Here is a 72,089-nt window from a genome sequence, read left to right as displayed (position 1 = left end):
GTCATCTGATGAGTTTTTTTCTTGGTTAGGGGCTATAAATATCTTAGTTTAGCCGAATTGGTGATAGCTACTGGTGTTGGTGGACAAATAAAAGATGGTGGATTATGCTAATGTGTTTTTAGGTAATAGATTTACATCTTTACATATTGTGTCTTCCCTGTAAAACATTTTAAAAATCGGACATGTTGGCTGGATTCACAAGATCTGTGTCTTTCATTAGCTGTATTGGACTTTAATGTGTGAAAGTTAAATATTTAAAAAAAAAAAAATTTGGAATTTCGCGGCTCTGCCTTTTCAGTGGGGGTGGGGGGGGGAGTGCCGCTAGCGGCACCCTTATCCTAGACAGGTTAAGCTAGAAAATGTTAGTTGAGGCTGCAGTGCATGCACTCATCCTACATTTACAAATAACGCCATTCAGAATATTACGCATGAGCCTACCTGTTGGCTCTTGGTAGTTGTAGCCTATCCTTCTCCTTTAACTTTCATTCCATAATAATTCCATCTATTAGATGTCCCAACGTGCCACACAGCGAGGCTCTATGACTGTAGCTTATTGCTGCGTTGATGAAAAGTCAGTTAAAAGTACACATATCTGAGACAATCAGATCTGACCCAGACCCGTGACATTTAGAATTCTGGTTCCAGACCCCGCTAGGGTCCCGGATCTGGGCTCGGGTACAGGTGGATCCGTGAAGACCTCTAGCATAGGCAACTTTGTAGTTAGGCTAACATATAATTGAGAAGATTTTGGGTATAGACTTCCCATTTACCAGAAGATGGTTGTTGTTACATTAGCGTCATCGCTAATGGCTACACAAAGAGGTAGACAATCACGCACACAGACAGGAGCATTCCTTTGTTGTTGCCTATTCAGAAAGTTAAAGAAAATACAAATCACTGATGCTTTTTGTTCAAGTTCTTGGGCAAATTAAAGAATTTAAGTTCAACACATTTAGTGAATTACCTACTAATAAGTTCAATACGTTTTTTAATATTGTTGAATTACGTTTTAATGTCTGGATTCCATGATTCCGTCCACAACGCAGATTTTATAGGGCCCTAGCATTGACACAGCAGCCACAGAGTGAAAGAGTTTTCTGAATAGTCTCCATATTTCAACATGGTTCTTCAAGAGTTTGCAGATACTTCACATGGAAGAATGCAAATATGCCCTTTCAGTGGGTGGCTAATAAAATCTGAATCAATAAAACCATCCATCTCCTAAAGTAGGGAGGATTCCCACCAATCTAGCTATGTTGCATCCAATCCAACAACAAAGCAGTCCAACTGACTACTTGGTTTACAGTAAAGTAAACAAGAACCTTGAACCTCAGCCCTTGAACCTGCTTCAGGACACATTCCTTGGCATGCAGCCTCAAGACATTTCATACAGGTATCCAGAGACCTCCATGTATTGTCAAGGCAGCCTGAAAGAAGGCGGTGTCTCTGGAGCTTTGTGTGATGATGGCTCTAGACTAGAGGAAGTGGCTGGCAAATCCTTAAAATGTGCACATCGCAGCCAGCCACCCGCCAGACCCCTACACGGACTTATTTGTCACAAGACTGATGCAATCTATGCAAGGTTAAATTATTCTGCTCCTACCTTGTCAGACCATTGAACCGATTCACACATTTTAAGTGAGGCACAGTGTCACACACTAGTGCATTTCTAAGACAAAAGTAGTATCAAATTAGAGGCACTAAAAAAAATAGCTTCATATTCAACATATGTGAAAGTTGTTTCCAATGACATCGGTGTGCATCGTGCAATAACCAATGTCATTGCAAACACTTAAATTCCTGTCTTTTTTACTACAAAACATAGAAACGTGCTATGTTCACATGTTGATGCGGAGACAGATATGAAGTTGAAAAATATCCCTAGTTAGACCTGATGGATTTACTGAAGACTGGTGTAATAGCCTAGCACCTTTCTCAATCCCTCATGGCAGGGAAGTCCATCCACAGAAGGGTGATGTTACAGTTTACATGATATGGGGTGTTACTGTGACCGTACTACTGCAACACCGGCGGTCACAAGTCATGATGGCAGTCAAATTCCACGTGACGTTTAGTCACGGTAATTAGGCTTCTCCAAGCTCTGATGCTGCGGATGGTCATTAGTAGCCAACAAACTTGCTAACTGACTGGAACTCCGCACTGTCCCGCCAATCGCTCTGACATCAATGTGAATGTAATCCAAAATCTAATCAAACACTACATGAGAGCCCATGAGCTCATGTTGAGCAACATTTCTATAGGCTATGCAATTGCGTGAAAAAAAACTGATGGGGTCCTCCTATTTTTAATAGAGCCCATCAGCTTCTATAGGCGTAATATATTTATTTCTCAACTTCCCTAATATTAAAACACATTTACCCCCTTTACAACAGAAGTGTAGCCTACCTGGCTGGCATAAAAATGTACTGGGGGGGGGGGGGGGGGGGGGGGGGGGATCGTCCTCCATTCGCTAAGTGCATAGATAACATGTATTTTCTTCCCCTGCCCCGACAGGTGCATGATAATGGTTCATTCTGAATCAAAACAAATTTCACTCATTATTTAGTATATGTAAAGACAAGATTAATCAAGAATAATCTGATGGGTGACAATAGCCTATCCCTTGTGAATGATAGATTATCACTTGTGAATGATGCCCAGCATGTGTGCAGCAGTAAGGCAAGAAGCGCATGCCTTTTGGTGACTTTTTCCACACACACCTCAACGCAGCCTAGCCCATAAACCTATATATCCCATCCCACAACTGTGTTTGGAATATTTCTCTTGCACAGAATAGGTCAACTTTTGTACCATGGGGGAATAGTAGATTGACATAGGCTAGTGCTCTTGCTTTTCAAAATAATTCCCCCGGTTGGAACATTTTTGAAGATTTATGTTAAAAACATCCTAAAGATTGGTTCTATACTTCGTTTGACATGTTTCTACGGAGTGTAACGAAACTTTGACTTCCGTCTGCTCCTAGTGATCACGCGTCATGAATTTGGAATACTGGGCTAAACGCGAACAAAAAGGAGTTATTTGGACATTAATGAACTTTATCGAACAAATCAAACATTTATTGTGGAACTGGAATTCCTGGGAGTGCATTCTGATGAAGATCAAAGGTAAGTGAATATTTCTAATGCTATTTCTGACTTCTGTTGACTCCAACATGGCGGATATCTGTGTGGCTTGATTTGTTGTCTGAGCGCCGCACTCAGATTATTGCATGGTTTACTTTTTCCGTAAAGTATTTTTTTTTAAATCCGACACAGCGGTTGCATTAAGGAGAAGTATATATTTAATTATGTGAATAACACTTGTATCTTTTAACAATGTTTATTATGAGTATTTCTGTAAATTGATGTGGCTCTGTGCAAATTCACGGGATGTTTTGGAGGCAAAGCCTCCATAATTTAGCAGCATGTCAATTTCCTACTACATGCTGCATCAGAACACAACCAGCTTTGCCACATGTAGCCTAAGCTATACTACAGGGGCTATTGATAAAAGGCACTTCAACTTTTGAATTACTAAATAAGGAAAAACATTACTCCGTACAGACATTTTTAATTAAACATTAAGGAATAAATTCCAGCCTTGTGATGATCCAAAACATATCTCTTGCAATCAAAGGCACAGTTGATTGGTAATTTGATGCTGTGAGGTAGCATATTGTTAAATGCTTTGAGTGAATGCATCAGACCTAACAGGATAATAAAATAAAAAAATCGAAGACAATACTTATCCATCCCTGTCCTTGTTTGTCACAAGATCAATAGACAGTTGTTTCTACACACTCACTTGCCCCTGAGGCCTTCAAGGATATGAGCAAGCGATCAAATGAATGCACTGACATCATTTCAACTGAAAATGAAAACGTGGCTCAAACGATGGCAATCCCTAAATGTTTTGTCTCATCACTTTAGCTTGTTCTCCTACTGGTAGTGCTGAGCGATTGGTGCTTTTTGAGGTCGTTTCGGTTTGATTAGTTAAATAAATCATGGCAATCTTCAATTTTATTTTTTTAATAATGTTGTTTGAATGCTGTAACACAGAAAACAACTCAAGTCCATATGGATGATAGCGACTGCTCATCACATTACGTAAATAAAACATTTCAGTTGTGTATATTACATTTGTTTTAGGCTTATTTGACAACTATTATTTCATTCCAAGTCATCAACTCATCGCTATAGAGCTGCTACCTATGCTGTCTGACAAAAGCACTATTTTAGTAGTTCTTCAAAGTAAGGTATACTTTTATGACTGCTGAACACCAACTATCAATCTTCGATTATATATATTTTCAGGTAGAGATACCTCAAAGAAACTGCTCCCTCCCGATCACATTCTACTGTCTCTCGTCTCAGTCTGGACAAGTAGGTGCGCAATGGATGCTGGTCATTGTAGTTAGTTTAGCTCAGAAAACATAATTATGTAGAATATTGGCCTGTTGGAAACTACAACTCCCTACTACATGGCACAGTTTGGGCACGATCTGATTTACACCACATATCCAAAAGTAGGTAGACACCTGCTCGTGGAACATCTCATTCTAAAATCATGGGCATTAATATGGAGTTGGTCCCCCCCTTTGCTGCTATAATAGCCTCCACTCTTCTGGGAAGGCTTTCCACTAGACGTGGAAAGGCCTGGCTCGCTGTCTGCATTCTAATTTATCCCGAAGGTGTTTGATGGGGTTGAGGTCAGGGCTCTGTACAGGCCAGTCAAGTTCTTCCACACCGATAGACAAACCATTTCGGTATGGACCTCGCCTTGTGCATGGGGGCATTGTCATGCTGAAACAGTTCTCCAAACTGTTGCCACAAAGTCGGATGCACAGAATCGTCTAGAACAGGGGTTCTTAAACTTTTTCAGCCTGGGACCCAAATGAGATCGAAACGCCGAGCTGACAAGGTAAAAATCTGCCGTACTGCCCCTGAGCAAGGCAGTTAACCCACTGTTCCCCGGGCGACGTGCATGCCTATTAACGCAGCCCCCGCACCTCTCTGGGTTAAATGCGGAAACCACATTTCAGTTGAAGGCATTCAGTTGTACAACTGACTAGGTATCCCCCCCTTTCCCTTCGTAATTGACTGCTAGCCTAAGCTAGTAGCACTATGCACAAAGCTGGTGTAGCCAGCAGATCCAACCCACTTGCTAACAGCTGCAATAAAGTCAGACAGCATTCCTGTGTATATTAAGACACCGTGGATATGGCTCAGAAAACATACCTCAATTCATGTGTGTAGCCCAAACTGTTACACCAAGAACATTGAAAGACTGCTAGTTTAAGTAAACTGCAGTTTGGCCTCATGCTAGCTAGCAGTAACAGCCCACGGTGCGTTGAACAACAAAAGAGCTGATTGGGTGACACTGCCAATCCAAAATGGCTGCTGTGGCTTATGCTCTTCGTAAGGGACAGCGAAGGTAAAAAGTTGGGATCATTCGGAGTACATCCCTGGATTAAGGTACAGTTTCAGGGCCATATCTCTTGCCAGCTCCTTGGGTGTCAAAGGAATGTTGTTTGACCCTAGTGCAGCTGTAAACAAGCTGATCGAATTGTGGTATGTCGCAAACCAACGCAAATAATTGAGAATGAATGACCTATCAACGCACACATTTTTCAAACACATTATTTTGGAGGTGTGGTTGCTGGTAAAGACACAGTTTAACAAAATACTGGGCAACTTGATTAGCTAGTTATTGTTGTCTAACTAGTTTATTGCATCCACCATGGAGCCCAGTTTCATAATATTACCGTATATCCCAGCTGCTTGCCGTAGCTTTGAAGTAATCACGAAAAATGCCCTTAAGTTATATTTTTTCACCTATTCCCAGTTTATTGTTCAACCTCACAATGCCTGCTTTGTTATTGTTGGAAATTACACCAGCCCACTTTGCTGGAAGTTAAAATGTTAACAAAAAACTACTCCTGTAACTGAGGTAATCCCATTGTTTACTATAGGGAAATATAGGTATGTCTGTCTACCTATTTTGCCAAATATCTCGCAAGTTGTATATCTTTGAATCAATTTCAATCTCCTCTTTCTAATTATGTAAGGCTGGGCAGCATACTCTGTCGTCATCAATTGCTAGCCCCAAAATACCTTTTGCCCTTGGAACGCTGAGCTCCCCCCATTGTTTTCCTATGGAAAGACATGCTGGTATATTTCGCCAAATATCTCGCAATGTGTATATTTAGATTTTTCAAGTCGGATATCATTTAAATCAGGATAATATCCTCTTTCTAATTACATAAGGTTGGGCAGCGTACTCAGCTGTCGTCGATCGCTAGACCAGAAATAGCAAAAGTTGAAATTTTTCTCCTGCTTCCTCTTTATGCAGACAGAAGCACACTTGGCACCATTGAGTTGCGAATGTTTACTTTCTACACGAGTTGTTATTTTTCCGTTTCGTCCTAAGAACAGATTGTAGTGGTAGAATACAAAAATAAAAAAAAGTGCCATTTCAGCGAAATGGAATTCTAAACCTCACTCCAGCCAAAACAGGCTCTGCGGACGTTTCGTTAATTTGCTATGGGATCGGGCTAGTGTTCCAGCTCAGCAAACCTTCTTGACATTTTATAGCCTTGGGTGAATTTAGACTCTTATTGTCCAGCCTACTAACGTTACATACGCCAATGACAATTCATGGAATCTCGTCCAACTCCATCCCTTTGGTTAACTGTCCGACTAACTTTAGCTTTATCTGGCTAGCTAGGAAATGTATTAGATAGCAAGGCAGTTAGTATTTTTTCTGAACTAGGTAGTTATGAGAACGAGTTTCGATAAAAGCTAACTAACATTCACTACGCAGATACACATGACACAAGTGCGTATACGCTAAGTTAGCTAGCTATGCAGCAGGTAAACTGGGTTAGGTTGCTATGTAGCTAATTAGCTGGGCTAGCTCGTTCGCTGTCACGCTAACCGTTTCTGTGCTGGTTTCAGGCATTAAAGAGATGCGGTTTGAATTGACAAATAACAATGTAAAGATAGTAATTGAATGGTGTGATAATTACCGCTGAAAACCATAGCTGCAGAGGCACCCATCACTGCGAAGAACGGAGCGTATTCGGGGCTTTCGGACGACATTCTAAGTTACAAAAAACAACCACGAAATACAAAACGGATATTGCGGTTCCCCTTAATGGCTTACCGACTAAACCTATCGAAGGCCACACGCTCTTTAAATGTAAACTGGGAAACGTATGTAGCTAACTAGCAATGTAAATGGACTAGTCACGAATCTTCTGATAATTACACGGCGTAGCAGCAGCACAAAATGGTGAAGCGGAAAATATCACCTGACTGGCCAAACCCCATCATCAAACCCCATATGTAGGGGAGGCGCTCGCAAGTACCTCTAATAATGATTTACAGCAGCACATCAAATTTGATTTAAACTACAAATAAACAATTTGATGCATTTCTGATTTAACCCATCCAAAGTAAATTGTTTATTTTTGGATTATGTCCATTCTTTTTTTTAAGGTAATCCCCTATTTTAGTCTATTTTGGTGTGCTCCGCTGCAGGGTTTCCCTTTGATATCTAGCTAGGCAATGAGTGACTAAATTCCCATTGAGTGACAAAACTGTACCATGCCGTCATGAAATCATTCAAATTGATTTCTGCATTTGGCACTGGGATACCATGCATGAGAGGGTCATTTACAGTAAGATGTGATATGCAGCAGTGGAGCGTGAGTGACTGTGTGATCAAGGAGCAGAGAATCCCCACTGTATGGCTCTTAGCAAGGGACAGCATGGGAGTAGTGAGTCCTCTTACCCCTCCTTTCTCCACCCCCCCCCCCCCCCCCCCCCCCTCTACATCTTTTTATAGGCAGGCGGTGAGAGCGACCCCCCCCCCCCAACCACACCACTGCAAAGCCCATTCACCCATGATGTAATCACAGGTCATTTTCTAGTCTACCTTTTCCTCAGCTAGCGTTCCATAGGCCCTTCTATCTGCCAAATTTGACACTCACAATGATCATTAAATACATGATTTTGTAATATGGATATAAAAGTCACAGTTGAATGGAGATCATTTGTGCTCTGGTTCTTTCTCTATGGTGGCTGAATGGCTATTGATCCAGTAATCTTATTACTGGGATGTTTGAGGAGGCAGCTTGAGATAAACCTGCCACAATGGAGAGGAGGCTATCGTGATCACAATATCCTAATGGAGAGGAGGCTATCGTGATCACAATATCCTACCTGCGATGCATACTCAGCAGGCTCCCCGCCTGAACATTTTGTCACATGAAGTCATATATACGTGTGTGTCTTGGTTAATGTCAGGATAGGTGGATCCATGTTCACCGATACAGCCATGGTCTCTTGACAGCAGAGGTTAATCAGGGAAAAGCCATGGACTTCCACTGTGCATCTGTTTTATGGATAGTGGAAACTCACAAAATAGGGAACCATGTGAAACATTGTCACAAGGGCATGATTCAAAGTGCCCCGCAGGAATATGTAGATCTGAAAGGATTGGATAGGATCAAGCAATATGGCAAGCCTATCAGAGGGCAAGGAGGAGCTACAGCCATACTTGTTTATTTATCTTATCTCTTCAGCTCTATACAATTGTGTGGTTAGGGGCTAGCGATTGTTTCTGGGCCGTGCGGATCTGTCATGATGCACTCATAGGGCTTGTCGCGAATGACTTTTGATTGGGTAGATTAACTTGCACAGAGGATGTGCGTATTTAGGTATTTGATACTTAAAGCAAGAGGCAATTTCATGACTGTAACCCTCTAGAGCTCTAAGATTTGCCTAAAGGAGAAGTTTACCCAAAATCCATAAACTCCCAAGTGGTTCCATACAATAAAACAAGTTCAGTGGAGTTTGCCCTTTCTTCCTCTCTCTCCCTGTAGTGGTGTGTTGAAACACCTACAAAAATGGGTCATGTGAAGTTGCTAGATGCAGGCCTCGTGCTGCTCCTTTGATGATTGATGATTCAGAAATCCGCAAAGTGTGGACAAATTCGTCGTTCTATTGAAAGTGTACGGCCGAATGGGCTTTTGTCAAAAGTACTAATCGGCTCTGAATCAGGAAATGTGTACTTTTTCACCTGAAACATTTGTGATTATTTTATATCATTGTTTTATGTAGCCAACTGCGACAGCAGCTGGAGGCGAACAGTGTTTGGGTGGGAGCGAGCGGGGAATGGTGTACCTTGACAGGGCAAGAATGAGATGTATGCTAGAAGAAGTGCAGTATTATCATAAGCAGACATATACTTGGATTACGAAGGAGGAATGGAGGGAAAAAGAGAGGCAGAGGGGGTCGAAGAGAGAGAGGTTGGAAGAGGGTGAGCTTGAATTGGTTCAAAATGGAGGAAAAAAGGGAGATGGTTTGTTGAAGAATGGTAGAAAGTGTAAGCAGAGTGCACTCTACACCAGATCAAAGACAGGAGAAGAAATGAATGTGAATGAGGGCGACTTATCGGAGGTGGTAGGTGTGAAGTCCTCAGAGCCAAAGCTTGCACAGAGGGTTAGGATAAAGATGAGTCTGTGACAGTAGAAGACCCTTGGACCCTTGCCTTTCCGCTGATCCATTTGTGATTTCAGGGTGGGTGAAAACGGAGTTAAGTGCTGTGGAATCGGTGAAGGTAACCCGAAGTGGTCTTGTGATAATTGTTTGTGTTTCTGTTGATCAGAAGGAGCAGGCGCTCCGCGTCAAACGACTGGGAACGAGATGTGAATTGTTTTGCTCTCAAGAAAAGGGCGCAATTGAAAGGAATGATTACTGGGGTAGTGGTACATGTGAAAGTGGACCAAATGAAGGGGAAGATTCCTGGTGTTTGTGATGCTTGTCGTTTGGTGCAACACAGACAGGGTGATGTGAGTGGAGAAACAGCTTTTGAAATCTTTTGAGATTTGTTGTTGAGTTTATGCCCGACAAAGTAATGTTAAGATATATCCGTTTTTCAGTACAAGTTTTTGTACCAAATACATTACGTTGTTACAGATGTCAAGCTTATGGGCATGTATCAGCAGTGTGTAGGAGGGAGATTCCTAGGTGAGAAGTATACAGGAGGGCATGAGACAAAGTTATGTTTAGTATTGGGGAAAGAAGCGGTATGTGTTAATTGTAAAGGTGCCCATGGGGCTGGGGATCAGAAATGTCCGGTGAGAGAGAGGCATGTTGAGGTTACAAGGGTTAGAGTGGTGCAGAAGTTGTCTTATGCTGAGGCAGTGAAGAAAGTAGATGGGTCAAGGGGGAGGGATCTTGAGAGGAGTGGTGTGAGTAGTAGAACAGTACCAAATCAAATTTTATTGGTCACATACACATATATAGCAGATGTAATTAAGAGTGTAGCGAAATGCTTGTGTTCCTAGCTCCAACAGTGCAGTAGTATGTAACAATTCACAACAATACACACAAATCTAAAATAATGGAATTAAGAAATATATAAATGTTAGGATGAGCAATGTCGGAGTGGCATTGACTAAAATACATTGGAATACAGTATATACAGTTGAAGTCGGAAGTTTACATACAGTTAGGTTGGAGTCATTAAAACTCGTTTTTCAACCACTCCAAAAATTCTTTGTTAACAAACTATAGTTTTGGCAAGTCAGTTAGGACATCTACTTTGTGCACGACACAAGTAATTTTTCCAACTATTGTTTACAGACAGATTATTTCACTGTATCACAATTCCAGTGGGTCAGAAGTTTACATGCACTAAGTTGACTGTCCCTTTAAACAGCTTGGAAAATTCCAGAAAATTATGTCATGGCTTTAGAAGCTTCGGATAGGCTAATTGACATCATTTGAGTCAATTGGAGGTGTACCTGTGGATGTATTTCAAGTCCTACCTTCAAACTCAGTGCCTCTTTGCTTGACATCATGGGGAAATCAGCCAAGACCTCAGAAAAAAATGTGTAGACCTCCACAAGTCTGGTTCATCCTTGGGAGCAATTTCCAAACGGCTGAAGGTACCACGTTCATCTGTACAAACAACAGTACTCAAGTATAAACACCATGGGACCATGCAGCTGTCATACCGCTCAGGAAAGAGACACGTTCTGTCTCCTAGAGATGAACGTACTTTGGTAAGAAAAGTGCAAATCAATCCCAGAACAACAGCAATGGACCGTGTGAAGATGCTGGAGGAAACAGGTACAAAAGTATCTATATCCACATTAAAACAAGTCCTATATCGACATAACCTGAATGGCCGCTCAGCAAGGAAGAAGCCACTGCTCCAAAACCGACATTAAAAAAGCTAGACTACGGTTTGCAACTGCACAAGGGGACAACGATCGTACTTTTTGGAGAAATGTCCTCTGGTCTGATGAAACAAAAATAGAACTGCTTGGCCATAATGACCGTCATTATATTTGGAGGAAAAAGGGGTAGGCTTCCAAGCCGAAGAACACCATCCCAACCCTAAAGCACGGGGGTGGCAGCATCATGTTGTGGGGGTGCTTTGCTGCAGGAGGGCCTCGTGCACTTCACAAAATAGATGGCATTATGAGGAAGAAAATTGTGTATATATTAAAGCAACACATCTAGACATCAGTCAGGAAGTTAAAGCTTCTTCGCAAATGGATCTTCCAAATGGACAATGACCCCAAGCATACTTGGGCAAAATTGGCAAAATTGCTTAAGGACAACAATGTCAAGGTATTGGAGTGGCCATCACAAAGCCCTGACCTCAGTCCTATAGAAAATTTGTGGGCAGAACTGAAAAGGCGTGTGCGAGTAAGGAGGCCTACAAACCTGACTCAGTTACACCAGCTCTGTCAGGAGGAAAGGGCCAAAATTCACCCAACTTATTGTGGGAAGCTTGTGGAAGGCTACCCAAAACGTTTGACCCAAGTTAAACAATTTAAAGGAAATGCTACCAAATACTAATTGGGTGTATGTAAACTTCTGACCCACTGGGAATGTGATGAAAGAAATGAATGCTGAATTAAATAATTTCTCATACTATTATTCTGACATTTTACTTTCTTAAAATTAAGTGGTGATCCTAACTGACTTAAGACAATGAATTTTTACTAGGATTGAATGTCAGGAATTGTGAAAAACTGAGTTTAAAGGTATTTGGCTTAAGTGTATGTGAACTTCCGACTTCAACTGTGTCTTATATGGGCTGAAAATTAAATTCTTGTTAATGTAACTGCACCGTTCAATTTACAGTAGCTATTACTGCAAAAAAATGTAATGCTATAGTTTGATGATAGCTAACAACAAAACACTTTTTTCACTGTGATAGGTTTGATGAATTCAGCTCTGAAGGTGAAAGGTGTACTTAAATCAGAGCAAGATTTCAGAATGTATCATCCAAAGTCCCAGAGATGACATGAAGTGTCGTTTTGTTAGATAAAATAATTTTTCATATCCTAAAAAGTTCCATATAGCATGCACGATCGATTTTGTATTTCCACTCGTTCAATTTGCAAAGAAGGGAATCTGTGAAATCTCACCCTAAACGCTGTTTCCATCAGTCAAATCACGTTCGTATGTTTTCCTCAGAGATCCTAGAATGTAACGAGAATTCACTATATCATTAGGGGTGTAGTATATCCTATAGGACACCAAATTTGGTAGAGAGAGCGACGCCTTCATGGCAGGCCGATGACGCGGACGGTCATCACTTGAATGACTAACTTTGTCAAATAAGCACCAATCAGGGTCAAACAAAGCTAGCTAGATAGCCAAGGAGCTGGGCTTTACGGGAGTATCGGGAAACCCCTTATCTGTCGCAAAATGTAGCTGCTAACCTTGTGCGACAGCAAGCCTTTTCCTTTTGGACAAATATTATAAGAATATGGAGAGTTATGAAACTGGGTGTTTTGCAAATGTTGAAATTATGATATGGCTACAAATACTGTAAAAGCTAAATCAAAGTCCAAGTATACAGATTTGATGATGTTCTTGCAGAAAAATGTCATGTAAATGTCTCCTTCACGATTTGCCCAAATGTACCTGGGTGACTTCACACTGAATGTCATGTTGTTTGCTCATACTTCAAGTTATCCGTCTGAAACTTTGTAAATACACTGCTGCCATCTTGTGGACACCATCGGAATTACAACCAGAGTGATGCTAGATTTGGGACCTTTCTGTTGCATTTCAAAGATGGTGGTAGGGGGGAAATAAAACAGTTGTTTTTTTTCTTTGTATTTTCTTCTACCAGATCTATTGTTATATTCTCCTACATTCAATTCACATGTACACAAACTTCAAAGTTTTTCCTTTTAAATGGTACCAATAATATGCATATCCTTGCTACAGGCAGTTGGTTGGGTATGTCATTTTAGGCGAAAATTTTAAAAAATGGGGGCTATTCCTATTAAATCATTATTTATTTAAGTTCTTGTCTCTCGTTGTCACTGACCCTCTGATAGCAAGCTACATGCTAATGATTTGTTAAGCATAGCAATGTGGAATGAATAGAATGAACGACTGGGTCACAACATAAGAATAGAATGAATGACCAGCCTGTTTGGTTAGCAACTTCAGAATCTCAGAGCTAACAACTGGCTTTTGTCCGGACTATACCGTCTGGTGGAAGGATGAAATAAAACAAATTTACTCATTTAAATAAAGTGAATGAAAACATGTCATTAATCTTTTTTTAAACATGTTGGCAACCATTTTATAAAAGCAATAAGAGAAGAGAAATATTTTCTTTGGTCTTTGGGGAGATGAATGTAGCTAGCTAAGTCAGCCATTGGCCAGGCCATCAGAAGCTTGATAGAAGGCATCTGTCGTTCAACTGTATTAGGGCAAAAGTTTGGAGTGACAATGGTATTAACGAATCACAATGACTTGGAAATTGCCAACAGGTCAAAGTCCAACATGTCACTGTGCAATAGCAAGCACTAGTTTTCACGGTCTAGCAAGCTAACTAGCTTTTGTTGTAGGCTCGTTTGCAGCGGGTGTTATCAAAGAGGATGTTGTTGCTAATTTGTTAGCTTCTCCCTTTTCAAGAATAACATTCAAGAAGAAGTTAGATATCAAATGATCATCTGGTGAGTGGAACTGTGTTTTTTATTGCAGCTCGCATGCTGTTGTTAGCCATCTCTTTCAAAATAACTTGTGTATGTGTGAAACATTTTTGCATTTAAACTTTAGATCACCGGTTATTTGTGTGCTAAACGTGAAATGTTTTTTTTGCATTAAAAAGTAATAGTTGTACATTTTCGATTGGGAAGTGCTTAGCCTAATGGTTGTTTTTGTATTATGATTGGGACCTACTGGCTTATTATGTCCGAGTGAATGGACTGCCGTCTTTCCATCGGCCCTATGCAGTGGTGCATGGAGAAGTGGGTCTTGAGAAGTGGGTCTTGTGTGACGGTGTCGTGACGTGACTACCATTAATGTGATGACTGTTATTTTATCATATCAATTAACTGTTTAATTATTACGTGATTAAATGAATCATGTAACATGTAACTCATTAGCAATCTTGGGGCACCACGGAAAAAGTTTGTTTAATGAGTTATATTCTTGAATTAATTTGGGAAAGTAACAGAATATATCATTATCATATTAGTCATCTATTAATTATTATTACCTCAGTCTCATTATGAATGTTGTTGACTTCAAATCTGCATGAACACTAGTCTAAATGATTCAGCGATACACAAATTGGGTTAATTATTTATTTACTAACTAAATAATCACACAATTACAAACATACACACAGGATAAATAATATGTTGATTACTAACATAATGCAATGAAAAGTCCCTAGTGGACAGCTTGGTACACAATGAAAAGGGAGGGGCATGTAAGGAGAGGGAGAGAAGCTATGCTCGTGGGAAAATGAATACAGTGAAGAGGTGACTGTGGGATGCTGGCTTTCTAGGCAGAGTTGCAATGAAAAAGCCATATCTCAGACTGGCCAATAAAAATAAAAGAATAAGCTGGGCAAAAGAACAGACACTGAACAGAGGAACTCTGTCTAGAAGGCCAGCATCCCGGAGTTGCCTCTTCACTGTAGACGTTGAGACTGGTGTTTTGCGGGTACTATTTCTCTGTTTCTCAAACTAGACACTAATGTAATTGTCCTCTTGCTCAGTTGTGCACCGGGGCCTCCCACTCCTCTTTCTATTCTGGTTAGAGCCAGTTTGCGCTGTTCTGTGAAGGGAGTAGTACAGAGTTGTACGAGATCTTCAGATTCTTGGCAATTTCTCGCATGGAATAGTCTTAATTTCTAAGAACAAGAATAGACTGACGAGTTTCGGAAGAAAGTGCTTTGTTTCTGGCCATTTTGAGCCTGTAATCGAACCCACAAATGCTGATTCTCCAGATACTCAACTAGTCTACAGAAGGCGTTTTATTGCTTCTTTAATCAGAACAACAGTTTTCATCTGTGCTAACAAAGTTACAAAATGGTTTTCTAATGATCAATTTGCCTTTTAAAATTATAAACTTGGATTAGCTAATACAATGTGCCATTGGAACACAGGAGTGATGGTTACTGATAATGGGCCTCTGTACGCTTATGTAGATATTCCATTAAATAATCTGCCGTTTTCATCTACAATAATAATTAACATTGCATTTCTGATCAAATTTGTTATTTTAATGGACAAAAACAAGGACATTTCTAAGTGACCCCAAACTTTTGAATGGTAGTGTATGGACGTTTTTTGCCTCCTCATTGCCCCTGGGAATGTGCCAATGACCTGCTGTTTGATGCAGCCCTCCCAAGAGGACACATCTATCCCCTCATATGCGGAGACCGAGGCCATGGAGACCTACGTACAGGATAGCCTCCAGCAGGTTTTATCTGCTCTGTACATCACCAGCCTTCTCAAGCTTCTTTTTTGTTAAGAAAAAAGATGGGGGACAAAGTGTTTCAGGACATGCTGGGACGGGGCGTAGTGGTTTACATAGATGACATTTTGGTCTATTCTGCTCACCGCTCCCAGCATGTCTCGTTAGTCAGGTTTGTAACAAGTCCAATACAGCAAATGAAAGGTACACATCTTGTGAATCCAGCCAACATGTCCGATTTTTTAAATGTTTTACAGCGAAAACAGCACGTATATTTATGTTAGCTCACCACCAAAATACAAAAAAGGACAGACATTTTTCACAGCACAGGTAGCATGCACAAAGCCAACCTAACTAACCAAGAACCAGCCAAACTAACCAACAAACAACTTCATCAGATGACAGTCTTATAACATGTTATTCAATAAATCTATGTTTTGTTCGAAAAATGTGCATATTTCAGGTATAAATCATAGTTTACATTGCAGCTACAATCAGAAATTGCAACGAAAGCAGCCAGAATAATTACAGACACCAACGTCAAATACCTAATTATTCATCATAAAACATTCTGAAAAATACATAGTGTACAGCAAATGAAAGACAGGCATCTTGTGATTCCAGCCAATATTTCCGATTTATTAAGTGTTTTACAGCGAAAACACAATATAGCATTATATTAGCTTACCACAATAGCCAGAAACACATGCCATTTCCCAGTAGCAAAAGGTTAGCGATCGTAACAAACCAGTAAAAGATATATAATTTTTGACTGACCTTGATATTCTTCATCAGATGACAGTCCTATAACATCAGGTTATACATACACTTATGTTTTGTTCGAAAATGTGCATATTTAGAGCTGAAATCAGTGGTTATACATGTTGCTATCTTAGCTACTTTTTCCACAACGTCTAAACAGCAACGATATTTTTCTGACACGTTTTCTGACACACATATTCTGACCAAATAGCTATTCATAAACATAACTAAAAAATACATGTTGTATAGGAAATGATAGATCCATTAGTTCTTAATGAAATCGCAGTGTTAGAATTCTAAAAAATATCTTCATTACGACATCCAGCTTCGGTATAGCTGAGTTCCCCAAAGTTGGCCGCCGGCGACTAGTTCACATGCACGACAGATATATGAAATAGCATCATAAAATGTTTCTTACTTTTGGTGATCTTCCATCAGAATGTTGGACAAGGTGTCCTTTGTCAAGAACAATCATTGTTTGGATTTAGAACGTTCATTTTCCCTCTTGAATTAGCAAGCGCACTTGCCAAGTGGCTCGAAGCTGTCCATGTCAACAAACGGAAGAGAACGGAACACAGCAAAACTCCCGAAAAATGTTCAATAATCTGATGAAACTATATTGAAAAAACATACTTTACGATGATATGGTCACATGTATCAAATAAAATCAAAGCCGGAGATATTAGTCGCCTATAACGGCAGCTAAACAGAAGGCAAATCCAAGTCCCCTTTCGCGCTCACCAGAAAACAGGAAATGGGTGGACACGTCATACAAAGAGCTTGTATTCCACTTCAGACCAAGATAAACACAAAATTTCTTCTCTCACCGCCTCTTGACATCCAGGGGAAGGTGTCTGAAGTGCACGTATACTAATTCGTATCATGCCCATGTATAGGCAGGAAGTAGAACAGAGCATCGATTTCAGACTTTCCACTTCCTGGTCAGGAAGTTTGTGCCAAATGAGTTCTGTTTGACTCACAGATATAATTCAAACGGTTTTAGAAACTAGAGAGTGTTTTCTATCCAATAGTAATAATAATATGCATATTGTACGAGCAAGAATTGAGTACGAGGCCGTTTGAAATGGGCACCTTTTATCTGGCTACTCAATACTGCCCCTGCAGCCCAAACAGGTTAAACAGCTTGGAGAATTCCAGAAAATTATGTCATGGATTTAGAAGCTTCTGATAGGCTAATTGACATCATTTGAGTCAATTGGAGGTGTACCTGTGGATGTATTTCAAGGCCAACCTTCAAACTCAGTGCCTCTCTGCTTGACATCATGGGAAAATCAAAATAAATCAGCCAAGACCTCAGAATAAAAATTGTAGACCTTCACAAGTCTGGTTCATCCTTGGGAGCAATTTCCAAACGTCATCTGTACAAACAATAGTACGCAAGTATAAACACCATGGGACCACGCAGCCATCATACCACATAGGAAGGAGACGCATTCTGTCTCCGAGAGATGGACGTACAAATCAATCCCAGAACAACAGCAAAGGACCTTACATTTACATTACATTTAAGTCATTTAGCAGACGCTCTTATCCAGAGCGACTTACAAATTGGTGCATTCACCTTATGATATCCAGTGGAACAACCACTTTACAATAGTGCATCTAAATCTTTTAGGGGGGGGGGGGTTAGAAGGATTACTTTATCCTATCCTAGGTATTCCTTAAAGAAGTGGGGTTTCAGGTGTCTCCGGAAGGTGGTGATTGACTCCGCTGACCTGGCGTCGTGAGGGAGTTTGTTCCACCATTGGGGTGCCAGAGCAGCGAACAGTTTTGACTGGGCTGAGCGGGAACTGTACTTCCTCAGAGGTAGGGAGGCGAGCAGGCCAGAGGTGGATGAACGCAGTGCCCTTGTTTGGGTGTAGGGCCTGATCAGAGCCTGAAGGTACGGAGGTGCCGTTCCCCTCACAGCTCCGTAGGCAAGCACCATGGTCTTGTAGCGGATGCGAGCTTCAACTGGAAGCCAGTGGAGAGAGCGGAGGAGCGGGGTGACGTGAGAGAACTTGGGAAAGTTGAACACCAGACGGGCTGCGGCGTTCTGGATGAGTTGTAGGGGTTTAATGGCACAGGCAGGGAGCCCAGCCAACAGCGAGTTGCAGTAATCCAGACGGGAGATGACAAGTGCCTGGATTAGGACCTGCGCCGCTTCCTGCGTGAGGCAGGGTCGTACTCTGACCTTGTGAAGATGCTCGAGGAAACAGGTACAAAAGTATCTATATCTGTAACGGCTGTCCTCCTCATTTGAGGAGGAGAAGTTTGAAGGATCGGACCAATGCGCAGCGTGGTAAGTGTCCATAACGTTTATTTTAAAACATAAACTGAACACTATGAAATACAAAACAATAAATGTGAACATGAACGAAACCGAAAACAGTACCGTGTGGCAACAAACACTCACACGGAAACAAACACCCACCAACCAAAAGTGAAGCCCAGGCTACTTAAGTATGATTCTCAATCAGGGACAACGATTGACAGCTGCCTCTGATTGAGAACCATACCAGGCCAAACTCAAAACCCCAACATAGAAAAACACACATAGACTGCCCACCCCAACTCACGCCCTGACCATACTAAATAAAGACAAAGCAAAGGAAATAAAGGTCAGAACGTGACAATATCAGGTACAAAAGTATCTATATCCACAGTAAAACGAGTTCTATATCGACATAATCTGAAAGGCCGCTCAGCAAGGAAGAAGCCACTGCTCCAAAACCACCATAAAAAAGCCAGACTTCAGTTTGCAACTGCACATGGGGACAAATATCGTACTTTTTGGAGAAATGTCCTTTGGTCTGATGAAACAAAATAGAACTGTTTGGCCATAATGACCATTGTTATGTTTGGAGGAAAAAGGGGAATGCTTGCAAGCCGAAGAACACCATCCCAACCGTGAAGAACGGGGGTGGCAGCAGCATGTTGTGGGGGTGCTTTGCTGCAGGAGGGCCCCGTGCACTTCACAAAATAGATGGCACCATGAGGGAGGAAAATTATGTGGATATACTGAAGTAACATCTCAAGACATCAGTCAGGAAGTTACAGCTTGGTCGCAAATGGGTCTTCTAAATGAACAATGATCCCAAGCATACTTCCAAAGTTGTGGCAAAAAGGCTTAAGGACAACAAAGTCAAGGTATTAGAGTGGCCATCACAAAGCCCTAGCCTCAATCCCATAGAAAATGTGTGGGCAGGACTGAAAAAGTGCGTGCGAGCAAGGAGGCCTACAAACCTGACTCAGTTACACCAGCTCTGTCAGGAGGAATGGGCCAAAATGTACCCAACTTATTGTGGGAAGCTTGTGGAAGGCTACCCAAAACGTTTGACCCGTGTTAAACAATTTAAAGGCAATGCTACCAAATACTAAGTGAGTGTTAGTAAACTTCTGACCCACTGGGAATGTGATGAAATAAATAAAACCTGAAATAAATAATTCTCTCTACTATTATTCTTACATTTTACATTCTTAAAATAAAGTGGTGATCCTAACTGACCAGAGACAAGAAATTTTTACTTTAATTAAATGTCAGGAATTGTTCAAAACTGAGTTTAAATGTTTTTGGCTGAGGTGTATGTAAACTTCAACTGTATGCTTCTCCTCATGAGCAACAAGTTTCCCATATGGACCTATACGCTCAGACCATTACATTTTCTGCAAATTAGACCAAACATTATCTCCGGGCCCTTTTGAGCGACTGTCATGACATCTGATGAGAAACAAATGTCCTATAAGGACCTATAAGCTCCGCCCACTCACAAAGGTGAATATTTTGAAATTGTGTGGACTATCAGTACTGTAAAAATAAATTAAATGAAATGTATTCGTCACATTCACAATTTACAGCAGGTATAAAAGATGCAGCAAAATGCTTACCTGTATGTGCTAGCTCCCTCACCAATGCAGTACAATAATCAATAATAACAATGAAGAGAGTCAAATAAAAAATAACAAATAGTAGATGGTAGGATTGTGCATTATCCAGATTTTCATATCATACCGTCCTTCTCTAACCCCAGGATTTGCTGTATTACTGGCTTAGTACACAAGGGGGCACCAAAAAAAACACAAAAAAAGCCCATTGTATGTCTACCAGAATGCTAACAAAATTAGCACAGGTAATAGTGAATTTCCATGGAGGCTGCTACCTAAATATGCTAATGAGCGCAAACCAAAATTAACTAATTGCAAACCCAGGCAATACAGCTCATAACGTTGTAGGCGCTACCAACTGTTATTTTTGGTGAGTTTGGATATTTACAAGCAAATATGAACGAGAGACAAGGTTTTGACGCAGTACTGGCTCTCCAGCAGCATGTCTACACACGGTCTGTGTGGATTCTGGAGACGCTAGGGCAACGGCCTTGCCTGCTCTGCTCAGAGAAAAGGAGGGAGGAGCAGACGGGCCAAGAACAGAGAGGAGAAAAACGCAAAGGAAATCAAGATTGTAGTGGCAGCTGTTCAAATAACTCATCCAGAGAGCTTTGACTTCTCAAAAACTGCAGACAGCTAAAACAATATGATTCCCCGTCACCTTATTAATTCAGCCACTTACTTACATAACACGACACCTAAGTTTAACTTGCTAACGCAGAATTGTGCATTTTTCATGAAGAAAATAGAAAATGCATAAGAAATGTCTTGCTGCATTTTGTAAATGCAGATCTAAAATGCTTATTGTAATTTCTGCTCGGCATCAGACTAATGTTGTGCTTCAGTTGCACTTCTAAACTCGGATGACAATTCATTAACAGGCATTCTATCAGCAGAAAGCGCTCTGTCTGATGTCTCACTACTTTTTTTGATGTAGCCAGCCTATTTTTCTCCGGTAAATGCAAGATTAACTTAAAGCGAAACATTAGCAAATGTAGCTGGCTGCATTCTTTCCATGATAGGTCTAAACATTAGAAAAATGATGGCCATACATAATTTTTGCAATAAATACCTATTTTTCTTTTAATTTAAGCTCATTTACTTGTGTGGCTGCCATCCAAATAGCTTTGCACTTCTGTTGTCATCTGAAAAGGAAGCTTTTCTGCGGAATGTGTTGCACTTGTAAAGAAGACACAGGAAGTAAGGAAATAGGTGCTGTCGGTGAGTTTATTAATAAGAACGAACATAGAGAACGAACACACGAATGAGAGTAGCATCTGAACATAAACAATAATGGGTGATAACAACGGAGTCCTAGATAAAGGGGGAGTAATCAGGGAAGTGATGAAGCCCAGGTGTGCCTAATGATGAGGTGCAGGTGTGCGTAATGAAGGTTGCCAGATGTGCATAATGATGGGTTGCCAGGACCGGTGGTTAGTAGACCGGTGACGTCGAGCGCCAGAGAGGGGGAGTAGATGTGACAGTACCCCCTCCGACGCGCGGCTCTAGCCGCTAGACCACACCAGCCGAGTGCGAAGAACGGGCCGGTCCGGACGGCGAAGGTGGAAATATCGGATGATGTTGGTATCTAGAATGTCATGCACCGGAACCCAACACCTCTCCTCTGGACCATACCCCTCCCAGTCCTCCAGGTACTGTAGCTGACCCCCACGACGTCGGGAGTCCAGGAGGGATCTGACTTGAGGGGGGCTTCCCTCAATGTCCATGGGAGGTGGAGGGGTGTCGTGGGGGATGGCATCAGGAACCACCAGCCTGAGGGAAATGTGAAAAGAGTCCACGGGACCAGGGCCGGCTGGTACCCCAGGACACACTGGAACAGAGACAGCCCGGTGGAGAATTGACGAAGTGAGTTCTGGGCGTACGCCGCCCAGGGAAGGAACCGGCCCACTACCCCTGCCGGTCCTGACCGTGACTCCTCAGGAACCTCCCCAGCTCCTGGTTGGTCCTCTCCACCTGCCCGTTGGACTCAGGCCAGTACCCAGATGTGAGGCTGACCATGACCCCAAGCGTCTACAAGTTGGGGACCACGGTCAGAGACAATGTCCTCCGGAAGGCCATAGTGTCGGAAGACCTGTTGGAACAGTACCTCAGCAACCTGGAGAGCGGTAGGGAGACCAGAGAGGGGGATAAACGCCAGGATTTGGAGAATCAGACAGGGGAAGATCAGTAACAAAATCTATGGACAGATAGGACCAAGTCCTCTGAGGCACTGGGAGGGGAAGGAGTTTACCTGCTGAAGCATGCCGGGGAGATTTGATTTGGGCACAAACAGAGCAGGAATTGATGTAGCGGGCGATGTCCTGCACCAAAGTGGGCCACCAGAACTTAACCTCACTAGGGTATGTGGGACGGTAGCGTCCCACCTCGTCAACAGCCAGTGAGACTGCAGGGCGCGAAATTCAAAACAAAGGGAAATCCCATAATTAAAATTCCTCAAACATACAAGCATTTTACACCATTTTAAAGATACACTTGTTGTAAATCCAGACACAGTGTCCGATTTCAAAAAGGTTTGAGGTCGAAAGCACACCAAACGATTATGCTAGGTCAGAGCCAAGTCACAGAAAAACACAGAAATTTTTCCAGACAAAGAGAGGAGTCACAAAAAGCAGAAATAGAGATAAAATTCATCACTAACCTTTGATGATCTTCATCAGATGACACTCATAGGACTTCATGTTACACAATACATGTATGTTTTGTTCGGTAAAGTTCATATTTATATCCAAAAATCTGAGTTTACATTGGCGCGTTATGTTCAGTAGTTCCAAAACATCCAGTGATTTTGCAGAGAGCCACATCAATTTACAGAAATACTCATAATAAACGTTGATCAAAGATACAAGTGTTATACATGGAATTTTAGATCCACTTCTCCTTAATGCAACCGCTGTGTCAGATTTCAAAAAAACTTTACGGAAAAAGCACACCATGCAATAATCTGAGTACAGCGCTCAGAGACCAACACAACCCAAACAGATATCCGCCATGTTGTTAAGTCAACAGAAGTCAGAAATAGCATTATAAATATTCACTTACCTTTGATGATCTTCATCAGAATGCACTCCCAGGAATCCCAGTTCCACAATAAATGTTTGTTTTGTTTGATGATGTCCATCATTTATGTCCAAATACCTCCTTGTTGTTTACACGTTTAGCCCAGTAATCAAAATTCATGACGCGCGATCACTAGGTGCAGACGAAAAGTCCAAAAGTTCCGTTACAGTCCATAGAAACATGTCAAAAGATGTATAGAATCAATCTTTAGGATGTTTTTAACATAAATCTTCAATAATGTTCCAACCGGAGAATTCCTTTGTCTTCAGAAATGCAATGGAACGCAAGTTAACTCTCTCACGTGAACGCGCATGGTCAGCTCGTGGCTCTCTGACAGACCTCTGACTCATTCCCTTCTCATTCGCCCTCACTTCCCAGTAGAAGCCTCAAACAAGGTTCTAAAGACTGTTGGCATCTAGTGGAAGCCTTAGGAAATGCAATATGACCCCATTTCAACTGTATCTTGGATAAGCAAAGAGTTGAAAAACGACATCCTCAGATTTCCACTTCCTGGTTGGATTTCTTCTCAGGTTTTTGCCTGTCATATGAGTTCTGTTATACTCACAGACATTTTTCAAACAGTTTTAGAAACTTCAGAATGTTTTCTATCCAAATCGACTAATAATATGCATATCCTAGCATCTGGGCCTGAGTAGCAGGCAGTTTACTCTGGGCACGCTTTTCATCCGGATGTGAAAATACTGCCCCCTACCCAAGAGAGGTTAACTGGCTGAGGTAGGCTATTTCTATTTTGAACGGTAGTGTATATTTTGTTATTGTGAAAGATGTTGTTAAGCCACATAGACTACCTCAGCCATTTAAGTTATTTTATATGGGCCTTCGCTCTGAAGAAATTGACTCCAATTAAGCCCTCTTGTTGTTTGTAAACTCAAATTAAAATGAAGATTATTGTTGAAATGAATTACTCGACTGGTGTAGTTTTTCTCCATCTGTTGCTTGGCGCCACTTGCATAAGCTAGCTATATTAAGTTAGCTATATTTTCAGCACCAGGTGCTGTTCACCACCTTTTGATTGCGCTGCGGTTACAGCTTAACATTTCAGCACCTATAAAAAATGGTCCACTGCCTGATTTATTAGTTGACAGTCTCCTGTATTCTCTCTCCTCATGAATATAGTTAAATTGTAACTTTTGTTTTATTTAGGTAGGGTCACTTCCCTCTTGGGATATTGCATTTGGGACTTTTTGCATCTCAGGTCCAAGATAAAACATATATATATATAATTTTTTTGAATGAACGATGATATTCATAATTAATTTGGGGAGCTTTGGGTGGCAAAATAATATTGCTGGCGGGCCAGATTTGGCCCGTGGGCCGCCAGTTGGGGAGTGCAATTGAGATTGCATCATCTGTGGATCTGTTGGGGAGGTATGCAAATTGGAGTGGGTCTATGGTTTACAGGATGATGGTGTTGATGTGAGCCATGACCAGCCTTACAAAGCACTTCATGGCTACTGACGTGAGTGCTACGGGGCGGTAGTCATTTAGGCAGGTTACCTTCGCTTTCTTGGGGACAGGGACTATGGTGGTCTGCTTGAAACATGTAGGTATTACAGATTTGGTCAGGGAGATGTTGAAAATGTCAGTGAAGACACCTGCCAGTTGGTCCCCACATGCTCTGAGTACACGTCCTGGTAATCCGTCTGGCCCCGCGGCCTGGAGATTATTTACCTGTTTAAAGGTCTTGCTCACATCGGCTACGGAGAGCATGATCACACAGTCGTCCAGAACAGTTGGAGCTCTCATGCATGGTTCAGTGTTGCTTGTCTTGAAGCAAGCATAAAAGGCATTTAGCCCGTTTGGTAGGCTCGTGTCACTGGGCAGCTCGCGGCTGGGTTTCCCTTTGTAGTCCGTAATTGTTTTCAAGCCCTGCCACATCCGATGAGCATCAGAGCCGGTGTAGTAGGATTCAATCTTAGTCCTGCCAGTATTGACGCTTTGCCTGTTTGATGGTTCGTCTGAGGGCATAGATTTCTTATAAGAGTACTGATTAGTGTCCTGCTCCGTGAAAGCCGCAGCTCTAGCCTTTAGCTCGGTGCGGATGTTGCCTGTAATCCTTGGCTTCTGGTTGGGATATGTACGTACGGTCTCTGTGGGGACAACGTCGTCAATGAACTTATTGATGAAGCCGGTGACTGAGGTGGTATACTCCTCAATGCCATTGGATTAATCCCGGAACATATTCCAGTCTGTTCTAGCAAAACAGTCCTTTAGCGTGGGATCCGTGCCATCTGTCCACTTCCGTATTGAGCGAGTAACTGGTACTTCCTGCTTTAGTTTTTGCTTGTAAGCAGAAATCAGGAGGACAGAATTATTGTCAGATTTGACAAATGGAGGGTGAGGGAGAGCTTTGTAGGCATCTCTGTGTGTGGAGTAAAGGTGGTCTCAAGTTGCACATGTGACATGCTGGTAGAAATGAGGTAAAACGGATTTAAGTTTGCCTGCATTAAAGTCCCCGACCACTAGGAGCGCCGCTTCTGGATGAGCATTTTTTTGTTTTCTTATGGCCTTATACAGCTAGTTGAGTGCAGTGTTAGTGCCAGCGTCGGTTTGTGGTGGTAAATAGACTCCCACAAAAAATATAGTTAAACTCTCTTTGTAGATAGTGTGGTTCACAGCTTATCATGAGGAACTCTACTTCAGGCGAGCAATACCTCGTGACTACCTTAATATTAGACATCGCGCAACAGCTGTTACTGACAAACAGACACACACCCCCACTCCTCGTTTTACCAGATGGAGCTGATCTATCCTGCCGATGCACGGAAAACCCAGCCAACTGTACATCATCCGTGTCGTCGTTCAGCCACGCCTCAGTGAAACATAAGATATTACCGTTTTTATGTCCCGTTGGCAGGATAGTCTCAAACGAAGCTCATCCAGTTTATTCTCCAGTGATTGCATGTTGGCTAATAAAACGGATGGTAGAGGCGGGTTACCCAATCGCCAACAAATTCTCACAAGGCACCCTGATCTCCGCCCCGTTTTTCATTATTTTCTTAATGTGAATGACAGGGATTTGGGCCTTATCTGGGAGCAACACTATATCCTTCGTGTCCGACTCAAAGAAAAAATGTTTGTCCAGTTCGAGGTGAGAAATCGCAGTTCTGATATCCAGAAGCTCTTTTCGGTCACAAGAGATGGTAGAATCAACATTGTGTAAAAAAAAATATTACAAACAATGTGAAAAAAAACACACAAAATAGCACAATTGGTTAGGAGCCCGAAAAACGTCAGCCATCCCCTCCGGCGCCATGGTGGAGGGATCCTGAGAGGATTCGTGTGAGTAGTAGATCTGTATCAACACAGAGGGATAGGCCAACGAGTGATATATGCTTCAGTCATATTGGACTTTTACCATTCATAGCAATGGTTATCAACTGTACTGCAGGGATGGAACTTAAGTTGCAGAAAATAGAGGTTGTGGTGGCAGCTGCAGATAAGTATCTGGGTGTACAAGATTTGACGCCAGAAGAGTTACAGGGTGTCTTAAGTGATGGTGTCCTGCCCTTTCAGGCTGTTGGCCTGAAGTAGGACAAGACAGGTTTAAATATTGGAGTAGGGTGTTGTGTTTTTAACAAATTTAGGGTAAAATGGTTGGGTATTTGTTTATTTATTTTACTTTTTTCGAGCAAAGTATAAGGGAATTATACTCCAGTCCAGTTGGATGGCAGCTGCCGTTAAACCTCATCAAAAAAGGCCTCCATGAAGCAGGATTTGGTAAGGGACTTCGAGTGTAACACAAATAAATTCGTTCCTCAGTACTTTATTTTAATCTACACATGTTATAATTGAGGTTGAAGGTTAACCTCATGGATGCTTTGAATTAATATTTAATAAAATATTTTATATAATCTTGATACATTATCGAGCAGAGATCATTGCAATGGGCACGCGACATAGGAACCATTTATCCTCATTTGTTTCTAGGGGAAGGTCATTGAGTGAGCTCAAACCGGAATTAACTGTCATCAAAACTGAAAATTCGATTTTTTTTGTTGTTGATGTTTTAGTCCATTCAAATTAACTCTGGAGGAGGCAGTTGCTTTGCTCGAACTCTATTTAGTTATTATGGTCATTTCATTCTCATGGGCTGTTTATTTTCTGTTCGTTTCTAAACCTGTAATGGGGAGATATTAGATTGTTTCAAATGAAAAGAAGCAGATCTTCATCACTCGGACTTGGCTAACGTTAACCTGCATTTGAAGTCTATGTGAATGTCACATTCAGAAGTGAAATGGTGAGTGTTACTTGTAATATACATGTAGCTACTATTTGATAAATATATGAGCCATATAGTGAATGTTATTGGTAGTTAACGAAGCTGTCAATGTTCAATTTGTTTTTATCCCCACACAGAGCGTTGGGTTCTCTTGACCTAATTCACCAGCTATCTGAAGTTTTTCGGACAGCAAAATGGACTTCTCAAAATTTCTGGACGATGATTTCGATGTGAAGGACTGGGTGAATGGGGCCTTCAAGATGCAGAAGGATGCGCCTGGGAAGGCAGATGCGCACGCGGCGACGCTGGTCATGAAACTGCAGGTGTTCATCCAGGAAGTTAACAATGCAATAGAGGGTAACCAAATATTTGTTTTAACTAACTTTAACCAATTGGTTAACTGTGACATGGGACATACTCCTTTCATGCCACTTCGATACAGCTACGACCGGAAGTGATTTTCGTAGCAGGTTAACGGTGCATGATTCGTTAACCCTTTTCCAAACCTCCTAGCTAATTCCCCTAATCTGCCGTGGAAAAAGTAACTTCCGGTCATAGCTGAATCGAAGTGGCGTGAAAATAGTTTTTCACACTGTGACGGGACATATACTCGGGGTTGGACTGCTCATTAGGCAGGATTAGGCGGCCATCTATGGCAGCAGATTGATGAGGGCGGCAGAGAAACTGCACAAGATGCACCTCCAACAACACATGCAACCTCACACAATTCTGCCCAAAAACAAGGACAATTTCTCTCAACCAGTGGCATTTGCACATTTTTGGTGAGCGCTGATACCGCCATGTGATAACTAGAGCCCAAAGGCAGGGAAACAAACATCTAACATAAATCATGTAGCAGATATAGCATATGGTAGAAAGAGTATGTGGCCTTTTCTGTATAACATGTAATAAGATGGAAACTTTTTACATCATGTTGGTTAATCAGATTGAATAGCCTAACCTAAATGGTGCCCAGTCAAATAAAAAATGTGCTGACATGTTAATAAACAAGTAAAATGGACAACATGGAATGGACAATCAGGCTACTCACAACTGCTGTCCAGGAGATTCATCCCGTGGGTTAATTGTCATGATCAGTAGTTTCACGTTTGTATCAGTCAATTTTTTTACGAGCTGATCATAGCGAAAAAGAGAATACTTCTGCATTTCCCACTGTGTAAACACATTGCAAATAGGCTCAGGATAACTCCTGATAAAGTTGGGTAGCAGATATTCAGATCTTAAATACCCAAATAGAGTAGTCACAGGAATCAGGACTGATAAAGCCAATGCAACGGCCTGTTTTACAAACGGTGAGCCTACCACATGGATGGGCATTCAAAAAATTATATTGCAGGCAGACATGGTAGGCTACATCCCAGTAAGAATGGGCTGAAGTCTTTTATTTTCTTTTGGTCCTGTCTGGACCTGCCTTTTTTGGGGTGTTTTACACACGGTAGGCCTACCACAGATGGGCATTCCTAAAATGTAATTTCAGCTGACACTGTAGGCTGTATCTTAGTAAGCACGGACTGACGCCTTTTGGATGTCTTTTTGATTTAGTCTGGACCAGCCTTGATTTCCCACATCCATGGACATTAGTTTTTGGTCTGACATTTTACATTTTTAGGGGGTGGCAATTTTTTGTCTCACCTAGGTCGGCCAGGACCGGCCCTGCGTATGCTGAACAAAATAATAAAGCAACATGTAAATCTTATTTCTCTCAAATGTTGGTCACACATTTGTTTACATCCCTGGGTTATGGTATGGGCAGGCATAAGCTACGGACAACGAGCACAATTGCATTTTATCGATGGCAATTTGAATGAACAGAAATACCGTGATGAGATCCTGAGGCCCATTGTTGTGCCATTCATCTGCTGCCATCACCTCATGTTTCAGCATGATAATGCACAACCCCATGTTTCAAAGATCTGTACACAATTCCTGCATGCTGAAATTGTCCCAATTCTTCCATGGCCTGCATACTCACCAGACATGTCACCCATTGAGCCTGTTTGGGACGAACTGGATCAACGTGTACGACAGCGTGTTACAGTTCCAGCCAATATCCAGCAACTTCACACAGCCATTGAAGAGGAATGGGACAACAGTCCACAATCAACAGCCTGATCAACTCTATGCAAAGGAGATATGTCGCGCTGCATGAGGCAAATGGTGGTCACACCAGATAATGACTGATTTTCTGATCCACGCCCCTAACTTTTTTTAAAGGTATCTGTACATCGGTATTCCCAGTCATGTGAAATCCATAGATTAGGGCCTAATTCATTTATTTCAATTGACTGATTTCCTTATATGAACTGTAACTCGGTAACATCACAAGCAGATGTTTTCACCACATCAAATTGGGGGAATTGCACATAGTTTTTACCTCAGATTGGTGATGTTTAAAAGTCTACTAAATTACACAATCAGTTGCTTAAAACAGATCAATATCTTTTGTTCTCTTGATTTTTGTCATACGCGCTGGGGTTGCAGGACTTAGAACGCAGGTATAATTTTCTTTCTGAAATGGCATGGATCATTCAGGATGGTCTCTATAAAAGTCACTGGCCACACCGATAAACTGATTTGACAGTCAACTATGACTTAAATAGCAGCCAACTGTTGTCACTGTTGATGTCTTATGGCGGGTCGCGATTCGTTGAGGATCACTTACTGAAAGTGGTTTCTTACCTTTTCTGTGGTGGCAGCCTTCTGAAATCAACATCTGCATTCATCTAACCAACCATGTATAGGTTCTTCCATGTGGCCTTTTGGGTGTAGCACTGTTTAAACGGTTCAATCGTTTACCCCCCTGTTCTATTGATTTCACACAAAAAGTGTTGCGTACACTACCGTTCAAAAGTTTGGGGTCGCTTAGAAATGTCCTTGTTTTTGAAAGAAAGCACTTCTTTTTTTTGTCTATTTAAAATAACATAAAATTGATCAGAAATACAGTGTAGACATTGTTAATGTTGTAAATAACTATTGTAGTTGGAAACGGTAGATTTTTAAAATGGAATATCTGCATAGGCGTACAGAGGCCCATTATCAGCAACCATCACTCCTGTGTTCCAATGGCACGTTGTGTTAGCTAATCCAAGTTTATCATTTTAAAAGGCTAATTGATCATTTAAAGAAGCAATAAAACTGGCCTTCTTTAGACTAGTTGTATCTGGAGCATCAGCATTTGTGGGTCCGAATACAGGCTCAAAATGGCCAGACACAAAGAACTTCCTTCTGAAACTCGTCGATCTGTTCTTGTTCTGAGAAATGAAGCCTATTCCATGTGAGAAATTGCCAAGAAACTGAAGATCTCGTACAACGCTGTGTACTACTCCCTTCACAGAACAGCACAAAATGGCTCTAACCAGAATAGAAAGAGGAGTGGGAGGCCCTGGTGCACAACTGAGCAAGAGGGCAAGTACGTTAGTGTGTCTAGTTTGAGAAACAGACGCCTCATAAGTCCTTCATTAAATAGTACCCGCAAAACACCAGTCTCAACGTCAACAGTGAAGAGGCGACTCCGGGATGCTGGCCTTCTTTTGAATGGTTGTGTATGTCTAGATAGTACATTTTTTTTATTTTTAGGTTTTCAATATCACGAAATGTTTTTGCATATTGATTTGGCCATTTTGAAACTGTGACATGGGGCTATTTTTCAATATGTCTTGTCAACAGGAAGTAGCGACACCATTTTCAACTTAAGTTTTAGGAATTTAAATGGAACTTTCAACATTAATTGTACTTCATCAGGTAAAAACTGCTGTGTGAGTCCAAAAACATGCAGTGATTGATTTATTTTGATGACATACTAGAAATCATCAAAATGCGTTAGCCCTGCCTAGACATACTCTAATTGTTGTGTTTCATGTTATTGTATTGCTGCCTGTTCCACAAAGCTATTAAGGAAGTAAAGTATTCCAGGTTCAGTTGTTAACTGTACTGGAAGAACCAAGAGTCATAGGATACATATTCCTAACTAATTACATGTAAATCCTTTAACTCAGTCAGTGCAGATCTACCTCTTCCATCTGACTTGGCACTGGCAGTTGTGTCGTGGTACCAATGCCATGTCGCCAGCTTCTCTGACTATTTACGGACACAACAGAAAACATTTGACCAGGGCCCAGTCCTTGGCACAAATGAATTTAGTTTTTGAATTATATTTCAGATAGCAGTAACCAGGCCCTGCAGAACATGCCCAGAGTGCTGCGGGATGTGGAGGCTCTCAAGCAGGAGGCGTCGTTCCTGAAGGAGCAGATGGTCCTGGTCAAGGAGGACATTAGGAAGTTTGAGCAGGACACTGTACAGTCCATGCAGGTATAGAGGTTATTTACAGTGGAGAGAAAAAATATGTGAACCCTTTGGAATTACCTGGAGTTCTGCCTAAATTTGATCTGATCTACATCTAAGTCACAACAATAGACAAACACAGTGTGCTTAAACTAATAACACACACATGATTGTATTCAATATAGACAAGAAAATTACATAATTTTAACATTCACAGTGTAGGTTGGAAAAAGTATGTGAACCCCTAGGCTAATGACTTCTCCAAAAGCTAATTGGAGTCAGAAGTCAACTAACCTGGAGTCGAATCAATGAGATGAGATTGGAGATGTTGGTTAGAGCTGCCCTGCCCTATAAAAAAACACTCACAAATTTTCAGTTTGCTATTCACAAGAAGCATTGCCTGATGTGAGCCATGCCTTAAACAAAAGAGATCTCAGAAGACCTAAGATTAAGAATTGTTGCCTTGAATGAAGCTGGAAAGGGTAACTAAAGTATCTCTAAAAGTCAGTCCACGGTAAGACAAATTGTCTAAATGGAGAAGTTTCAGCACTGTTGTTACTCTCCCTAGGAGTGGCCGTCCTGCAAAGAGGACTGCAAGAGGACAGTGCAGAATGTTCAATGAGGTTAAGAAGAATCCTAGAGTGTCAGCTAAAGACTTACAGAAATCTCTGGAAGATGCTAACATCTCGAATCTACAATGCGTAAACACTGAACAAGAATGGTATTCATGGGAGGACACCATGGACAAAGCCACTGCTGTCCAAACAAAGGAGCACCTGGATGTTAGACAGCACTACTGGCAAAATATTCTGTGGACAGATGAACCTACAGTTGTGGAGTTTGGAAGGAACACACAACACTGTGTGGAGGTAAAAAAGGCACAGTACACCAACATCAAAACCTCATCCCGGTAGCCTAGTGGATAGAGTGTTGGACTAGTAACCGGATGGTTGCAAGATCGAATCCCCGAGCTGACAAGGTAAAAATCTGTCGTTCTGCCCCTGAACAAGGCAGTTAACCCACTGTTCCTAGGCCGTCATTGAAAATAAGAATTTGTTCTTAAGTGACTTGCATAGTTAAATAAAGGTTAAATAAAAATCCCACTGTAAACTCTGGTGGAGGGAGCATCATGGTTTAGGGCTGCTTTGCTACCTCAGGGCCTGGACAGCTTGCTATCATCGACGGAAAAATTAATTCCCAAGTTTATCAAGACATTTTGCAGGAGAATTTAAGGCTATCTGTCTGACAATTGAAGCACAACAGAAGTTAGGTGACGCAACACTTGTGTGTATAAGGTGTGTATAAGGTAGTAGTTGTGGAATTGTTAGGTTAGATTACTTGTTGGTTATTACTGCATTGTCAGAACTAGAAGCACAAGCATTTCGCTACACTCGCATTAACATCTGCTAACCATGTGTATGTGACAAATAACATTTGATTTGAACCCAAAAGACAGAAATAAATCAACAACAGAATGGCTTGAACAGAAGAAAATACGCCTTCTGGAGTGGCCCAGTCAGTCCTGACCTCAACCCGATTGAGATGCTGTGGCATGACTTTGAGCGGTTCACACCAGACATCCCAAGAATATTGTGGAACTGAAACAGTTTTGTAAAGAGGAATGGTCCAAAATTCCTCCTTACCGTTGTGCAGCTCTGATCCGCAATTACAGAAAACGTTTGGTTGAGGTTATTGCTGCCATAGGAGGGTCAACCTGTTATTAAATCCAAGGGTTCGCATACTTTTTCCAATCTGCACTGTGAATGTTTACACGGTGTGTTCAGTAAAGACATGCAAAATTATAATTGTTTGTGTGTCATTAGTTTAAGCAGACTGTTTGTCTATTGTTGTGACTTGGATGATGATCAGTGAACATGTTATGACCAATTTATGCAGAAATGCAGGTAATTCTAAAGGGTTCACATACTTTTTCTTCCCACTGTATATTATAAATACACAGACAGACTGGGTGAAGTGACTTGTACTAAGCAAAGACCCATAACACAGATGCAGCACAGTCCGTTCATGGCCACATACACAGGCGCATAATACTCTACGATCTAGCACCTGGACAGGATATCATACTATCCAAATAGTATAACAATCTCACAATGTGCAAAATATGAATTGTATGTTTTACTGTTCTTGATTCTGTGCTGCAGGTCTTGGTGGAGCTTGATCAGGTCAAGTCTCGCATGCACCTGGCTGCCGATGCACTACAGGAAGCAGACAAATGGAGCACGCTCAGTTCGGACATCGAGGAGACCTTCAAGACACAGGTGGCGTCAAACTACCTCTAAAACTTTTGCTCTCCTATCCTGTGACTGGCGATTCACTCTTTGCACAGATTTCATACATTTAGGATTCAGAATTATAATTTTTGGGGGCACAATAAAATAATTGGGCACATATTTTATTTATGACAATATTATTCTTGTTCTACAAAGAGCACTACACATCCTGCATTTTTGGTGTTCTTTAATAGTATCAGAGATCCCAAAATTCGAACTCCTCAAAAGGCAGAACTACATATGTATGTTCGGTGGTATAGAGTCAGGGTAGAGATCCCGCATTTATGGGAAGCCATAGGGTCTACTGATTTTAATTTCAAATAAAATAAAATGGTATTTGTCGCATGCACCGAATACAGTGGGTGTGGACTTGTCGGTATGCACGTTTGTTTGTGTTGTCGTGTGTGTTATGTGCGTGCGTATGTGAATGGATCTGGGTTTTGTGTCAGTGTAGTGTGTGTGTGTGTGTGTGAGGGACACCTGCTCTTTCCTTGACATATACTGACCAGGTGAATCCAGGTAAAAGCTATGATCCCTTATTGATGTCACTTGTTAAATCCACTTCAATCAGTGTAGATGAAGCGGAGGATATGGGTTAAAGAAGGATTTTTAAGCCTTGGGGCAATTGAGACGTGGCTTGTGTATGTGTGCTATTCACATGGTGAATGGCTAAGACAAAATATTTAAGTGCCTTTGAACGGGATATGGTAGTAGGTGCCAGGCGCACCGGTTTGTGTCAAGAACAGCAATGCTGCTGGGTTTTTCACGCTCAACAGTTTCCCGTGTGTATCAAGAATGGTCCACCACCCAAAGGACATCCAGCCAGCTTGACACAACTGTGGGAAGCATTGGAGTCAACATGGGCCACATCCATGTGGAATGCTTTCCACACCTTGTAGAGTACATGCCCCGACGAATTGAGGCTGTTCTGAGGGGGGGACCGACACAATATTAGGAAGGTGTTCTTAATGTTTTGTAGACTTTGTGTATAGTCTTGTGCGTGTGCTTAGTCATTTTGTTTCAACCAAACCTCCATTTTGTTTTAACCTAAACCTCCAGCGCTCCCTTGTTCCCCAGGATTTTACAGTGATCTCCTCTAAGCTCACCGCCATGCAGAACAGCCTAGCCATGCTGGTGGATACGCCAGACTACTCTGAGAAATGTGTCTACCTGGAGGCTCTGAAGAACAGGCTGGAGGCCCTGGCCAGCCCCCAGATAGTATCCACCTTCAATTCCATGTCTGTCGGTAAGATACTGTTTTGTAAAGGATGGGATTGAGAGTTTGAATATTGAATCCGCATTAGTTTAGACATCCGGTTCAGACCATGCCAAGGTCTATGGTGGTTTTCATATCCATTGGTCTCCTAAGTAATTGCTGATTAAACTGTGGACTGAATACTGTTGAAATTAAGTGTTTGCCTCAACCCGAATCCAGTATTTATATTATTTCTAAACTCCTATTTCTCCTCTTCGTGCTTTTCTTCCCTGTAGACCAAGCCAAGCTGTTTGTGAAAGTCTTCACAGAGATAGACAGAATGCCACAGCTCCTTGCCTACTACTACAAGTGTCATAAGGTATGTATTGTATTTATCACTGATTCGTTTCATCCGTCCCCCCAGGATTTCTCAATGGTTTTTTGTTGTTGTGATATCTGCGGCCAAAAATGCTTACTTTTACGGCGGCTTTACAGATTTTTGTTTTGATCGTGTTCATTTCATATAAAGCAATTAAAAAGTCGTATGTGCTCAGTTCTAGTATTTTAAGCCGAATAGTCTCCGTCTCTAAGCTGCCTGCATGCAGCATGATCTATTTTCTTGCGTGAACACATGATAGACAGTTCTGGAGCCGCTGCGCTGAGCCGGAGGAGCGTAAAATCAATCGATCCTTCGTTGCGGCCAGCAGTTGAAACAAAAGGAATAATGATTATCGAGTCAGTAAAACGGGTCATTCAAAAATAATGAGTTATTCGCAAGCTGCCCATCACTATCACAGATTTCTCTGTTTTGGCTTCAGTCATGGGTGATCTGCCGCTGCTGTGGTGGCTGTTCGGACATAGTTTTCACATGCTACTTTCTCTTGTGTTCCAACACAGCGTTGCATGGAGTGCAAAACTTTAGCTGTGACTTTTCTCGATAAATAAAATGGATTCCTGTTCACTGTTCTGCCTGTCAGTTGTAATCTGTCAGTTATCAACCATCAGATTCACACACTGGCAGGGGAAAAAAGTTTGAAGAGTGGTTTGATTGGGCTGTTTTCTGCGGTAACAGTGGTCGAAATTGCGAACTCTCTTTTGATCGGACCTTTTATGCAGTAAACGTGCGTGATTGGTCAAAAATTGCGAGCTCTTTCATATTTTCGCATGTTTTGTTTGATTTTTGCATGCATTATACGGTCGCGGGAATTGCGTAATCCTGGAGGGACTGTAATTGCTATGGTCTTACAGGGTTGATCTGTAGGAGTGTGTGTGTTTGTTTCCAGGGTCAGCTGGTGAGTGTGTGGCAGGATCTGTCTCAGAGTGAGCTGAGTCTGAACCAGCAGCTGGCTGAACTCTACGACACCCTCCTCTCCACCTGGCACTCACAGCTACAGTGGAGCAGCCAGGTATTACTCACACACGCACGCTGTCTCATACCGTAACACGCACACCTAGGCATCTCTCACGCACTTCGTCTCACTGTAAAGCACACAGCTAAGTATCCTCACACTAAGTACAGCAACACACACCCTAGGTATCCTCACACACTCACGCCATAAGTTATACACCGTTTTCATAGCATAACTTACGCTGGTAGGCTGTACAATAACACACATTTGCCTTTTGCTTTAACGAACATGTCTGCAGAGCTTCAAGGATACACTATATCCATGTTTATTTTGCAATCTACAGCCTAACCCCATATCCCCAGTTGACTTGTGTATCATCTACCCCCCCCCCCCCCCCCCCCCCCCCCCACCAGGTATTTAAGAACCCGTACGAGGTGGTGACGGTGCTGCTGATCCAGACCCTGGGGGCCATGGTGCCCTCCATCCCTGTGTGTCTGAGCACGGCCATGGAGCGCGCCCCCCAGGAGCAGCGGATGGACACCTTGCTGGAGCTCCACCACACCGCTGCCACCTTCGGCAGGAGCCTGGAGCAAGCTATGCTGCCACACCTGGGTCTGTTCACCTGCTACTACTCCTATGTAGTTTTAGGCCTATCATTTGTTATTTAACAGGGACGGTGCATATTCATCAACAAGTCAGTCAATGCTGAGTTGCGAAATAGTGCTGTTTTTTTTTAGCTCGACAGCTTATTTTCCTCCTTAATCAGTTGTCAACAGGGAGAGTGATGATATAGATGTTAATATTGTATTCATAAAAGACCTGGGTGAAATACATGTCAAATACTTGCAAGTATTTAAGGTGCCCTTGATTTGGCTTGGCGTTTGCACTTTTGGGACTATTCCATAGGTAACATAATTATAGTAGGGAAACTCAAGGAAATGCAGCTCAAGTATTTGAAAGATCTGCTCATTACATGTTTGTAATGACTAATGAATTGTAATGATGTATAAGGATGAATCCTGACTTTAGCTCCACCCACGTAATTCAAACTTCCTTAGGATTGATGTTAAATGAGCGATTTGGGGGGGAAAGTTCGGTGCTCACAGTTCAGACCTCAAGGTACTGTAGACTTACGTTGTGGTTGTACCTCTCAGGTGAGAACAACTTGCTGAAGGTGAATGAGCTGGTCAGTTCCCTGTACGACCCCTACAAACCCTACCAGCTGCAGTATGGCGACCTGGAGAAGTCCCACCTCCTCATCCAGATCAGCGCCATGCCCCTGGTGAGACACACGTACAGTCAGGTCCGAAATGATTGGCACCCTTGATAAAGATGAGCAAAAAAGACTATAAAATAAATAATACAATTACTGAGATATATTGTATGCTCAAAACAATTTAAACGAAAGTAATTATTATATATATTTTTTAAACATAATAATGAGGCTATATACAGGGGGTACAGGTACTGAGTCAATGTGCAGGGGTACAGGTTAGTGAAGGTAATTTGTACAAGTAGGTAGGGGTAAAGTGACTATGCAGAGATACTAAACAATGAGTAGCAGCAGCGTAAAAACAAATGGGGGGAGTGTGTCAATGCAAATAATTGTTCAGCACTCTTATGGCTTGGTGGTAGAAGCTCTTAAGGAGCCTTTTGGACCTAGACTTGGCGCTCCGTTACAGCTTGCCGTGAGAGAACAGTCTATGACTTGGGTGACTAGAGTCTTTGACAATTTTCCGTGCCTTCCTCTGACACCACCTAGTGTATATAGGTCCTGGATGGCAGGAAGCTTGGTCCCAGTGATGTATTGGGCCGTACGCATCACCCTCTGTAGTGCCTTACGGTTGTATGCAGAGCAGTCGCCATACCAGGCGGTAATGCATGTACTTGTTAGTCAATCAATCAATCAATCAATCAATTTTATTTTATATAGCCCTTCGTACATCAGATAATATCTCGAAGTGCTGTACAGAAACCCAGCCTAAAACCCCAAACAGCTAGAATGCAGGTGTAGAAGCACGGTGGCTAGGAAAAACTCCCTAGAAAGGCCAAAACCTAGGAAGAAACCTAGAGAGGAACCAGGCTATGAGGGGTGGCCAGTCCTCTTCTGGCTGTGCCGGGTGGAGATTATAACAGAACTATGCCAAGATGTTCAAAAATGTTCATAAGTGACAAGCATGGTCAAATAATAATCATGAATAATTTTCAGTTGGCTTTTCATAGCTGATCATTAAGAGTTGAAAAACAACAGGTCTGGGACAGGTGGCGGTTCCATAACCGCAGGCAGAACAGCTGAAACTGGAATAGCAGCAAGGCCAGGCGGACTGGGGACAGCAAGGAGTCACCACGGGCGGCAGTCCCGACGCATGGTCCAAGGGCCCAGGTCCTCCGAGAGAAAGAAAGAGAGAAGGAGAAAATTAGAGAGAGCCAAGATTTTCAAAATGTTCATAAATGACAAGCATGGTCAAATAATAATCAGGAATAAATCTCAGTTGGCTTTTCATAGCCGATCATTAAGAGTTGAAAACAGCAGGTCTGGGACAGGTAGTGGTTCTATAACCGCAGGCAGAAGAGTTGAAACTGGAATAGCAGCAAGGCCAGGCGGACTGGGGGCAGCAAGGAGTCACCACGGCCGGTAGTCCCGACGTATGGTCCTAGGGCTCAGGTCCTCCGAGAGAAAGAGAGAAGGAGAAAATTAGAGAGAGCCAAGATTTTCAAAATGTTCATAAAATGTTAGTGTTTTGTTTGCATTCTGATAACGTTCATTAGGCTTTTTTTGTGTGCAGTGCTGGTAATACCATATACCCCGGTATGACACAAGGGTGGTATGAAAATCTGGATAACGCCCAACCCTATACACACACACACACACACACACACACACACACACACACACACACACACACACACACACACACACACACACACACACACACACCCCAACCCTGATACAATGGTAATTTCATAATTTAGTGTCATACCTGGGGTAGGCAGGTGGAAAGGACCATGTGACCATTGACTGTGTACCTCTCTCCTTCTCTCTTCATTCCACTTTCTCTCCTCCCTCTCCCTCTACCTCGTTCTCCTTATCACCCTCCCTCTATCAGGAGCGTGGGGAGGTGATAGACTGTGTGGAGGAGCTGAGTCACTCAGTGGGGAAGCTGTTTGGCCTGGCCAGTGTTGCTGTGGACCGCTGTGTCAAGTTGACCGACGGCCTGGCCGTGTGCGGCCTCCTCAAGGCCCTCAAAGCCCTCTTCACCAAGTAATTATACACTTCAGTTCATACTGGCACACACTTAATTACACTACACAGTACACGGCTACAAAGTACAAACACTTACAGTGGGGTCCGAGTTATTAACACTCTTGATAAAGATGAGTAATAATGACTGTATAACCAACATCATTTAATTACTGAGCTATGTTGTATGCTTTTAAAAAATTCAGAAATTATTTTATACTAATACAATTGCTCAGTGAAATACATTTTGTTTTACCCTTTACACTCATACACATGAGTTGAAAATGTCTAAATGATAAAGCAGTGGCTGTACAGTTGCATGCTATACATGACGTCAGACGTGCTCTGCACAGCACATCGCTGTATGAATTGCCTTGTCAAAGCCCAACACTGTAAGATCGTATTTTATAACTTAGCTAGTTACGTTGGCAGTGTAATAACCTTTCAAATCATGCCCACCTGACCCAGATTGTGATTTATAATGGACCGTTTCTGGATTGCGTAAAGAACAACAGTAAGTGTGTGATGGCGGGTATGCAGGGTTGTGTTCAAACAAAATACCTACAAGTGTGCTTGCTGCCGTTCCTCAACGGCACAGGTAGGAGAGCTTAAAAATGCACCTCTCCCTGATCAAATCTGTAATACCCGCATGTTTCAAGCAGACCACCTTAGTCCCTGTGCCCAAGAATGCAAAGGTAACCTGCCTAAATGACTACAAACCGGTAGCACTCACGTCCGTAGCCATGAAGTGCTTTGAAAGGCTGGTCATGGCTCACATTAACACCATCATCCTGGAAACCCTAGACCCATTCCAATTCGCATATCGCCCCAACAGATCCACAGATGACGCAATCTCAATCTCCACACTCCCCTTTCCCACCTGGACAAAAATAACATTTATGTGAGAATGCTGAGCGTTCAACACCAAAGTGCTCATCACTAAGCTAAGGACCCTGGGACTAAACACCTCCCTCTGCAACTGGATCCTGGACTTCGTGATGGGCTGCCCACAGGTGGTAAGGGTAGGCAACAGCACATCTGCCACGCTGATCCTCAACACCGGGGCCCCTCAGGGGTATGTGCTTAGTCCCTTCCTCTACTCCCTGTTCACCCACGACTGCGTGGCCAAGCACGACTCCAACACATCATTGTTTGCTGATGACACAAGTGGTAGGCCTGATGTCCCGTGTGGCTCAGTTGGTAGAGCATGGCGCTTGCAACGCCAGGGTTGTGGGTTCAATTCCCACGGGGGGACCAGGATGAATATGTATGAACTTTCCAATTTGTAAGTCGCTCTGGATAAGAGCGTCTGCTAAATAATGTAAATGTAAATGTATAACCGACAATGATAAGACAGCCTATAGGGAGGAGGTCAGAGACCTGGCCGTGTGGTGCCAGGACAACAACCTCTCCCTCAATATGAGCAAGACAAAGGAGATGATCGTGGACTACAGGAAAAGGAGGACCAGACAGGCCCCCATTAACATCGTCAGGGCTGTAGTGGAGCGGGTCGAGAGTTTCAAGTTCCTTGGTGTCGACATCACCAACAAACTATCATGGTCCAAACACCAAGACAGTCGTGAAGAGAGGCACGACAACACCTTTTCCCCCTCAGGAGACTGAAAAGATTTGGCACGGGTCCCCAGATTCTCATAAAGTTCTTCAGCTGCATCATTGAGAGCATCCTGACCGGTTGCATCACCGCCTTTTAATGGCAACTGCTCGTCATCTGACCGTGTGTGTCTGTATAGGGTTGGGCGTTATCCTTCATACCATCCTTGAAATGTTTTTATGACAAAAATGAAAACACAAATCAGGCCAAACTCTTTGGTCCTTTTAAAGACCTGCTGTATATAAAATGTTGTGTGCTATAGCTTCGAAAATAAATACATGTGACTCTGGATGACAACATAATGATGTTAGTGTCCAACAGTAGGGCTGTTTTCGTAAAGAACTTAAATCTGCTTCATGTTTTGTTTCCTTGCCACGATACTAACGAGTATCGCGATACTGGTATCGTTCCGGCCCTATTTTCCTGGAATGTTCTTATCATGTTACTGAATATATCCAGGGTATTTTCAGAATTTGTTATCAACAAATGCAGCGAAAAGTACAGTAAATGTAAAATTCACATAAAATCAACAGTGTAATGTCTGGATTCCGTTTTGTCAGGTGAACTGTTGTCCTCACCTTTTGGTCTAATAATTTTACCCATACTCTCAAATCAAATTTTATTGGTCACGTGCCGAATACAACAGGTGTAGATTTTACAGTGAAATGCTTACTTATGAGCCAATTCCCAATGTCCAGAGTTTGCTAAAGGTAACAAAATAAAAACAATAACAAGGCTATTTAGAAGAAGTATCAGTACCAAGTCAATGTGCAGAGGATCGAGGTAGTTGAGGTAATACAGTATGTACAGTTGAAGTTGGAAGTTTACATACACCTTAGCCTAATACATTTAAAATCAGTTTTTCACAATTCCTGACATTTAAACCTAGTAAAAATTCCCTGTCTTAAGTCAGTTAGGATCACCACTATATTTTAAGAATGTGAAATGTCAGAATAATAGTAGAGAGAATGATTTATTTCAGCTTTTATTTCTTTCATCACATTCCCAGTGGGTCAGAAGTTTACATACACTCAATTAATACGTGGTAGCATTGCCTTTAAATTGTTTAACTTGCATCAAATGTCTCGGGTAGCCTTCGACAAGCTTCCCACAATAAGTTGGGTGAATTTTGGCCCATTCCTCCTGACAGAGCTGGTGTAACTGAGTCAGGTTTGTAGGCCTCCTTGCTCGCACACACTTTTTCAGTTCTGCCCACACATTTTCTATGGGATTGAGGTCAGGGCTTTGTGATGGCCACTCCAATACCTTGACTTTATTGTCCTTACGCCATTTTGTCACAACTTAGGAAGTATGCTTGGGGTCATTGTCCATTTGGAAGACCCATTTGCGACCAAACTTTAACTTCCTGACGGATGTCTTGAGATGTTGCTTCAATATATCCACATCATTTCCCTCCTCATGAAGCCATCTATTTTGTGAGGTTCACCAGTCCCTCCTGCAGCAAAGCACCCCCACAACATGATGCTGCCACCCCCGTGCTTCACAGTTGGGATGGTGTTCTTCGGCTTGGAAGCCTCCCCCTTTTTCCTTCAAACATAATGATGGTCATTATGGCCAAACAGTCCTATTTTTGTTTCATCAGACCAGAGGACATTTCTCCAAAAAGTACTATCTTTGTCCCCATGTGCAGTTGCAAACCATAATCTGGAGTTTTTATGGCGGTTTTGGAGCAGCGGCTTCTTCCTTGCTGAGTGGTCTTTCAGGTTATGTCGATATAGGACTCGTTTTACTGTGGATATAGTTACTTTTGTACCGGTTTCCTCCAGTATCTTCACAAGGTCTTTTGCTGTTGTTCTGGGAATGATTTGCACTTTTCGCACCAAAGTACGTTCATCTCTAGGAGACAGAATGCGTCTCCTTCCTGAGCGGTAGGACGGCTGCGTGGTCCCATGGTGTTTATACTTGCGTACTATTGTTTGTACAGATGAACGTGGTATCTTCAGGCGTTTGGAAATTGCTCCCAATGATGAACCAGAGTTGTGGAGGTGTACAATTTCTTTTCTGAGGTCTTGGCTGATTTCTTTTGATTTTCCCATGATGTCAAGCAGAGGCACTGAGTTTGAAGGTAGGCCTAGTGGGTGTGGGTGTGCATAGAGCCAGTGCAAGCGAGTCGGTGCAAAACAATTCAAGATAAATAATACGAGGGTCAAACAAACTGACAAACTGACTTGTTGGAAAGGTGGCATCCTATGGCGGTACCACGTTGAATGTCACTGAACTCTTCAGTAAGAATATTCTACTGAAATGGTTTGTCTATGGAGATTGCATGGCCATGTAGTGTATGTTATCGGATTAATCCTGGAACATATTCCAGTATGTGCTAGCGAAACAGTCCGGTAGCTTAGCATTCGCTTCATTGGACCACTTCCTTATTGAGCGTGTCTTGGAAATTCTTACACACGGACACTCAAAGTCAATCTTAATGAATCATTGTTTATTGTCAGCACGCTGGTGTTTTTATAAAAAAATATATTTTTATACATATTCATTTAAATTGACTTACTGAAATCAGTTGCCGTCCCTCAATTGTTCATGGATGATGTGTCTCCTCCTGGGCAGCTCACATTAAGGGTCTGGTCTGGGTGGGTTCTCGTCCTCTTTTGGTCAGACGGGAATTTCCCTCACGCTTCATAAAATGCGCCACCGGTTTTCCTCGCAGACCCTCACTGGAAAGCTCCGCAGGCAGAATCAATCATGCTGTTCGTTGACGCCAAATTGTCATGGAAATTCTTACACAGGGACACTCAGTAAATCTGAAATGAATCATTGTTTATTGTCAGCGAGCTGGAGAGGTTCCAACCAACTCAATGCACCATAGTACACATCAATCAGGAGCTCTGCTGGGGCAGTCCCAGCAGTTGTCTTATATACGGCTATACACAGACAAGTTCTATTTGCGTGATTTAGCATGACTAATTCATCATTACTGCTTTTGTTTCATTCATGTGACCGACCAATACTGTTTCATAACATGTGACAGACCAACACCTCACGAGGCTTCTCCTCTCTAAGCTGAGACTGAGAGATATTTAGTTTGTTCTCAAAACAAGGTCTAGGCATACTGCCAAATTGCAGCTACTGATAAGAGGAGGATTTGTTCAGTCAACCACTTGCATGAACACAGAATTTTTTTATAGAACAGCACATGAAAAGCACAAACATTCAAATTTCCATTACACTGGTACTTCATCTTTTGAGTTTTTGCTTGTCAGCAGGAATCAGGAGGATAGAGTTATGGTAAAAGGGAGGGCGAGGGAGCGCATTGTATGCATTTCTGTGTGTAGAGTAAAGGTGATCAATTGTATTAATATAAAATAATATAATTTCCCCCCCCAATATATTTTGCATACAATAACTCATTCAAATTATTTATTTTATTCAGTCATTATTGCTCGTCTTTATCAACGGTGTTAATAATTTCAGACCCCACTGTATATACTACACAGTAAATGTGAATATTCCTGTTGACTTTTGCCCATTGCCCTCACCTATGTGTCTTGGTCATATTTTCCACAGGTATGTGTCAGACTTCTCCACCACTCTGCAGTCAATCAGGAAGAAGTGCAGGTTGGAGGACACGCCCAGTGCTGCTGTGTTCCAAGAGGATTGGACCGCCTTCCAGAACTCTGTCAGGTGGGTTTTGTGCAAACTGAAACCAAACTCTGCTGACTCTGATATTTTCCTTTGCCCATTTGTAATTTCAAGACGGTTCCAACAACCATGGTTAATGTGTAACCAGGCCAGTGCAGTACAGCTCGGCTGGGCTTGGCTCAGTAGTTTGAAAAGGATATAGCTGTGCATGAACTGTATTTAACTTTTTTTGAATCCCCATGTTTCCTCTGCGTTGCAGGATCATTGCCACCTGTGGGGAGTTGCTGAGACAGTGTGGTGCCTATGAGCAGCAGCTGTCAAACAAGTAAGACCAACATCATCACAATTGCTGAATTCCAAATCAACCCCCAGCCCCTACTCCGTAGCTACCCGACTCCCCGACTGATATCCATTCTTACTTCCCCCATTCTCTTGCCATGTCCTATAGGTGAAGTTTACTAAAGTACATTTTATTTCAATGTGCATTATATAGTGCATGGGTCTCAACACACCGTACATTATGATCCTATAGGATCCTGGCCACGGCAGGGAAGTACCTGTCTGAGTCATACAGCCCTCTGAGCCTGGCGGGCATCCAGGAGGCCAGCTCCACGGAGAGGAAGACCAGCGGCAGGAACCCCTGGCAGGAATACAACTACCTGCAGAGGGGCAACATGGCAGAGTACAACAGCCTGATGGAGGTCCTCTACTCCCTCAAGGTATGGATGTTGATGCTGATGGAAAATGGAGATGACTTGGCACTGTTAACTTTAATTTGTGTCTGCGTTTTAGTTTTTTAGAATGGGTACAATCAGGGAGAAAATATAGTCTTGAGATTAATGACTTTGTCCTTTTTGCTTCATTAAAGCCTTGTAATGCAATTTAAGTGTGAGTATATTTTTAGGGAGTTAGGTCTGTTGTGAGGTCTGGCATGTTCAAGTTGCCATTGCTTTGTAGGAGAAGGGGACAGGTAACTCCAGTCTTCTGGCTGAGCCCCGAGTGGCTCTGAGCCGTCTCAACCAGCAGGCCAATCAGCTGGCTTTCGACTCTGTCTTCCTGCAGATCAAACATCAACTCTGCCTGGTCTCCACAATGGAGGTGAGTGTGTGTGTTTATTAGAGAATGACCAGTGTTTTTTTTTTAGGGCCGATGCCAATTTTTGGGGGTCAAGGAGGCCGATGGCCGATATTCAATATCATTACATTTGAAAAAATGTTGGACAAAATTTCCATGAGATGCATTAACTTCTTATGGCTGCATCCCGCTACCGGTATCGATATGACAACAGCCAGTGACAATGCAGGGCGTAAGTAATTACAATTTAGCAAATTAACACTGGAGTGATAGATGTGCAGATGATGATGTGCAAGAAGAAATACTGGTGTGCAAAAAAAGTAAATAAAAACAATATGGGGATGAGGTAGGTAGTTGGATGGGCTATTTACAGATGGGCCGTGTACAGCTGCAGCGATCAGTAAGCTGCTCAGATAGCTGATGCTTAAAGTGAGTGAGGAAAATATAAGTCGCCAGCTTCAGCGATTTTTGCAATTCGTTCCAGTCATTGGCATCAGAGAACTGGAAGGAAAGGCGGCCAAAGGAGGTGTTGGCTTTGGGGATGACCAGTGAGATATACAGTGGGGCAAAAAAGTATTTAGTCAGCCACCAATTGTGCAAGTTCTCCCACTTAAAAATATGAGAGAGGCCTGTAATTTTCATCATAGGTACACTTCAACTATGACAGACAAAATGAGAAAAAAAATCCTGAAAATCACATTGTAGGATTTTTAATGAATTTATTTGCAAATTATGGTGGAAAATAAGTATTTGGTCAATAACAAAAGTTTATCTCAATACTTTGTTATATACACTTTGTTGGCAATGACAGAGGTCAAATGTTTTCTGTAAGTCTTCACAAGGTTTTCACACACTGTTGCTGGTATTTTGGCCCATTCCTCCATGCAGATCTCCTCTAGAGCAGTGATGTTTTGGGGCTGTTGCTGGGCAACATGGACTTTCAACTCCCTCCAAAGATTTTCTATGGGGTTGAGATCTGGAGACTGGCTAGGCCACTCCAGGACCTTGAAATGCTTCTTACGAAGCCACTCCTTCGTTGCCCGGGCGGTGTGTTTGGGATCATTGTCATGCTGAAAGACCCAGCCACGTTTCATCTTCAATGCCCTTGCTGATGGAAGGAGGTTTTCACTCAAAATCTCACGATACATGGCCCCATTCATTCTTTCCTTTACACAGATCAGTCCTGATCTGCCCCAAAGCATGATGTTTCCACCCCCATGCTTCACAGTAGGTATGGTGTTCTTTGGATGCAACTCAGCATTCTTTGTCCTCCAAATACAACGAGTTGAGTTTTTACCAAAAAGTTATATTTTGGTTTCATCTGACCATATGACATTCTCCCAATCTTCTTCTGGATCATCCAAATGCTCTCAAGCAAACTTCAGACGGGCCTGGACATGTACTGGCTTAAGCAGGGGGACACGTCTGGCACTGCAGGATTTGAGTCCCTTGCGGCGTAGTGTGTTACTGATGGTAGGCTTTGTTACTTTGGTCCCAGCTCTCTGCAGGTCATTCACTAGGTCCCCCCGTGTGGTTCTGGGATTTTTGCTCACTGTTCTTGTGATCATTTTGACCCCACGGGGTGAGAAATTGCGTGGAGCCCCAGATCGAGGGAGATTATCAGTGGTCTTGTATGTCTTCCATTTCCTAATAATTGCTCCCACGGTTGATTTCTTCAAACCAAGCTGCTTACCTATTGCAGATTCAGTCTTCCCAGCCTGGTGCAGGTCTACAATTTTGTTTCTGGTGTCCTTTGACAGCTCTTTGGTCTTGGCCATAGTGGAGTTTGGAGTGTGACTGTTTGAGCTTGTGGACAGGTGTCTTTTATACTGATAACAAGTTCAAACAGGTGCCATTAATACAGGTAACGAGTGGAGGACAGAGGAGCCTCTTAAAGAAGAAGTTACAGGTCTGTGAGAGCCAGAAATCTTGCTTGTTTGTAGGTGACCAAATACTTATTTTCCACCATAATTTGCAAATAAATTCATAAAAAATCCTACAATGTGATTTCTGGATTTTTTTTCTCATTTTGTCTGTCATAGTTGAAGTGTACCTATGATGAAATTTACAGGCCTCTCTCATCTTTTTAAGTGGGAGAACTTGCACGATTGGTGGCTGACTAAATATTTTTTGCCCCACTGTACCTGCTGGAGCGCGTGCTATGGGTGGGTGTTATGGTGACCAGTGAGCTGAGATAAGGCCGAGCTTTATCTAGCAAAGACTTATAGATGAATATCTTCAATATGCACCTCGGAATTGGATAAGGACACGCGCGGTTGCGTCACGGATGTGTCTGTCTTAACTTGGCCCTGAGGCAGCAAAGCAGCCCTAAACCATGATGCTCCCTCCACCATAGTTTACAGTGGGATTTTTATTTTTTATTTTACCATTGTTTAACTAGGCAAGTCACTTAAGAACAAATTCTTATTTTCAATGACGGCCTAGGAACAGTGGGTTAACTGCCTTGTTCAGGGGCAGAACGACAGATTTTTACCTTGTCAGCTCGGGGATTCGATCTTGCAACCATCCGGTTACTAGTCCAACATTCTAACCACTAGGCTACCGGGATGAGGTTTTGATGTTGGTGTGCTGTGCCTTTTTTACCTCCACACAGTGTTGTGTGTTCCTTCAAAACTCCACAACTGTAGGTTCATCTGTCCACAGAATATTTTGACAGTAGTGCTGTGTAACATCCAGGTGCACCTTTGTTTGGACAGCAGTGGCTTTGTCCATGGTGTCCTCCCATGAACACCATTCTTGTTCAGTGTTTACGTATTGTAGATTCGAGATGTTAGCATCTTCCAGAGATTTCTGTAAGTCTTTAGCTGACACTCTAGGATTCTTCTTAACCTCATTGAACATTCTGCGCTGTCCTCTTGCAGTCATCTTTGCAGGACGGCCACTCCTAGGGAGAGTAGCAACAGTGCTGAAATTTCTCCATTTATAGACAATTTTTCCTACCGTGAACTGACTTTTAGAGATATTTTAGTTACCCTTTCCAGCTTCATGCAGGGCAACAATTCTTAATCTTATGTCTTCTGAGATATCTTTTGTTCGACGTGAGGCGTTCACGTCAGGCAATGCTTCTTGTGAATAGCGAACTCAAATTTTGTGAGTGTTTTTTATGGGGCAGGGCAGTTCTAACCAACATCTCCAATCTCGTCTCTTTGATTCGACTCCAGGTTAGTTGACTCCTGACTCCAATTAGCTTTTGGAGAAATAATTAGCCTAGGGGTTCACATACTTTTTCCAACCTAAACTGAATGTTTAAATGATGTATTCAATACAGACAAGAAAATACAATAATTTGTGTGTTATTAGTTTAAGCACACTGTTTGTCTATTGTGACTTAATGAAGATCAGATCAAATTTATGCAGAACTCCACGTAATTCCAAAGGGTTCACATACTTTTTCTTGCCACTCACTGTATGTTCCATCTTGTACCATGGCTGTTATCAGAGCCGAGATGCAGGAGGTTTTGGAGAGAGCTATGCTGAAGACCTGCCTACCTTCAGCTTGTCCCCACAGGAGTACATCACCAATGTAAGTTTTTCCTGCAATGGGCTCAACATCTACATGCTAATTCAAGTTTAAAGTAAAATATAATTTTTTTATATGTATTGTCATGACTCTCTCGCCTTGATGAGGATCACAGGTGCCAGATCAGCCTTGCACATGGCTGACAGATAGCTAGACCCTCCCCTCTCTCCCACAGGTTAGGAGAGGGGGGGAGTTGGGCCGGTTTTATGACTTAATAGCCGGTCATAAATAGTTGGCACAAACTCTCCCTCTGGCTCTCTAGTATGGGAATGCAAAAATCTCTTTGTTCCAGAGACTTTTGCCGCCAAAACCATTTTTCTCCAAGAGAATTAACTTTGGAACAATATTCATAAGATAGGAATGGTCTGTGGGGATTTAAAGAATAATCCTGTCATGTTGCTTCTCATTTTGTGATGTCATTAAAAACTATATAACGGAAATGCTGTAACTTAGGAAGTAAACACATTCTAGCTTTAAAGTTTCCATCCAATAGGATGTTAATAGAAAATGAAGAACGATGAAACTATTTCTGAAAAGATTGAAATGTGATTTTAATCTTCTAATGAGATAATGGTTTTCATGTCCCTTGCACACTAAGCCACGTCAGTGAGATGGAACCGCCTTTCCGACCAGAGTGCTTAAAAGAACTCACTAAGAATTAACACAGCAGACCAAAATATGCCGGGTTACTGCTGACATGTAAAGTGGTCAGGAGCCTGAACCTGAATAATCAACCTTGAGACCACTAGGAGACCAGCCTGCCGGACAGCGTGAGCTGAACGTTACTAATGGTTAAAACTACAAGACCAGACAGCGTGGAGCGGTGGCTACATGGCTGAAAATTGTGAGACCCGTACATTGCAGGGTTACTACTGGCGTGTAAAGTGGTCGGGTGCTGTACCCTGAATAATCAACCATTATTCTACACGTCTACACGTTCAAATGGTGAGAATCTGGAGCTCTCAACTTCAACACGAGAAGATAACCTCACCTAGGAGACCAGAAACATTCACAGTCTGCAGCTGTGCATGTAAAAGTGCTCCAAGAACTTTGACTAAAGACACAAGTTGGGAAGGAGAATCCCCACAGACCATTGGTACATCTGAAGTATCTGTCTAACAAGCACTCCACTACCAGAGAAACTCTACAAAGATGAACATTGTGACCTCTGATGGACCACCATAGCCTTACATATAGCCACTACCCATAGACGGATCGATTGGTTTCAATGGATAGATGACGATCAGGGACAGCTATGTGTAAATATATATTGCATTTCTAATCCGAATGAGCGGTGGTTAGGGTGCTAAGTATTAATATTTCTGTGAGTGTAGCTTCCAAATGTATCCAAGTGTTGTACCCCTCCCTCTCCATATGTGTAACAAGCCGTCATATCTTGTCAGTCCACTAGGGACTTTTATCTCATGTATGTGTATTCTGTGTTGTTATTTAGTTAGTTAGTAAATAAATGATTAAATCAAGTACTGGATATTCAGAAGGGCTAGGGTTCTTGCAGATCCAAGGATTATGCGATGTTCAGGGTGAGACTGAGTTAATAAGTGACTGTTATTGATGTAAGAGATATCTATACATCTTTAGTTTAAGATAGTAACTCGTTAAACAACTTTTCCCGTGGTGCCCCAAATTCCTAATTAGTTCATTGTTAAATGATTAATTTAATCGAGTAACAATTAAACGTAGTTAGTTGATACAATAAATAAGTAATCAGATTAATGATCGTCATGTCACGACAGTATTATGTAATACATAGCCTGTCTTCAGAAAACAATAGTGGGGTTTTCTATTAGAAATGTTCACAGTTAGTGTTACTACAGTACCATGAATGTTCAGGCTAGCAGACATGAGTGTGTTAAGGTGGCTAACTGCCTGTGTTTCCCCCTGACAGATAGGACAGTACATCATGTCTTTGCCGCTCCACTTGGAGCCCTTTGTGACGCAAGAGGACCCGGCACTGGAATTGGCTCTGCATGCAGGCAAACTGCCCTTCCCTCCTGAGCAAGGTGACTGTCTCTCCTCTTCTCTCCCCTGCTCTCTTTCTGTCTCTCCCTCCATCTGTCTTTGAAATTGTGTTTTCTACATTGGATAAAAGTAGAGGCTCAGAGCAACAAAATTGTGTATCATACACTGCATTTGAGGAACAATGGGAAAGTAACTCTGCTTTGAAAGTTGATCAACTTGTAAACTCACTTTTGAGAAAATGGCCTTTTTGAATGTTTTGGTATCTAGTGAAGAGCTCTTCTTTGTCTACACCCATTCAGCATCATTCACACCCTCTTAAGCTTTAGCCCCACCCATCTCGTTTCACCCTCGGAGCGTTCAAAGCGCACAGTTGACTCTCTGGCCGATTTTATTTGTTTGCCTCTGGATAACATGAAAACAGCCTAACCAGCTCTGCTGGCAACAATTTCATTATGCTTTTTTGCAGACGTTTACTGACACCCGCCATATTCAACGGGTGCTGTACACGTCACATAATGAGCCAGCCAGCTAACGTTAGCTATTGAAACAACAATGAACACAGTGGCATCGATGCCACACTGCTGGGAGCTGACCAACCAGGTTCAATGTTAGCTAGCTAACATTAGGCTCTAACCAGAAAAGCAAACGGCTCTGGGATACGAATAACAACGTCAGCTAGGGAGCCAGCCGGCTAACGTTAGCTAGCTGGCTAACAGTACACTTTAGCTTGAAATGAAACCACTTTCTGTCAAAATAGAAATGTGTAACATCTGTAGCTAGCTATCTTACCTGTATACATCATCATGCATGATGGACGTGTCTCCCTGTCTGAAGTTTGAAGATATAATCCGGAGACAGGTGTTTTCTCAATCTCTTTAGCCATCATACTCAAATTCCACTGATTTCAAAACTTGATCCTCCAGTAAGCATTTCACTGTAAACCTGTTGTATTCGGCTCATGTGACAAATAACATTTGATTTGAGGTGATGACCTTCCGGAGCTGGACAACACGGCAGACTACTGGCTGGGCTCTATCGCCAGGGCGACGATGCAGACGTACTGTGACGCCATCCTGCTCATCCCAGAGCTCACGGCCCACTCTACCAAACAGCTGGCCACCGACATTGGTACCTGACCAACATCACTTACCTACAAAATGTGCTTGATAGATCTAGAACTAGAGAACTATGTTGTACATGGAGCAAACATGTTTATAAGTATGTCATTGCTTCTTGTGTGCCGTTTGATCACCTGGAGTTGGTTGTTTAGGAAAAATCTAATTCTTAGATTTTAGTTTTTATCTACAGAGTCATAACATTTTCAGACGATTTAACGTAAACCAAGAAGCAATAAATACTTATACACACATTGGTTGTAAGTATGAAGTTATTTGTAACTACACTGATGTTGCTAGTAATAGAGCATCATCAAGTATTCCACTTGCCTACTTGCCAAAGCATCAATAAGTTTATCATTAAGCTTTGCAGGTACACTCTACATCTATCTGTAATCTAAAACTCACAACTAAAATGTTGCGTAAGTGCATCATATGCTCGTTTAAGTTCAGGGGGGAGGTGTTAGAGAAAGGTACGGACGTGACTTGTGAAGTCTCTCCACCCCCCTTCAAGTCTAGGATGTTCCCCTCCCTTTCAGAAATTCGAAAGATGCGAGCACCGGAAAACAAATCTGCAAACTGTTCCTCGTTGTCGTCACATCCCACAATCATCTGTTGACAGACGCTACGATACCATTTATGTTACGTCTCCACAAGAGATGAACTGGTAATTATATAGTAATAATGTAGTAATTAATAGGTAATAATATACAGTGCCTTCAAAGTAGTCACACCTTTACTTTTTACAGCCTGAATTTACAGCCTGAATTTTAAAATATATTAAATTGAGAGTTTGTTTGTCACTGGCCTACACAGTGGAATTATGTTTTGGGACATTTCTACAAATTAATTAAAAATTACAATCTGAAATGTCTTGAATCAATAAGAATTCAACCCCTTTGTTATGGTAAACCTAAATAATTTCAGGAGTAAAAATGTGCTTAAGATCTATGTGTGAGGTTGTAAGTAATAAGAACATTTCCCAGGACATAGACATATCTGATATTGGCCGAAAGCTTAAATTATTGGTAATCTAACTGCGCTGTCCAATTTACAGTAGCTATTGCAGTGAAGGAATACCATGCTGTTTGAGGAGAGTGCACAGTTATGAACTTGAAAATGTATTAATAAACCAATTAGGCACATTTGGGCAGTCTTGATACATTTTGAACATAAATGCAATGGTTCATTGATCAGTCTAAAACTTTGCACATGCACTGCTGCTATCTTGTGGCCAAAATATAAATTGCACCTAGATTCCGAAGTCATATAAGATGATAAAGTAAAACAAAAAAAAACATTTTTTTCCCCTTTGTATTATCTTTTACCTAATGTACATTAATTTCGCAGTTCCACAAACTTCAAAGTGTTTTCTTTCAAATGGTATCAAGAATATGCATGTCCTTTGCCTCAGGTCCTGAGCTACAGGCAGTTAGATTTGGGCATGTCATTTTAGGCGAAAATTGAAAAAAAGGGTCCGATCTTTTTAACAAGTCACATCAGTTGTATGGACTCATTTTTTGTGCGATCATAGGGTTTAACATATTTTTTTTTCTGTACCCCACACAAGGTATGTAAGGTTCCTCAGTCATGCAGAGAATTTCAAACACAAATTCAACCCCAAAGACCTGGGAGGTTTTCCAATGCTTCGCAAAGAAGGGCACCTAATGGTAGATGGATACAACAACAAACAGACATTGAATATCCCTTTGAGCATGGTGAAGTTATTAATTACACTTTGAATTGTGTATCAATACACTCAGTCACTACAAAGATACAGGCATCCTTCCTAACTCAGTTGCTGGTGAGGAAGGAAACCACTCAGGATTTCACCATGGGGCCAATGCTGACTTTAGAATAGTTAGAGTTTAATGGCTGTGATAAGAGGAAACTGAGGATGGATCAACAACTTTGTAGTTACTCCAAAATACTAAACTAATTGACAGAGTGAAAATAAGGAAGCCTGTACTGTAATGATCGTCGTATGAAGGAGTGGACCAAAACGCAGCGTGGTGAGTGTTCATGATAAATTTAATACTCAAAACACTCGAACAAAATAACAAAGAGGGAAAACCGAAACAGTCCAGGCAGGTGCAGACACTAAACAGAAATCAACTACCCACAAAACCCAAAGGAAAAAGGACAACTTTAATATGATCCCCAATCAGAGACAACGATAGATTGGGAACCACACCAACATAGAAATAAACTAGAATACCCACCCTAGTCACACCCTGGCCTAACCAAAATAGAGAATAAAAACCTCTATGGCCAGGGCGTGAAATGTACAGAATACAAATATTCCAAAACATGCATCCTGTTTGCAACAAGGCATTAAAGTGAAACCTAAACATTTTTGGCAAATCTAACTTTTTGTCCTGTATACAAAGTGTTATGTTTGGGGCAAACCCAATAAAACACATTACTGTGTACCACTCTTCATATTTTCAAGCATAGTGGTGGTTGCATCATGTTATGGGTATGCTTGTAATCGTTAAGGACTGGGGAGTTTTTCAGTATAAAAAAGAAAGGGAATGGCACTAAGCACAAGCAAAATCCTAGAAGGAAACCTGGTTCAGTCTGCTTTCTACCAGACACTCTGGTGAATTCACCTTTCAGCAGGACAATAAACACAAGGCCAAATCTACACTAGAGTTGCTGTTAATGCTTTCTGAAGGCACTAGTACTGTGTTTTCAGTGTGTCTGTAACAGTGTTGGTCTTCTAACTCCCCACAGACTATCTGAGCAACGTGATGGATGCTTTGGGCTTGCAGCCCTCCAGGACCCTGCAGCAGATAGTGACCCTGCTGAGGGCCAAGCCAGAGGAGTACAGACTGACAGCCAAACTGCTACCCCGTAGACTGGTGTCCACCATCGCTGCCCTGAGGGGGCTGGACCACTGACCACGATCACACTCTAAACAGGTATAGGACTATGGACAAAAATGAGCTCTTTTGCTAACTCTGGCACATTGACATTTATATGAACACTGAAATGTTGATTTAATGTGCACTGTCCCTGTCACATAAGTCAAACAGTATAAATATAGGGCCCAGAGTTCTCTCACCCTAACACAAATATGTTGTTTCCTTCCTGACCTGTGTTGGTCAGACATCTTGTGTTTACACCTGACTAAAAAACGAATCCCATGTCAAAGAATTTAGATGAAAACAATCAAATGACAAACATTATACTAAGTATAAATATGGATTTATGTAATGTAACAATCACATAAACAATCTGTTTCCCTTTCTGTAGATATGATAACTAGAGTCTGGTGTCTGGACCCCTGGTATGGCAGAAACCTGAGAAGTCTCCATTTAGGGATATTCCCATCATGAAATGGCTATAAGCAACATCTGGTTATCAAATATTTAAACTGCTTTGGCATCATACTGTTGTCTTTTTTTTTATATTGTTTTCTATTATGGCTAATTTCTGGAAATCAAGGTAGAAATGGTTTTGCTTATTTGTAATGTACTGGAATCTGTCCACTGATTTAATAAACGTCTGGCCTCTTTTTCTTCAAGTCTTTGATAATGAAGTTAATTGAAGATTCAAATTAAAATGTCTGATTTAAAGGAGACCTTTTATTTTTAGAACCAAATCTCTGTGTGATGTAAATGTCATGTTATAGAAGGGTTCAGACACCTCTTCTGTGATTTAACTTGTGTAGTATGGGGCCCTGAAAAAATATGAACAAAGGCAACAACAACAAAAAAGACCCAAATACGTCCTTTTCGAAACGGCAAAGCTCTGTTTAGTGATGCAGGTTGTTAGATGTTGTACATTGAAACTGTTATTCCGAACTTTATCCGCAACATTATATTCCATTTTTTTGCGAAATATTATTTTTTGTGCCTCTGTCCATTCCAATGTAAAGGAAACACTTGAGTAAATGAGAGGTACAAAGTACACTGAACAAAAATATGAACGCAACATGCAACAATTTCAAAGATTTTACTGAGTAACAGTTCATGTAAGGAAGTCAATCAATTGAAATAAATGTATTAGGCCCTAATCTGTGGATTTCACATGACTGGGACAGATATTTTAAGAAGTTAGGGGCGTGGATCAGAAAATCAGTCATTATCTGGTGTGACCACCATTTGTCTCATGCAGCGTGACTTTTCCTTCGCATAGCGTTGATCAGGCTGTTGATTGTGGCCTGTGGAATGTTGTCCCCCTCTTCAATGGCTGTGCGAAGTTGCTGGATGTTGGCGGGAACTGGAACATGCCGTCGATCCAGAGCATCCCAAACATGCTCAATGGGTGACATGTCTGGTGCGTATGCAGGCCATGGAAGAACTGGGATATTTTCAGCTTCAAGGAATTGTGTATAGATCCTTGCGACATGGGGCCGTGCGTTATGTTGAAACATGAGGTGATGGAGGTGGATGAATGGCACGACAATGGGCCTCAGGATCTCGTCACGGTATCTGTGCATTAAAATTGCCATCAATAAAATGCAATCGTGCTCATTGTTGCAATAAAATGCAATCGTGCTCATAGCTTATGACTTATTCCTTATGACCCGGCACAGCCAGAAGAGGACTGGCCACTCCTCATAGCCTGGTTCTTCTCTAGGTTTCTTCTTAGGTTTTGGCCTTTCTAGGGAGTTTTTCCCAGCCACCGTGCTTCTACATCTGCATTGCTTGCTGTTTGGGGTTTTAGGCTGTGTTTCTGTACAGCACTTTGAGATATCAGCTGATGTACGAAGGGTTATATAAATAAATTCGATTTGATTTGACTGCCCATACCATAACCCCACCGCCACCAAAGGGCACTCCACACTGCCCTTTACCACCTGGACAAAAGGAACACCTATGTGAGAATGCTATTCATTGACTACAGGTCAGTGTTCAACACCATAGTGCTCTGAAAGCTCATCAATAAGCTAAGGACCCTGGGACTAAAGACCTCCCTCTGCAACTGGGCCGGGGCGGCAGGGTAGCCTAGTGGTTAGAGCGTTGGGCTAGTAACCGAAAGGTTGCAAGTTCGAATCCCCAAACTGACAAGGTACAATCTGTCGTTCTGCCACTGAACAAGGCAGTTAACCCACTATTCCTAGGCCGTCATTGAAAATAAGAATTTGTTCTTAACTGACTTGCCTAGTTAAATAAAGGTAAAATAAACTGGATCCTGGACTTCCTGATGGGCTGCCCCCAGGTGGTAAGGGTAGGTAACAACACATCCGCCACGCTGATCCTCAAAACAGCGGCCCGTCAGGGGTGCATGCTCAGTCCTCTCCTGTACTCCCTGTTCACTCATGACTGCACGGCCAGGCACGACTCCAACACCATCATCAAGTTTGCCGATGACACAACAGTGGTAGACCTGATCACCGATAACGACGAGACAGCCTATAGGGAGGAGGTCAGAGACCTGGCCGTGTGGTGCCAGAATAACAACCTATCCCTCAACGTGATCAAGACAAAGGAGATGATTGTGGACTACAGGAAAAGGAGGACCGAGCACGCCCCCATTCTCATCGACGGGGCTGTAGTGGAGCAGGTTGAGAGCTTCAAGTTCCTTGATGTCCACATCACCAACAAACTAACATGGTCCAAACACACCAAGACAGTCGTGAAGAGGGCACGACAAAACCTATTCCCCCTCAGGAGACTGAAAAGATTTGGCATGGGTCCTCAGATCCTCAAAAGGTTCTACAGCCTGGTATGGCAACTGCTCGGCCTCCGACCGTAAGAGGGTAGTGCGAACGGCCCAAGTCAACACTGTGGCCCAGCGCCCTGCCATCCAGGACCTCTATACCAAGCGGTGTCAGAGACTCCAGCCACCCTAGTCATAGACTGTTCTCTATGCTACCACACGGCACGCGGTACCGGAGCGCCAAGTCTAGGTCCAAGAGGCCTCTAAACAGCTTCTACCCCCAAGCCACAAGACTCCTAAACACCTAATCAAATGCTACCCAGACTATTTGCATTGCCCCCCCCCCCCCCCCCCCCCCTTACACCGCTGCTACTCTCTGTTGTTATCATCTATACATAGTCACTTTAATAACTCTACCCATATGTACATCTTACCTCAACTAACCGGTGCCCCCACTCATTGACTCTGTACCGGTAGCTGTATAGTCTCGCTATTGTCTCGCTATTTTACTGCTGTTCTTTTATTACTTGTTACCTTTATTTCTTATTCTTATCTGTATTTTTAATTTTTGTTACTGCATTTTTGGATAGGGGCTCGTAAGTAAGCATTTCACTGTAAGGTCTACAGCTGTTGTATTCGGCGCATTTGACTAATACAATTTCATTTGATTTTGATTCTACCGAGATCCATTTTATCTTTGAAGGGTTCTTCCTAAAAACCTTTATGAATGGTTCTGAATTATGAATGGTTCTACCAGGAACCCTTTTATTCATAGGAACCCTCTTTGAACAGTTCCAACAGCCATATTAGCCTTTCAAATTAGACTCTTTATACAGTATATCATAAGGTCTTTATTTTTATTGACTAACACAGTGGCGTTAGGAAACTCCTGGTTTACAGGCCACATCAGGCCTGCAAGTCACATTATGCTGGCTGAAAAGAGATGTGTATTGAAGCTATCCAACAACTGAAACTTTTGAAATTTGCATTCAGAATGATTGCCAAAGTAGGGTAGGTTAAGATAGGAGACTACCTTGATCATCTAAACTGGAACAACAATCTCAGTAATGGGTGCAATAAATCCAACCACTAACAGATTGTATTAGTTTAGAAATCTGTATGCTATTTATCTTGGTGTAGCATACAATCAATCAACCAATCAAAGTAAGTGCAAATACACAAATTGAAACAAACAATTCTGAGTATCCATCTGCAGTAGAGCATGCTGGGAAATATGATTATGACGGGTGTGGTTTTGAGTGTTTTACTCTACAAAATGTGCACCATACAATACACTGCTGGTTCACTCATATGCCTTTCTTATCTCCTATAGAGTACCACAGTATGAGTCAAAGTACCCATAACACCTTCCGGTCAAACAGGGGATGTGGGCTAATTTCATTTGGGGGGGGTTCCAGGTGAATACATTAATAAAAGTCACCTTGTCCTAGAGAGATTTATACGATTATCAAAACGTCACGCCAGGGTAAGCCTAGATGAAACACAGACCTTATTTTAAATGTTTTGAATTGTGAAAAAACTATTGGAACCATTTCCGTGTTTGACCGCTAGTTTTTATGGGTATCATGACATCTCCATTGTGGGGCTCTATTCTCTGCTTAATAAAATCACAGAAAATACTAATTTGAAAGACAGAAGTCACGGCAAACATATCACTATGGCAGAACTGTAGTATATGTGACCGACCGCCTTGATTCTGTCTTTTGTAGTAAAATTAGAAATTCTGTTTTTTACATTGGATAAAAGCAGAGACACAGAGATACAAAATGTATATCATACACTGCATTTCAGGGACAATCGGAAAGTAATTCTGCTTTGAAAGTTGATCAACTTGTAACCTTACTTTTGAGAAAATGGCCTTTGAATGTTTTGGTATCTACTGGAGAGCTTTTCATAGTCTACACCCATTCAGCATCATTCACACTCTGACCATTTTACTCGCCCTAACAGAGCTGGTTAGGCTGCTGTCATGTTATCCAGAGTGTTGGTGACTGTAACTGTGCTGCTGGCAACAATTTAATCACACTTTTTTGCCGACGTATACTGACACCGGCCATATTCAACAGGTGTTGAGCGTTCGTAAATTCATCAGTTATTCTGCGCTCTGGCAAACTCAGACGCACCCAAAATGGTTATTTGCATAGTGGAGTCTTTTGTTAAGACATGAAGATCATACACGTAATGTGTAGTGGTTATAGAGGGTTACCTAGTCCAACGCTCTAACCACCTGCCTCTCATTGCACTCCACGAGGAGCCTGCCTGTTACGCGAATGCAGTAAGAAGCCAAGGTAAGTTGCTAGCTAGCTTATCTTATAAAACACAATCAATCAATCAATCATAATCACTAGTTAACTACACATGGTTGATGATATTACTTGTTTATCTAGTTGTCCTGCGTTGCATATAATCGATGCGGTGCGTATTCGCGAAAAAGGTACCTAACCATAAACATCAATGCCTTTCTTAAAATCAATACACAAGTATATATTTTTAAACCTGCATATTTAGTTAATATTGCCTGCTAACATGAATTTATTTGTGTCACTTCTCTTGCAACAAAGTCAGTGTATATGCAGCAGTTTGGGCCGCCTGGCTCGTTGCGAACTGTGTGAAGACTATTTCTTCCTAACAAAGACAGCCAACTTCGCCAAACGGGGGATGATTTAACAAAAGCGAATTTGCGAAAAAAGCACAATCGTTGCACGACTGTACCTAACCATAAACATCAATGCCTTTCTTAAAATCAATACACAGAAGTATTTTTTTTTAAACCTGCATATTTAGCGAAAAGAAATCCAGGTTAGCAGGCAATATTAACCAGGTGAATTTGTGTCACTTCTCTTGCGTTCATTGCACGCAGAGTCAGGGTATATGCAACAGTTTGGGCCGCCTGGCTCATTGCGAACTAATTTGCCAGAATTTTACGTAATTATGACATAACATTGAAGGTTGTGCAATGTAACAGGAATATTTAGACTTATGGATGCCACCCGTTAGATAAAATATGGAACAGTTCCGTATTTCACTGAAAGAATATATATATTTTTTCCCGAGATGATAGTTTCCGGATTCGACCATATTAATGACCTAAGGCTCGTATTTATGTGTGTTATTATGTTATAATTAAGTCTATGATTTAATAGAGCAGTCTGACTGAGCGATGGTAGGCACCAGCAGGCTCGTAAGCATTCATTCAAACAGCACTTTCGTGTGTTTTGCCAGCAGCTCAGCTGTTTATGACTTCAAGCCTATCAACTCCCGAGATTAGGCTGGTGTAACCGATGTGAAATGGCTAGCTAGTTAGCGGGGTGCGCTCTAATAGCGTATTAAACGTCACTCGCTCTTAGACTTGGAGTAGTTTTCCCCTTGCTCTGCATGGGTAACGCTGCTTCGAGGGTGGCTGTTGTCGATGTGTTCCTGGTTCGAGCCCAGGTAGGAGCGAGGAGAGGGACGGAAGCTATACTGTTACACTGGCAATACTAAAGTGCCTATAAGAACATCCAATAGTCAAAGGTACAGTGGGGAGAACAAGTATTTGATACACTGCCGATTTTGCAGGTTTTCCTACTTACAAAGCATGTAGAGGTCTGTCATTTTTATCATAGGTACACTTCAACTGTGAGAGACGGAATCTAAAACGAAAATCCAGAAAATCACATTGTATGATTTTTAAGTAATTAATTTGCATTTTATTGCATGACATTTGATACATCAGAAAAGCAGAACTTAATATTTGGTACATAAATCTTTGTTTGCAATTACAGAGATCATATGTTTCCTGTAGTTCTTGACCAGGTTTGCACACACTGCAGCAGGGATTTTGGCCCACTCCTCCATACAGACCTTCTCCAGATCCTTCAGGTTTCGGGGCTGTTGCTGGGCAATACGGACTTTCAGCTCCCTCCAAAGATTTTCTATTGGGTTCAGGTCTGGAGACTGGCTAGGCCACTCCAGGACCTTGAGATGCTTCTTACGGAGCCACTCCTTAGTTTCCCTGGCTGTGTGTTTCGGGTCGTTGTCATGCTGGAAGACCCAGCCACGACCCATCTTCAATGCTCTTACTGAGGGAAGGAGGTTGTTGGCCAAGATCTCGCAATACATGGCCCCATCCATCCTCTCCTCAATACGGTGCAGTTGTCCTGTCCCCTTTGCAGAAAAGCATCCCCAAAGAATGATGTTTCCACCTTCATGCTTCATGGTTGGGATGGTGTTCTTGGGGTTGTATTCATCCTTCTTCTTCCTCCAAACACGGCGAGTGGAGTTTAGACCAAAAAGCTCTATTTTTGTCTCATCAGACTACATGACCTTCTCCCATTCCTCCTCTGGATCATCCAGATGGTCATTGGCAAACTTCAGACGGGCCTGGACATGCGCTGGCTTGAGCAGGGGGACCTTGCGTGCGCTGCAGGATTTTAATCCATGACGGCGTAGTGTGTTACTAATGGTTTTCTTTGAGACTGTGGTCCCAGCTCTCTTCAGGTCATTGACCAGGTCCTGCCGTGTAGTTCTGGGCTGATCCTTCACCTTCCTCATGATCATTGATGCCCCACGAGGTGAGATCTTGCATGGAGCCCCAGACCGAGGGTGATTGACCGTCATCTTGAACTTCTTCCATGTTCTAATAATTGCGCCAACAGTTGTTACCTTCTCACCAAGCTGCTTGCCTATTGTCCTGTAGCCCATCCCAGCCTTGTGCAGGTCTATAATTTTACCCCTGATGTCCTTACACAGCTCTCTGGTCTTGGCCATTGTGGAGAGGTTGGAGTCTGTTTGATTGAGTGTGTGGACAGGTGTCTTTTATACAGGTAACGAGTTCAAACAGGTGCAGTTAATACAGGTAATGAGTGGAGAACAGGAGGGCTTCTTAAAGAAAAACGAACAGGTCTGTGAGAGCCGGAATTCTTACTGGTTGGTAGGTGATCAAATACTTATGTCATGCAATAAAATGCAAATGAATTACTTAAAAATCATACAATGTGATTTTCTGGATTTTTGTTTTAAATTCCGTCTCTCACAGTTGAAGTGTACCTATGATAAAAATGACAGACCTCTACATGCTTTGTAAGTAGGAAAACCTGCAAAATCGTCAGTGTGTCAAATACTTATTCTCCCCACTGTATATGAAATAGAAATGGTATAGAGAGAAATAGTCCTATAATTCCTACAATAACTAAAACCTAAAACTTCTTACCTGGGAATATTGAAGACTCATGTTAAAAGGAACCACCAGCTTTCATATGTTCTCATGTTCTGAGCAAGGAACTTAAACGTTAGCTTTCTTACATGGCACACATTGCACTTTTACTTTCTTCTCCAACACTTTGTTTTTTTTATTTAAACCAAATTGAACATGTTTCATTATTTATTTGAGGCTAAAATGATTTTATTGATGTATTATATTAAGTTAAAATAAGTGTTCATTCAGTATTGTTGTAAATGTCATTATTACAAATAAAATAAAATAAATCGGCCGATTAATCGGTATTGGCTTATTTTTGGTCCTCCAATAATCGGTATCGTTTTTTGAAAAATCATAATCGGTCGACCTCTAGTTTAAACACTGTTTCCCATGCTTGTTCAATGAACCATAAAAAATTAATGAACATGCACCTGTGGAATGGTCGTTTAGACACTAACAGCTTACAGACGGTAGACAATTAAGGTCACAGTTATGAAAACTTAGGACACTAAAGAAGCCTTTCTACTGACTCTGAAAAACACCAAAAGAAAGATGCCCAGGGTCCCTGCTCATCTGTGTGAACGTGCCTTAGGCATGCTGCAAGGAGGCATGAGGAATGCAGATGTGGCCAGTGCAATAAATTGCAATGTCCTGTACTGTGAGACGCCTAAGACAGCGCTACAGGAAGACAGGATAGACAGCTGATCGTCCTTGCAGTGGCAGACCACGTGTAACAACACCTGCACAGGATCGGTACATCCGAACATCACACCTGCGGGACAGGTACAGGATGACAACAACAACTGCCCGAGTTACACTAGGAACGCACAATCCCTCCATCAGTGCTCAGACTGTCCACAATAGGCTAGAGAGGCTGGACTGAGGGCTTGTAGGCCTGTTGTAAGGCAGGTCCTCACCAGACATCACCGGCAACAACGTCACCTATGGGCACAAACCCACCGTTGCTGGACCAGACAGGACTGGCAAAAAGTGCTCTTCACTGATGAGTCGCAGTTTTGTCTCACCAGGGGGCGATGGTCGGATTCGCATTTATCGTTGAAGAAATGAGCGTTACACCAAGGCCTGTACTCTGGAGCGGGATTGATTTGGAGGTGAAGGGTCTGTCATGGTCTGGGGCGATGTGTCACAGCATCATCGGATTGAGCTTGTTGTCATTGCAGGCAATCTCAACGCTGTGCGTTACAGGGAAGATATCCTCCTCCCTCATGTGGTACCCTTCTTGCAGGCTCATCCTGACATGACCCTCCAGCATGACAATGCCACCAGCCATACTGCTCGTTCTGTGCGTGATTTCCTGCAAGACATGAATGTCAGGGTTCTGCCATGGCCAGCGAAGAGCCCGGATCTCAGTCCCATTGAGCACGTCTGGGACCTGTTAGATCGGAAGGTGAGGGCACGGGCCACTCCCCCCAGAAATGTCCAGGAACTTGCAGGTGCCTTGGTGGAAAAGTGGGGTAACATCTCACAGCAAGAACTGGCAGATCTGGTGCAGTCCATGAGGAGGAGATGCACTGCAGTACTTAATGCAGCTGGTGGTTACTTCTGATTTCAGGGACACATTTTTCCATTTCTGTTAGTCACCTGTCTGTGGAACTTGTTCAGTTTATGTCTGTTGAATCTTGTTATGTTCATACAAATATTTCCACGTTAAGTTTGCTGAAAATAAACGGTTGGCAGTGAGAGGACGTTTCTTTTTTTGCTGAGTTCATTATTTGACCATGCTGGTCATCATTACTACATTGTATTCAATTTCCAGCTAGACTTTTCAAGCCATCGACTCACTGATTGTTGAAGATGATGGGCAATCGGCAAATGCAGTCTGGAATCTGCTGGCATCACAGCACAACATCAACATCGCTCTAATTACAGTCAGAAGACAGTTGGAGAAACTTGAGTGGATTTATGGAAAGGCTCTGTAACACATATTATTTATATATATATTTGAATTTCATTTTATTTAACCTTTATTTAACTAGTCAAGTCAGTTAAGAACAAATTCTTATTTACAATGACGACCAACCCCGGAAAAACCCAGATGATGCTGGGACAATTGTGCACCGCTCTATGGGACTCCCGATCACGGCCGGATGTGATACAGCCTGGATTCGAACCACTGAGATGCAGTGCCTTAGACCGCTGCGCTACTTGGGAGCCATGTAGCCAATATATATATTATTTTTCAGAACATTAACCATGTGTGTTCACTTGTTTTGTACTGTTCTATAGTTTTGACCCAATGATTCGTCTGACAAACAAAGAACCTTGCGTCTTGCAGGCACAGGCATGGATCAAAGCCTACTTTGTTCCAATATTTCTGTCATTCGGTGATATTTACTCCCATAGTAATTCATTATGGATCCTTAACGAAATAAACAGCTGCATTTTGAAAGAGTATTTTTATCATTATTTTATTAATGAAAGCATAAAGATGTTGATGAAGAAGCCAAATTTGCCTCGGGATCCGTCCCAGTTGGTATTCTGTGGAACCATGCGTTTTTTCGGCGCGGCTTGTTGTCCAGCCCTTTGTCCACTGATCTCCACGGATGGTTGTCGGCATGGTTGTATGCTCTGCAAAAACACATTCACGTTTTTAGTACACAATTATTGATTTTATTACACAGTATGCCTACACATTGATAGGCTATATACATTTTATTTTTAAATGCACTGGAATCAAAATAGCTTTAGTTTTGGTGATCCTCTCAGCTCCTGCTCATTTTCAAGTCCTCTGGTGGTTACAGTCCTAACCCTGGAATGGGTGAATGTAGCACCATAGAAAGAAGCTGGCTTGATGAAATCTACGTCTGTCGGAAAAGGGTCTGCTCGGACCAAAACACACTGCCGCCTGGGTTTGCATTGCAAATGAGGGCATAAACTGGGTCAAAACGCCAGCAGAGTAAGTAGACCTTTATGTGGTAAAATAAAGGTTAAATATATCAATAAAATACCTACAACACACCTACAGTATATCTACATGTAGGTCTCCTGATTTAAACCTGATCAAACTTGTTTGGCATCAACTGAAAACATTCATCCGTAACTCAAAGATGAACTGGTGAAGGCCATCAATACGTTTTGGCTTGAGAAATTGACGATACAATTCTCCCCCTACCCTCCTTCTTGGCAAGAGTCTATTGTCCTGCTAATAGCCCATAATGGGTGGATGGATGGATTATTTTGTATTCCAGTGTATTGAATGAATGTATTAAATATAGTCATTTACCGTTCTCATTCTCGGATTGGAAACATTGTTTGCAGAGTTCACAATCTCATGTTCAAGACCTTGTTTAAAAATTAACGATATTTTGGAGATTATATATTTTTTAAATAACTGAAAGTGAGCGGTTGTAATCTGAATAAAGGGGAAAAGGGCCATTCTTGAACATGGGGTGTGTCACGCCCTGACTGTAGAGATCCTTTTTATGTCTCTATTTTGGTTGGTCAGGGCGTGAGTTTGGGTGGACATTCTATGTCTGGTGTTCTATGCTGTCCTTGTTTTGTATTTCTATGTGTTTGGCCTGGTATGGTTCCCAATCAGAGGCAGCTGTCTATCGTTGTCTCTGATTGAGAACCATACTTAGGTAGCCTGTTCCCACCTGTGTTTGTGGGTGGTTGTTTTCTGTTTTGTTTGTTCACCTTACAGGACTGTTCGTTTGTCGTTTTTGTTGTTTCGTATTTTATTAAAGGTAATATGAACACTTACCACGCTGCACCTTGGTCCTCTTCTCCTTCTCCTGATTACGGTCGTTACAGGGTGAGACAATAGGCCATTTTGATTTTGTCTGGCTTGCCATTCCAAATAAAATGGAATATTTTTTGTTCATACATTTTATAAAACAGGTCGCTGTTTAATTAAATTATCTCTCTAAAAGGATGCATTATGACATGAAAATGACATGGGCAAGAGACTGTAATATTTGTCCTTTTCGAGACTATAATACATGGCATCCAGGTCAGGATAACCAATAATATACACAAAGCACTAACCCTGACTCTCGTTTTTTAAGTGTTCCTAGGCCTAGGTCTATATTCCTGGTGTTTTTTAACAAACATTGCTTATTTTAGTTAAACGCTCTTCACAGACCGTGCTTATTTGAGACCAAAACTAGCGATCAGTTGTAGAGTCGTGACTTTTTATAGTCACTTCTGTTTTCTATTTTTCACTTCTAGACTATCAGAAAGAATGTTGGTACTTATTTATTTTGATCCAAAGCCATGAATGATCCAAAGCCATGAATGAATGAGTCAGCTTTATGTAGGTGCCGAGGCTATATGACTGCGCCATCAACTTGATTATTTAGCAAACATCACTTGCTGCTTATATTCAGTCAACACAGATATCTTAAGCATATCATGGAATATATATATTTATTTTTTTACAGCTTCCAAAAGCCTAATCAGTGCTCTAACTCTCCCTTGCGGTGGTCTGGAACAATGAAGCAGTGACGCAGGGTAACGTACTAAACCACAAATTACCTCTAAGTCCCGCGGCATAATCTCAAAACTTTTAGTTGAGGAACCACTGTACTGTATGATGCAGCCACCGCCATGCTTGAAAATATGAGGAGTGGTACTCAGTGGTGTGTTGTGTTGGATTTGCCCCAAACATAAAGACTTTGTATTCAGGACAAAAAGTTATGTTTTTTGCCACTTTCTTTGCAGAATTACTTTATTAATAATATAATACAAATAACAATAATATGACATTTAGCAGACACTTTTATCCAAAGCGACATACAGTGCATTCGGAAAGTATTCAGACCCCCTAGGGCTTTTTCCAATTTTGTTACGTTAAAGCCTGTTTCTAAAATGAATTAAATCATTTTTCCCCCTCATCAGTCTACACACAATACACCATAATGACAAAGCGAAAACAGGTTTTAAGAAATGTTTGCAAAAAATGTCAAATAAATAGCTTATTCACATAAGTATTCGGACCCTTTGCTATGAGACTCGAAATTGAGCTCAGGCGCATCCTGTTTCCGTTGATCATCCGTGAGATGTTTCTACAACTTGATTGGAGTCCATCTGTGGTAAATTCAATTGATTGTACATGATTTGGAAAGGCATACAAATGTCTATATAAGGTCCCACAGTTGACAGTGTATGTACAGAACAAAAACCAAGCCACGAGGTCGAAGGAATTGTCCATCGAGCACAGAGACAGGATTGTATCGAGGCACAGATTTGGGGACGGGCTCAAAAACCTTTCTGCAGCATTGAAGGTCCCCAAGAACACAGTGACCTCCATCATTCTTAAATGGAAGAAGTTTGGAACCACCAAGACTCTTCCTAGAGCTGGCAAACCGTCCAAACTGAGCAATCAGGGGAGAAAGGCCTTGGTCAGGGATGTGACCAAGAACCCGATGGTCACTCTGACAGAGCTCCAGAGTTCCTCTGTGGAGATGGGAGAACCTTCCAGAAGGACAACCATCTCTGCAGCACACCACCAATCAGGCCTTTATGGTAGAGTGGCGAGACAGAAGCCACTCCTTAGTAAAAGGCACATGACAGCACGCTTGGAGTTTGCCAAAAGGCACCTAAAGGACTCCGACCATGAGAAACAAGATTCTCTGGTCTGATGAAATCAAGATTCTTTGGCCTGAATGCCAAGCGTTGCGTCTGGAGGAAACCTGGCACCATCCCTACGGTGAACCATGGTAGTGGCAGCATCATGCTGTGGGGATGTTTTTCAGCAGCAGGGACTGGGAGACTAGTCAGGATCGAGGGAAAGATGAACGGAGAAAAGTAGAGAGAGATCCTTGACAAAAACCTAGCACTCAGGACCTCAGACTGGGGCAACAATCCTATGCACACAACCAAGACAACGCAGGAGTGGCTTCAGGAAAAGTCTCTGAATGTCCTTGAGTGGCACAGCGAGAGCCCGGACTTGAACCCGATCGAACATCTCTGGAGAGACCTGAAAATAGCTGTGCAGCGACGCTCCCCATCCAACCTGACAGAGCTTGAGAGGATCTGCAGAGAAGAATGGGAGAAAGTCCCCAAATACAGGTGCGCCAAGCTTGTAGTGTTTTCGCTTTAAATAAATGTTTAAAAAAAAGTGTGTAGATTGATCAGGGAAAAAACGATGTATCTATTTTAGAATTAGGCTGTAAAGTAACAAAATTTGTAATAAGTCAAGGAGTCTGAATGCTTTCCGGATGCACTGTATTTTGCAAAGGATTTGACATGGCCTATTCATGAAAGTTATAAGGAAATTTACCAAATTTGCTTCCGCAGATATCTGTTTCTCGCATACCAAAAATCTGGGACCATAAATACCATTTATTTGGAGAAAAAAAGCAGAACACTTTTGACAATACTTTGTTCATATTATTTCTAACAATCTTGTGCTAATTTATTATTTCACTATTGACGGTTACTGTATACATTTGATGGTTTACACAGTGAGTCTCTGCTACTTCCCCTGAACAAGCAGTGTTCTCTGCTGTCACCTAGTGAACAAAGGAGAAAACTACAACATTACTGAGTTTCACTTACACTTAAATTCATCTTTTAAAAATAATATCTGTCTGGTAACATTTAGATTTTTTTGAACGAGTGACTTCTAAAAGTGTAGTAAATTGCCAGTATAGGAGTGTCCCACAGCAATTAGGTCCTGCAATGCTCCTGGTCAGGAGAAATGTGGTTAGACTACTCTGCAGCGTCCAGTCAACAAGAAGATGACAATCACTGTGTGCTTGTTTAATATAAAATAAAAAGCTACGCGCTACGCATTTTATGGATGACAGAGATATACAAAAAATATATATTTACAGTATACTATTCGCCTATCTGTTACTGAAAGCCGTTAAAGATTGAGAGACGGGAGAGGAGCGCTTCTTTAGTTGTAGTTTATCCATGATGTGCTCTTTGATCAACGGGATGAAGCGCTATAGAACAAAACTAAATTGATGCGGCATGGTGAACAATGCCAAAAAAAGCCTTTGCGCAACCAAAATGAAAGAAGTACTGTACTTTGTTGTTTATGCAAAGCAAGAATAAAAAAAACACACAACGTCTTGCGGATATAGCAGCCTTCGACCAGGTGACCGTTACAGATGGGATAAAATATGATTGTGAACATTAGTTGGATGGAATAATACATCACAAAAATCATAACTCTAATGATTGTACAACCCAACTATTCGCATACAGTAAGTGCTATTTTAACTACCCTTGTACATCGAATCTCTACAATAGAGTGACTCTGAGCTAATACATGTCATTCTTACATACAGCGACTTCAGAATATATTCACCCCCTGTTACTTTTTCCACATTTTGTCGTGTTAAAGCATTTAAAATGGATTAAATTGATGTCACTGATCTTCACAAAATACCCCTTAATGTCAAAGTGGATTATTTTTTTTTTCAGTAGAAATTAATAACAAATGAAAAGCGGAAATGTCTTGAATCAATAAGTAGTCAACGGTTTGTTTTGGTAAACCCTCAACACGATTAGGAGTACAATATTGCTTAACAAGTCACATAATAAGTTGCATGATTTAGTTAATGACATCCACATCTCTGTACCCTACACATACAAGTATCTGTAAGGTCCCTCAGTTGAGTAGTACATTTCAAGCACAGATTCAACAACAAAGACCACGGAGGTTTTCCAATGCCCCGAAAAAGCAGACACTGAATATATTTTCAGCATGGTAAAGTTATTAGTCACTACAAAGATACAAAAAAAAACCTCAGGATGGAAACCGCTCAGGCATTTCACCATGAGGCCATGAGGCCAATTAAAACAGTTACAGAGTTTAATTGCTGTGATAAGAGAAAACTGAACATAGATCAAAAACGTTGTACAAAAACACAAAACGAACATACATGACAGAGTGAAAAGAAGGAAGCCTGTGCTGAATAGAAATATTCTGAAATACGTATCCTATTTGGAAATAAGGAAAAAAATACATGACTGTAGGGGCGTCATGCACCCCCAAAACCTGAGGGGGCACAAAGTACGTGAAGATTTTTATTTTTATTTTTTATTTTATTTTACCGTTATTTTACCAGGTAAGTTGACTGAGAACACGTTCTCATTTGCAGCAACGACCTGGGGAATAGTTACAGGGGAGAGGAGGGGGATGAATGAGCCAATTGGAAGCTGGGGATTATTAGGTGACCATGATGGTTTGAGGGCCAGATTGGGAATTTAGCCAGGACACCAGGGTTAACACCCCTACTCTTACGATAAGTGCCATGGGATCTT

At 41.9% G+C, this 72,089-nt stretch overlaps 2 protein-coding genes across 3 annotated transcripts in view; one reads left to right on the top strand and one right to left on the bottom strand.

Annotated features, from left to right (window-relative positions):
- The window catches only part of LOC129860384 (V-type proton ATPase 16 kDa proteolipid subunit c), a 19,712-nt gene extending 12,378 nt beyond the window's left edge, over positions 1-7,334 (bottom strand). Inside the window, exon 1 of the mRNA XM_055930753.1 lies at positions 7,028-7,334. Coding sequence (XP_055786728.1) covers positions 7,028-7,100 — 73 coding nt within the window. The 5' untranslated portion in view covers positions 7,101-7,334. The remainder of the gene's footprint in view (positions 1-7,027) is intronic.
- A 20,102-nt stretch (positions 7,335-27,436) lies between these two features.
- LOC129860381 (conserved oligomeric Golgi complex subunit 7-like) lies at positions 27,437-56,567 on the top strand. 2 transcript variants are annotated; one of them, XM_055930749.1, is made up of 19 exons: positions 27,437-27,744; positions 27,864-28,083; positions 31,907-32,055; positions 34,191-34,307; positions 35,397-35,565; positions 35,811-35,893; positions 36,798-36,920; positions 37,277-37,475; positions 38,018-38,145; positions 39,971-40,125; positions 45,254-45,370; positions 45,588-45,653; positions 45,861-46,047; positions 46,286-46,426; positions 49,863-49,946; positions 51,850-51,964; positions 52,908-53,051; positions 55,775-55,962; positions 56,297-56,567. In XM_055930749.1, the coding sequence occupies exons 2-18, from the start codon at positions 27,921-27,923 to the stop codon at positions 55,939-55,941; spliced, it is 2,307 nt and encodes a 768-aa protein (XP_055786724.1). In that variant the 5' UTR covers positions 27,437-27,744; positions 27,864-27,920; the 3' UTR covers positions 55,942-55,962; positions 56,297-56,567. The 2 variants fall into 2 exon arrangements, with proteins under 2 accessions (XP_055786724.1, XP_055786725.1); XM_055930750.1 differs by lacking the exon at positions 56,297-56,567 and adding an exon at positions 53,578-53,705 and having other exon boundaries at positions 55,775-55,864.
- Positions 56,568-72,089: the final 15,522 nt, after the last annotated feature.

The sequence above is a fragment of the Salvelinus fontinalis genome, chromosome 8, assembly GCF_029448725.1.
Source record: "Salvelinus fontinalis isolate EN_2023a chromosome 8, ASM2944872v1, whole genome shotgun sequence".
In the NCBI taxonomy this organism is placed as follows: domain Eukaryota; kingdom Metazoa; phylum Chordata; class Actinopteri; order Salmoniformes; family Salmonidae; genus Salvelinus; species Salvelinus fontinalis.
This window is presented reverse-complemented; position numbering and strand designations above follow the sequence as displayed.

Coding starts and splice junctions, on each gene's coding strand:
- LOC129860381 (XM_055930749.1), top strand. CDS start 27,921: ATGGACTTCTCAAAATTTCTGGACGATGATTTCGATGTGAAGGACTGG. Junction 37,476..38,017: donor AGCTATGCTGCCACACCTGG/GTCTGTTCACCT, acceptor TGTACCTCTCAG/GTGAGAACAACTTGCTGAAG. Junction 40,126..45,253: donor CTCAAAGCCCTCTTCACCAA/GTAATTATACAC, acceptor TATTTTCCACAG/GTATGTGTCAGACTTCTCCA.